This window comes from Phyllostomus discolor, chromosome 2, assembly GCF_004126475.2.
Source record: "Phyllostomus discolor isolate MPI-MPIP mPhyDis1 chromosome 2, mPhyDis1.pri.v3, whole genome shotgun sequence".
Lineage (NCBI taxonomy): Eukaryota > Metazoa > Chordata > Mammalia > Chiroptera > Phyllostomidae > Phyllostomus > Phyllostomus discolor.
In genome coordinates this window covers 128518763-128585624 of record NC_040904.2, presented here as the reverse complement: position 1 = coordinate 128585624, position 66862 = coordinate 128518763, and the positions used below count along the sequence as shown (strand labels likewise).

General features: G+C 37.4%; 1 protein-coding gene across 3 annotated transcripts; it reads left to right on the top strand.

Moving 5' to 3' along the window:
• Positions 1–15523: 15523 nt before the first annotated feature.
• On the top strand, positions 15524–59790 carry MRPL42 (mitochondrial ribosomal protein L42). 3 transcript variants are annotated; one of them, XM_036018570.1, is made up of 6 exons: positions 15524–15624; positions 17536–17698; positions 24312–24375; positions 26049–26133; positions 33371–33534; positions 59767–59790. In XM_036018570.1, the coding sequence occupies exons 2-6, from the start codon at positions 17629–17631 to the stop codon at positions 59771–59773; spliced, it is 390 nt and encodes a 129-aa protein (XP_035874463.1). In that variant the 5' UTR covers positions 15524–15624; positions 17536–17628; the 3' UTR covers positions 59774–59790. The 3 variants fall into 3 exon arrangements, with proteins under 3 accessions (XP_035874463.1, XP_028388117.1, XP_035874462.1); XM_028532316.2 differs by lacking the exon at positions 59767–59790 and adding an exon at positions 40488–40663; XM_036018569.1 differs by lacking the exon at positions 59767–59790 and adding an exon at positions 38209–39076.
• Positions 59791–66862: the final 7072 nt, after the last annotated feature.

The following is a 66862-nucleotide window of genomic DNA, read 5'->3' as shown; positions in this document are numbered from 1 at the left end:
CCCTGACCCCCTAATATTCCAGATTCCCTACTTTGGCTCTGTAATAGCGGATACATAACCCTGCAGGTAATATCTAAGGACATTATACCTGAGCTCCTCAGAGTCATGGATTTCTTTCATCTTGGTCACCACTATACCTCTGGGGCTTCAGTGTAGGAACTGTGACATGAGAGCCCCCCAGAAATATTTGTCAAGGGAATGAATCAATGACTGCAGGCTAAAAATAAACACCTGTTTGAGAATGCCTGCTGTGCATTCATGGTCCATAAGTAAATGCTTACAGAAAGCATAAGATGTTTGTGTTCATCCCTAAACTTTTCAACTTGACTTGATATATGGCAACAGACCTTTCTTCACTAGCTGTCTAATGCCTTTCAGAGACAACATAGAGTAGATTGGTTTCGAAATCAGTCACCTTTAATAGAGGCCCTGTTTCAACTCATGAAGCAGAAGTATTTGTTTGCAACTATCCTTATTGTTTCTTGAAACACAGGAAAACTGTAGGCGATCAAGACAGAAGTATTTGTGAGAAGAGGGTTCATGAACACTGACTCAGGGAGGAAGTGGATGTGGGAGGAAGAAAAGATTGCACACTGATTTTTAAAGAGAAGAAGGAACACCTGCTGCCTCATATTTGTGACTTCAGTATAAATCGCTGAGCACCCACACACTGTTAACCCACACAACGCCAGCCTGCAAGAAGGATTGGAGTTGGGTCCTCCAGGCTCATAGGAGCACTCTCTTGAGTAAGGAAGCCTCTGGAAAGATGAGACCCAAGAGAATCAGAGTAGTGACATTTATCTTTGTTTAGTGCTTTGTGCTTTACAACGAATTTTTGAATGTAATCTCATCCACAGAGCCTTTAAGTTCATGCACTCCTGGAGGCATTCTGTAGAGCCCATCACTGATTCCCTGATGTTTCTATAAAGGTAGATGGAGGGGGTATTCCTTTATCTGGGCCAGTTCCCATTGGAAACAGGACTCCATAGATGGTGACTCAAGACATTTGGCAAGAAGCCTGGCTGGAACAGGAACTCTGAAAGCAAAGCTCTCTTTCTTGTCTCTGTGTGCCATCCTTTCAGGTTCCCAAGAGAACTATTTGCATTCCATGTCCTTGGTTTGCAGTTGCTGCATAACTCCACCTGTGATTCAGCCTACCCAGGTAAACTGTTGCCCCATTCCTTCCCACCTGGTGTGCCCCACCCAAGTTTCTTTACAGTACACTACCATCACCCTTCTTCCCCCACAATCACCTGCCTCTCGCAAGAAATCTATTGATTTCTCATGTGCTTCTCAGTTGTGTCACTTGCTTGGTGCAGAAAACTGCCCTCCTGGTTCTAGTATGATTAAAAATGTTCTGAAAACTTTGTTTTGCTTCCAAGTGTGATGATTTGGGATCCAATGTACTCTGGAGCAGAGGTTTCCAAGCTTTGGAGTACTAATCACCGCAGACTGTTTCATCATACAGTTGCAAGGACCTCACCCAAGATCCTTTTGAGGCCTGGCAAGCTCCCCAGGTACCTTGATGTGTCTGAAGCTCAATAGTCACTGTCCTACCTTATCTGATCTGCTCAAGGAAGCAAAACAGTTGCAACAACAACCTTGACATATACTTCCTTGTTCCTGTTTTTCTGGATCCTTTTGATTGCTGTTTCCTCCTGCCTATTCTAATCCTCTTCCTTCAAGGGTTAATTATTCCAGATTGTTGAGACTTAAGTTGGCCTAAGTGTTCAGTATTCCAGATTGGTCAGTATTCCAGGTTTTAGGAGGCCAATGTCAAAGGAACTCAAAAAAGAGTTTGGAGGTTTTGCCTAGAAATAAATCATAAAGATTTTAAAAAGGGCCTCCATAAAAGAGTTTCCAAACAGAAAAGTCTTAGAAACATAAAAGAGATTACAAACAACCCAGAAGTGTTCCACAGAAGAAAGAAAAGAGTTACTATAGTAAAAAGTACATTCTTGATAATTATCAGTCCTGCATGCCTAGCCCTAGGAAGATGGTTATCAGTCAAATGTCAGGCAGTCCAGATGATGAGTACCAGGAAGTCTGGTCACATCCCATGGTCTGAGTAATGGATGTCAGGTGGCCTGAATACGTGATTCCTTTAAGGGAGTAACCAGAGGGTTATTTGGAGGTCTGACGCATCTAGGCATTGACACAGGACTGGAAAGTTCAAAAAGTTTAAGTTCCCAGACTAGTAAGAATGAGAACAAAATCATTTCCTCATGATTCTACCTTCATAATGTTAATAACTTTAGCAGCTTGGTTAAAGTGACCTCATTTTATATATTCCCCTTCTTCACTTTTTCCTCACCAATAAATAGCTCCCCTGTTCTCCTCCTGAAATTAAAACCAATTGAAAGAGATGGAGATAAAAATATTGCCTTCATTATCAATAAAGCTGACTGGAGAACACTGCTCTAAGTCAACAGTAATTTGGGCTTACTAATATATCAGCCACCATTTCCCCCGTTTCAGGGATAGCCACCCAGTCACTTAAAGGAAAGGGAGAGAAAGAATGAGAGAGGAAGGAAAGAGACAAGGCTGAGCAGACCCAGCTCATTATTTTAAACTGAGTGGTGAGTCAGGCCCTGATCAGAGTGGCTCGGTTGGTAGTCATCCCACAAAGTGAAAGGTGGCAGGTTCGATCCCTGGTGGTCGTTTGGTCCCAGGTCTGGGCATGTACCAGAGGCAACCGATTGATGTTCCTCTCTCACATCGATGTTTCCCTCTCTTTCCCCCTCCCTTCCCCTCTCTCTGAAAATAATAAATAAAATCTTTAAAAAAAGATAAATAAGTTCACCACTCAGAAAAGTTACTTCTCTTTCCTTCCAGTCACAAAAGCACTTGACATTTTTTTAACCTATTGCTTACTTTCTATATCAAAAGCAACCTCAGACCACAGTCTGGATAATCTCATTGCTTTGAATGTCCTGTGATCAATTGTACTTGTATCCTAACACCTTGTTAGATAATTTTCACATCTTGTTCCCTTTTCACTCACATCATGTTGCCTTCTCACCTGCAGTTCCCTACTTCATCTGCCTGTGGGTGTCTCACCTTCCTCTGAGAAGTCTTTTCTACCTTCTATAAAACATCTTGCACATTGTGGTCTAACAAATGTCCACTGTAGCACTCTGTTCGCCTATTTCCCTCAGCACACAGCACACCCTTCTAAGGCAGGGAGCACCACATTCTTTGTGCTCTGTGTATAGCAGTAACATAATGCCTGGCACAGATGCTGTCCTTCCTGCCTCCTTCATTCTCTACCTAGTATGTATTACGCCCTCCCTAGGACCTGCATTTAAAAAATGAGCAAGGTAAGATCTCTGATCTTAAACTTCCTTTCTAATAGGGAAAATAGATGTTTATATTAATATATTTGATGTGATAAGTTCTGCAATTGTAATATTAAGATACAATGAAGAGTATTTTAAGATACAGGGAAGGCTTCATCTACTCATTAGTTCAATACACATGTTAATGAGTGCCTGCTAAACGCCAGGCATGACAGAAGACTCTGCAAATGAAATGGTGAGCCAAATTAGACATGGAATCCCCTCACAAAAAATCGATTCAGATGTATATTAATTAAATTATTATAAATGTGTAATTTTATTCAGGATTCCTGGTTGCAGGCCTAGAAACTGACTCAGACTACCTTAAACAGAAAAGAAATTCACTGGAAGGACATTGGTTGGTTCAGACTCAGAACACAGACAGTGCTGGCATTTCTGGGACTGGGTGAGGAAGGGAGCCAGGAGACTCACCAGTTTTCTGTTCAACACTTCTCCCCTTCCCTCCTCCAGGTAAGGTATTCATGAGTTCAGAGCCTCTCAGATTCAGACTCCTATTTCTGACTAGGGTGGACTCATGGGTGTGGGAGTCAGGTCTAATCGCACCTTACACTGACTTTCAAGCATTCTATAAAATTTCAGCCCCCTCCTCACTCCATCTTCCTAAATACGTGACACCACCAATTACTTAAACTTTGGTGGAGCCTGCAGGCTTAACACCCTGTGTTCTTCTAAGTCAGGTGCTGTGCTTGTATCTGCTGGCTTCCATCCTTGGTCTCATCGTTCAGGTCTGATTTTTGAGAGAAGAGGGGAAAAAACATCTTTATGCTGATATGAGGATTTTGATGACTTTGGAGCAGCTTCTCTGCACAGGAGATTATTTACAGATTAGTTTTTAATTAACATCCCATTTTTTTTAAGTAATAGTAAAGTCTAGGTTTTCCTTATACTTTCAAAGTTCAATTTATGATTCTTGTTATTCTATTGGTAAAACTTACAACTAAAATAAAACTCTTAAGGGAGCCTTTCATAAAACTAAATATATTTAAGCATTTTAAATTGCACTTATAAACTTAAAATATTTAATTTTTATTTCCAGCCCTTCAATTTTCTAACAGAAAAATATCCCCAGGTACCTAATAATTCTTTTTTTTAAAGATTTTATTTATTTATTTATTTTTAGAAAGATGGGAAGGGAGGGAGAAAGGGAGAGAAACGTCAATGTACAAGAGATACATTGACCAGTTGACCTGGCCTTCAACTCAGGCATGCGCCCTGACTGGGAATCGAACCAGCGACTCTTTGGTTTGCAGGCCAGCGCTCAACCCACTGAGCTACACCAGCTGGGCCCTAATAATTCTTATATATTAAAAACAGTTTAATATAGTGAGCCTTCTATTAAATATTCTTTTTTTATGAAAAATACAGACATTTATTGAAGAAGATACCAGATACCATAAACACTGTACATAGCACAATGACACCTCAGTCATCTTCAAAGTAGGCATCTTGAGACCTCACACAGTTCTCCCAATCGCCATCAGCTGCCCTGTCGTAATTTCCTGAATCTCACTGATGGTCTGAAATCTCTTGTTTTGGGAAAAGCCAGAAGCCTCAGGGCACCAAATATGGGCTGTAGGGGAGCTGAGTCACCTGAGAGATTTGACATTTCACCAAAAAACTCTGCACAAGATGTGTTGCATGAGCAGACACGTTGTCAGAATGAAGCTACCAATCACAAGTTGCCCACAGCTGCAGCCTTCTGAATCACCTGAATAGTTTCTGCAGGGGAATGTTCAAGCTTAACGCAAAATTTGATGCAGAATCATTGCTCTACTTGCTCAGTCATTTTGACTAGGGCCACACAGTACCCAGTATATATTCTAATTCTGCTTCCAGACCTAATACAATTCTTTTACACCCCTCAACATAGAATCACAAGTGCCAATCAGTTACCTTATGACAAGTTTAATTTATAGAAAATGCAAGGGACTTGCAAACATTAAAGTTTGCTTCAAGAATGTACTAAGGAAACTCTTGGCTGTGGGAATCTCTACAGGACAAACAAACCTTAACAAATAAATGCAAGAAAAAAAGAGAGAGACAAGAGGAGGGACTTACAAATAAAGAGATTTAAAAATGATATTAAGCAACTAAAACATGCTGATCTAATTTGGATACTGACTCAAAACAAACAAAAAAGAAAATATGACATTTATGAGCTATTTAGAAAATTGCACATTGGAACTTCCAATCAAGGTGGAGATGTAGGTAGATATACTTTGCCTCCTTGCACAACCAAGGAGGACAACAACAAACTCAAAAACAAAAAATAACCAGAATTGCCAGAAAATCCAACTGTATGGAAGTCCAATAACCAAGGAGTTAAAGAAGAAATATTCATCCAGACTGCTAGGAGGGTCAGAGACAGGCAGCTGGGGCAGAGAAGACACATGGCAAGGCAGCGGCTGGAGGACTGGGCAGGCAAGGTGGTGGCTGGTGGAAGGGGGCAAGGAAGGTTGTGGCTAGTGGACCTGGTGGTCCCAGGTTTGCATGTGGATAAACTGGGAGGAACAACTGGGGAGCGAGACCCCACAACCCAGGGGTCCAGAGTGGGGAAATAAAGCCTCAATCCTCTAGCTATAAAAACCTGTGGGGATTGTGGCGATGACCCCTCCCCCACATACAGTACCACAATGCAGCCAAGTGGGTTGCCCCACATTGGCCAATACCTAAGGCCCCCACACTTACAACATAACAGGCTCACTGAGACAAAAAAAAATATGGTCCAAATGAAAGAACAGATTATAGCTCCAAAAAATAACAACTAAACAATGAAGAGAGAGCCAACCTATCAGATGCACAGTTCAAAACACTGGTAATCAGGATGCTCACAGAAATGATTGAGTATGGTTGCAAAATGGAGGAAAAGTGAAGGCTATGTAAAGTGAAATAAAGAAAAATATACAGGGAACCAACAGTGAAGGGGAGGAAACTGGGACTCAAATCAATGATTTGGACGAGAAGGAAGAAAGAAACATTCAACCAGAAGAGAATGAAAGAAACGAGAATTCAAAAAAATGAGGGGAGGCTTAGGAACCTCTGGGACAACTTTAAATGTTCCAACATCCAAATCATAGGGGTGCCAGAAGGAGAAGAAGAAGAGCAAAAAGTGAAAATTTATTTCAACATATAATGAAGGAGAACTTCCCCAATCTGGTAAAGGAAATAGACTTCTAGGAAGTCCAGTAAGCTCAGAGAGTTCCAAAGAAGTTGGAGCCAAGGAAGCACACACCAAGGCACATCAGAATTACATTTCCCAAGATTAAAGATAAGGAGAGAATCTTAAAAGCAGCAAGATAAAAGGAGATGGTTACCTGCAAAGGAGTTCCCATAAGGCTATCAGCTGATTTCTCAAAAGAAACTTTATAGGCAAGAAGGGGCTGGAAAGAAGTATTCCAAGTCATGACAGGCAAGGACCTACATCCAAGATGACTCTGTCCAGCAAAGCTATCATTTAGAATGGAAGGGCAGATAAAGTGCTTCTCAGATAAGGTCAAGTTAAAGGAGTACATCATCACCAAGCCCTTATTATATGAAATGTTAAAGGGATTTATCTAAGAAAAAGAAGATGATCAAAACTATGAACTGTGAATTGACAGCAAACTCACAACTATTAACAACTGAATCTAAAACAAAAACAAAAACAAACTAAGCAAGCAACTACAACAGGAACAGAATCACAGAAATGGAGATCATATGTATGGTTATCAGTGAGAAACAGGCAGAGGAGAAAGAGGGAAAAGGTACAGGGAATAAGAAGCATAAATGGTAGATACAAAATATACAGGAAGAGGTTAAAAATAGTATAGGAAATGGAGAAGTCAAAGAACTTATGTGTATGAACCATGGACATGAGCTAAAGGGGGGAATGCTGGTGGGAGGAGGGTACAGGGCAGAGGGGAATAAAGGGGGAAAAATGGGACAACTGTAATAGCATAATCAATAAAATATACTTTAAAAAATGAAAAAGAAGATTGCATGTTGACTGGCTATTTAACAATGTTAAATAATCATTGTCAATTTGTTTCAGTTATGTTACAATGTTATGGTTATGTTGGTAAAAGAGTGTGTATCTTTAGCATTTATTTTTTTAAATTTTTAAAAAGCCCTCACCAGAGGACATTTTTTTCTTTGCTTTTTAAGAGAGAGAGGAAGAGTGAGACAGAAACATCCATGGGAGAGATAAACATCAATCGGTTGCCTCCCATATGCACCTGGACCATGTATCAAACCTGAAACCTAGTCGTGAGCCCTGATGGGGAATCATACCCACAATTTTTCATTTACAGGATGACACTCCAACCAACTGAGCCCACTGGCCAGGGCTCTAGCATTTCTTACTGAGATATTTATAGATGAGTTATAGGTTACCTGAGGTATAGGTTTGCTTTAAAACAGTATAGAAGGTACATGTTGGCAGTATAGATGAAATAAAATTGGCCATGAGCTGATAATTGTTGAAGCTGAATGGCATGTACATGATAGTTTATTATACTATTCTTTTTAATTTTGTACTTGTTGAAACTTTCTTCACCACCCCACCGGGACATTTTTCCTTTGTTTTTAGAGAGAATAGTTCAAAACACTGAGGAGGGGAATGACATCAGAGGGTGAGAAACATGGATGTGAGAAGGAAACAATCAATTGGTTGCCTCTCTTATTCCCCTAGACTGTGGATTGTATGCACCTGGACCAGGAACTTAACCAGCAATCTGTGCTCTGACTGGAAATCGAACCCTCAACCTCATACCTTTGGGTATGGGATGACGCTCCAACCAACTGACCTACATCAGCCAGGGCTATCATAAAATGTTTTTAAAAATTAGAATCACAAACCCACAAAGCTAATCTAACAGGTCACAAAGCAAATTAGTAGTCCAAATTCTGTTATATATCATAAATACTGAAATATATAAACAGAATACACATGTTTGTGTGTGTGTAATATTCTCAAACCTAACTGGAAAATGGTATTACATAGTAGGTGAGTTTGATTTACTTCATTTCTACACTTAATTGCAAATCTTTGTGCAGTTAAAAGTTACACCCAAGGAAACAAGTAATCCCCAAGTTATCTGGGGTTACCCACACAAGCAATTTGGGGTGTGCCTTCTAGGTTGGTTGTGAGGGTGAGGTCTGGAAGAGCAGAGTTCTGGGATCATCTTTGTCATGACCTGGAGGGAGAAGCACAGTCCTCCTCTGTGTTTCCTGTGCCAATAGGAATCCCAAGCCAGTACCCCCTAAATGGGATGGGCTCACTGCCCATGTCACCTGGCTTAACATGTTACGTATGTAATTCCTAAATGCGATGTGAGCCTCTAAACTCTTACCCAGCTTGTTTCACTATTTGATTTACCAACATATTCAATAAAGCTATTTACTGCTTAATCGATTTACAATTCTGTTCACATTCTATCAATACAGGAGGGTCATGCTGCTTATATTTAAATGACATATATTTAAATGACATCAAATTGGATTGTGCACCAGTTTCTTATTTTGCAGTCACAACACCACAAACATGCTAATGACATTTCTTCTGACATGGTGCCAAGTATCTCCCTTTCTCTCTTCCAGATCCATTTTTGACCTTGTCCTCCCTTCTCTCTGCCCAGAAAGTTAATCTGAATAAACTATACTGCATAGAGCAGGTTCCTTGCCCTCTGGTTTCTGATTGGTGTGGGCCATGAGGGGCCCCTGCAGGGGACTGAGGAAGAGAAAGACAGGGAGGTCGAGTAATTATTACCCTGGGTTGCTCCTGGCAAAGTTACCTCAGGTTGGCTATGCCATTCAATAGAAAATTATTGCTCCCCTCAAAACAATCAGCTACAGGATTCTCTCCTTCTGGGGTCCAGCAACTGCTCCCTCTCTTTATCGCCTCTGTCCTAGAAGGAACAGCCAGTGCTAGTAAGCCCCAGTTAGATTCCTCTTCCTTGTGATTCTATTCATATTTCTGTAAAGAATCTGCCTGTAGACGTGGTTCAGTGGATTGAGCATTGGCCTCCAAATCACAAGGGTCACGGGTTCAATTCCCAGTCAGGGCACATGCCTGAGTTGCAGGACAAGACCCCAGTAGGGGGTGCCAGAGAAGCAACCACACATTGATGTTTTTCTCCTTCTCTTTCTCCTTCCCTTCCCCTCTGCTTAGAAATAAATAAAATCTTTAAAAAAGAAAAAAAGAATCTTTCTGTAAATAAACTCTCCCAGGATTATACCAATTTGAGTATGTCATATGATTTCTGCTGAGACCCTAACTGATACATTAACTTAAAGCTAGAAATCATCGCTGTAATTTTTAGACTAAATTCATTTTTAATTACATTTACCAGATTATTCCTGACAGGAAAAGGAAAGGATTATATTTTTAAGAAACAAATAATCTCCTTGAGCAAGATATTCATAAAACACTTATTATACAAATATTTATTAAGTATGTACATGGTACAATTATTGCTAACATTGAGTATTTTGCTAAGCATTCTACTTACCTTCTGTTATTTAATCTACTCAACAATTCTATAAAGTATGGGATATTATTTTTATCTGCCTTTGACAACAAACTGAGACTCAAATATGTTAAGTAAATAAGTTGCCCCAAATAACATAGGAAGTAAGGGGGTCAAGATTCACATTTAGGCAAAGCGATTCTCAGAATCCACCTGTTGAGCTCTGCACTCTACTGCCTCTCCACCATTATGCTGGACCTCAAAGAGCTATACAGAAGGGAAATAAGATGGGCCTGCTTACACAAAGCCTAAGACCTTATGGGTAGAGAAGACACAAGTGTAAACATCACTTGGAGTGTTCATAAAAGAGCTTTTGAGGGAAAAGTAGCTTCTAACTTGTGGTCTGTATTGTACTTACTATTACGGAGGTACTTACACTTTAATTAACACTAATGTTTTCAGATACATTTTTCTTGACTCATTTGTGATCCAATTTATTTTCATTCTGTCATTTCAGCTAGGATATATATATGTAATATATAATATATATTATATCTATATGTGTATACATATATACATATATACTATATATTCCTTATCCATTCATCCACTGATGGACACTTAGGTCTTTTCCACATCTTAGCTGTAATAAATAATGTTGCAATGGACTTAACAGTGCACATATCTCTTTGAATTAGTGTTTTCATATTTTTTAGATAAATACCCAACAGTGGAATACCTGCATCATATGGTAGTTCTATTCTTAATTTTTGAGGAATCTCCATACTGTTTTTCATGGTGGCTGTACCAAAATACATTCCCACCAACAGTGAGCAAGGGGTTGCTTTTCTCCGCATCTTGTTATTTCCTGTCTTTTTTAAAATTTGATTTTAGAGAGAGGAGGCAAGGTGGAAAAAGAGAGGGAAAGACAAACATTGATTTGTTGTACTACTTATTTATGCATTCATTGGTTGATTCTTGAATGTGCTTTGACCAGGGATAGAACCTGCAACCTTAGTGTATCAGGACAATGCTCTAACCAACTATGCTACAGACCAAGGGCCTTCTTGTCTTTTTGATAATAACCATTCCAACAGGTGTGAAGTTATATCTCATTGTGTTTTTGGCTTGCATTTCCCTAATAATTAGTGATGCTGAACATTTTCATGTGCCTGTTGGCCATCTCTATGTCTCAACAACCAAAAAACAAATAACCTGATTAAAAATGAGCAAAGGATATGAATAGACATTTTTTCCAAAGACACTACACAGAAAGCTCTTTTTCAGTGTTACCTGTCACATGTGAAATATTTCTTAGAAACATACAATAGGTTGACCTTCATCACCAACCCCATTGTTTTTGCTAGCACTCTGTATTCTAGTCAGACTTTATTTTTTCTTCTTTTTTGAAAAAAATTCTTACCTGAGGATATGGTTTTTTTTTATTGATTTTTAGAGAGAGAGGAAGGCAGGGAGAGAAATGTCGATGTGAGAGAGAAATATCAATCTGTTGCCTCCCCTGCGCCCCCAACCTGGGACTGAACCTGCAACCTTTAGGTGTACAGGATGATGCTCCAACCAGCTGAGCCACCCAGCCATGGCTTATTTTTGATTCTTGACAGAATCATACTACTTCCTTACTTAGGACCCTCACTCGGGCTATTCCTTCTTCCTAACTTCTATCCATCCTTCAGATTTCTGCTTAAATTCACATACTTGGAAGAGCCTTTCCTAACCCTAACAGACTAATTAGACACCAATAGACTCATTATTTGCTTTATGGCATTCTTTTCCTCTGAGACAGTGCAATGATAATAAAGTAATTAATTACACAATTATATACTTAATCTCTGTCATCCCCAATTCATGTACAATCTATGAAGACAGAAAGTGTTGCTCTGATGTCTTGTACATGTGATATGTGCTCAATAAATATTTGTTAAACGAATAAGTACAGAATAAATTTATAATTTAGGAGTTGCAGGAAAGCACCTAATAATGAAATAACTTAAAAATGTAAACTATCCGGGGGGCGGGGGGAAGGAAACTATATTGTAAGGGTCTTTAATAATCTAAAAAAATCCTGCTGCTGGTGGTTTGAAAATAACAATATTTAGCCTATTCATAGGAAAGGTATTTATCATATATTAAGTGGGGAAAAGATATATTATACATATTTATAAAAAGAAAATCTATATGTATATGTGTATGTATCTATGCACGTATATTAACAGGAATAAAAGAAAACCTAAAGATAATGTGTTTGCATGAAAAAGCAGGAGATCAAAGGAGAACCAGGCTATGCGGTTTTCATCTAACCTCCACCAGTCACTGGCTGCGGGACTCTAAAACAGTGCACATAAAGTGTCCAATAGATGTTCATTATTATCACAATATAGGTATAAGAAGAGCTAAAGGGTGAAAAGTTACTCACCAAAATATTAGTAGATCCTATCTCTGGGGTTTTGTTTTTTAAATTTGTATGATTTATTTTTCAATCTACATTTCCTATTTGGAAATAAGCATGGCCCAGTCTAACACAGTGGTTAAACTCATGGGTGCTGGTATCAGAACTTCCTGGGTTCAAATCTCAGTTCTACCACTTATACTTTGCATGGCTTTGAACGAGTCCACTTCTGTTACTTCATCTGTATAATGACAGTCGAAATTATACCTATCTCCTAGGGCCAAGAGTAGGAATAGACAAAAACAATATATGTAAAGTTTTTGAAGAACAATGTCTGGTACATATGTGCTCAAAAGTGTAGCCAATTTTATGTGATAAAATTTTTTTTAAGTTTTTGTAAAACTTTAAAACTTTATCCCTAATGGTTTGGCAGTTAGTTTGCTCAGCAGTCTTTGATCTCTAATTGACATAAAGAGTAAATTTATTCTGTGAAGTTAGAAAAGAAAAAAGCCAACCCCCTTTCAACTGAAGCCTTTTGAAGCCAATTCCAAATCTCTACAGTTTTATGTTTTATCATTTTACTAGCATGGATTTGAACAGCTTTTATGTGGGCTAGTGTAAGTTATTTGTTGGTATTTCAAGTTTGTAATTTTGGAAATAATAGTTTTAAACTTGCTGGCACTGAACTCTAAAGTTATGAAATACTTCATGACATGACATGCCTTTCTTAACCACTCTCACACCATGGTCTCTTGGTTTGCCTGCTGCCTCTGTCCCTGCCACTTCTGAAAGGCCCTTGCTGGCTGTCCTCCACCTAACCTCTAAATGTTGGGATTCCCTGGGGATGGTTTTGAGTCCTTTTTCTTTTTTTCCTACACTCCCTACATGCATTCAACATTCTCATGGTTTTAAATCTGTATCTAGCTTAACCTCTATCTCCAGACACATCTGTCCAACCACCTGCCTCATTTTACATCTGGTTGGTTTTTTCAGAGGCATCTCAAACTCAACAACTTCCAAATAGAGTCATTCATTTCTATCCTCATCAGATCAAGCCCCCCAATTCTGCTCCTCTTTCACTCTTCCCTATCTCATGAACCATACCACCTTCAAGCTAGTCATCAAAGTGTCATCTGAAGTGTCTTTCTCTCAACTTCCACATCCAATCAATCCATGAGCAAGTTTGGTCATCATTTTACTTTCAAAATATATCTAGACTCTCTTCCCTTCTCTCTATCTCCACTATTGCCCCCCCATCACCTTATCACCTTCATCTCTTCTCTTCACCATTGTGCTGTGCTACCTCTCTACCTTCATCTCTTAACCTGACTACAATAGCCTCATTAGACTTGCTTGTAGTCTTGCCACTCTCACAGTGCAGCCAGAGTAATCTTTTAAAAACATAAATTATATTATGTCTCTTATTTTGAGTTAAAATTCTTCAGTGACTCCCTACTACATTTAGAATAACATCTACACATATAGCCTATGTCCCAATTTCATGTTATTACCACCAAGGCCTACAAAGCCCAACATGACATAGCTCTTACTTACTTCAGGTCCCACCACTCTCCTCCTCACTGTTCTCTAGCAGATAGTAAGTTATTTCTACTCCCCTTAGACTTTTATGTTGTTCCCTCAGCCTACAACTGTCTCTACTCTCTTTTCCAGGCACATGACTGGTTTCTTGTCTGGTCTCAGCTTTGCAAACCTTTCCTGGCCCACTAAGTGTGTCTCTATGTTGGTCAGTGTTCCTATTCTGCTCACAGCCATCAAGACATGTCCTCTAAAGTCATCTTTGATCCATCCCTCTTCCGCTTTGCACAATGAGTGTTTGACAAGTCCAGTTGATTGTTCATTCACATCTGTTTCTCCTCTCTGTCTCTTCCTATAGCATAGTCCAAAAAGACCTTACATGGTGGCTTTGAAGGATGGATAAGATTAGAAAGGACAGAGATGGGCTGTCATTGTGGGTTTCTAAAGGGGCAATGATTAGCAGCAGAACAAAGCCTGCTATTCTGTAGGAAGTGAGGAGAGCAGCCCACATTTATTTTCCTTAACTGTGACTTTTTAAAAATTAATTAATTAATTAATTTATTTATTTTTAGAGATGGGAGGGAGAAAGAGAGAGAGGGAGAAACATCAATGTGCGGTTGCTGGGGGCGTGGCCTGCAACCCAGGCATGTGTCCTGACTAGAAATCAAACCTGCAATGCTTTGGTTCGCAGCCCACGCTCAATCCATTGAGCTACGCCAACCAGAGCCTTAACTGTGACATTATATTCACTTATTTTTAATATTAATCACTCAGGACTATGGCCCTTAACTTTTTGAGAGGTTTCTCAACCCTTGAATACATAGTAAAAGATATATATGAGTTCTTTTCAGAAAAATGTACATAAATACAAAACTTGCATATCACGAGGGAAAGATATTTCTAGGTTAAACTGCCTCACTAACAGTTGATCATCTGCTATCTTGGATGTCTGCCTTGTTATTTGTCTTATTCATTCAGCAAATAATGGAAGCTTGCAGTGAGACCAAGCATAGTTGTAGATGCTGGATTTGTATACAGTACAGAACAAGATACAGAACAGAACACTTGATACAGTACAGAACAGAACACTTGACTCTGCCTTTATGGAGCTTGTGTTCCAGCATGAAACAGACATTAAAATGAGGAAACAAATAATATGATGTCATATAATGGTACATGCTATGAAGAAAAGTAAATCAGGACAGCAAGATAAAGGTGAGTGAGGCTATTTAGTGGTGTAGTCCTCTGTGAGATAATATTTGAGCAAGGCCTGTATAAAGTTAGACAGTGGTCATTGGAAGTGAGAGAAGAGCACTGCTGGGAATGAGAATAGGAAGTGCAAAGGCCCGAGGGCATTTTCTCCCTGCAAGATAAAAGGCAAAGTCCAGGATACTGCAGTTTCTTCCTCCCATAATGAATAGCATGCCCAATTCTCAAAACGCAGTGCGGTGTTCGGATTCGAGACCCTCCCAACTTCCCTATTTTAAACTTCATATCCAACCCCAGCCCTTTTCAGTGCTTCTATGAAATAATTCCTCTTCCTCTAGGAAAGGTTAACTCATCTACCAAAAAGCTATCTCGAGGTCCTCCAGTTATTAATATAAACTTTAAAAAATAGCGCTTATTATTTTCTAAGGATATGTGCGGGGGACAGTGATTTTTGTTTTTCTATGACACGAGTACACACGCAGGTTAAACGGCTGCAACTAAAAGTGGAAGCATGGTAAGTGAATCCCCGCCCTCCCATGGCAAGATGCTCTTTCCCACATGACTACATTTCCCAGAGTGCCCAGCAGGTCAGGAAGTCGCGTGAAGTTGTAGCTCCCAAGACCCGGATTGAGGCAAGATGGCTGGGTCGTGGTGAGCAGCTGTCAAGGTAACCGTCGTCCCTTCTTCCTCCAGTCAAGTAGTCGATAGAAGCTAAACTGGACAGGCCTAGAAGTTTTGTCCGCAGTTGTCGAGGTCTCCTACTTGTCATTTGCGGCAGCATAAAGCCTCTGGCGTCACCAGACTCGGTCCGCCCTGCTGAAGAGCCGGCATGTGGCAGCGCGTTTCTCAATGGCAGCACTCCCCTTGTACCGCTGCTGATCGCTTGGGGATCCCTCCCAGGTCCACGTCTTTCGGAACTGCCCTCGGGTGTTAGTCCCCGTGCTTTTGGTAGCCTGCTCCTGAAATTTAGAGCCCTTCGAGGCTCTGCAGTTTTTGCTTCAGGGTTGAATTCTGGGCCTAGTGATTTACCCTTTGAATTATTCTCCCTGGGGTGAACAGCCTGATCCACTTGTGGGTGTGCTTTCCTCTGGGCCTTGGGCAGAGGGGACCTAATGCTCCCTGCCATCAAAAGTTTTGTTTCTTGGTTCATGCTTAGAAGACTAAGGTCTGTGTACCACCCTGGCCACCTATTAAGCAGCAGTGTATCGATCTCTCTGAACCGCTGAGTGTCTAAAATGAAGATGCCTACTTCACAGATTTGTGAAAGAGCACATAATGCATAGGAAAGTGGGTTGCAAACTGTAAAAAGCATGCTATGAAATCAGGGATAGCAGTGCTAATGTACTGACAGTGCAGAGAAACAGCCTGCAAAGTTTAGCAAACAAGACTCATGCTGATTTCATGTTATCAGTATGGGGGAAGGGAAGAAATAGTCATGGAGGCCAGTTAAAAACAAGAGATGTAACAATGCTTATATCCTTTTGTTCACAACAGCCATGGAGGTTGTGGTTGTTTCCGTGTTTACCACGGAAGAAACTGAGTGTCACATAGTTAATGACTTGCCAAATGTTTCCCAGTTTGTGACTGACTCTTAAACTTTGTACTTAGTTTCTTCATGAATCAAAATAAAGATAACCTCACATCAATATGAGAGTAAAATGAAATGGTAAGGAAAGCACCTTGGAAAATTAAAAACCTTATGCATACAAGATGGGACAAAACTATGTTTACAGTTCATATGGAAAATAATACAATAATAAATAATAATACAAGAACAAACTGTTTTGTGTATTCACTACTGTAAACCTGCTTTTTGCCCCAGCCAGTGTATAATGTGGTGAAATTATATTTGGCACTTTGAAATGTTAATATGTATTTCTCTAAATCAGTATTTAATAAGCCAAGGATAGGCCTTATTTAATATTTCATTTAATCAGAAACAATACTACTTTAAGAGATGTAATAAGATCTTGTTGTGGTACCTGGGAGGTTGTACACAGACACATTAGTATTATGAAGGAGGATGCTCTGTGTGGCATGTGTGAGTGACTGATTCTGAGGGTAATCACACTTATTGGACAGTCATTAAGTGGTAAGAACTACACTAGAAATTTGCATTTAAGAGAAATTGTAAAGGACATAGTTCTGGAGTTTCTGATCTTACATTTTGATAATGTCGCTCTTTTATTTTTTAAGATTTTATCTATCTATCTATCTATTTATTTATAGAGACGGGGAAGAGGTGGAAGGAAGGAGAGAAACATCTATGTGTGGTTGCCTCTAGTGTGCCCCCAAATGGGGACCCGGCCTGCAACCCAGGCATGTGCCCTGACTGGGAGTCAAACCTGGGACCTTTTGGTTCTCAGGCTGGCACTCAGTCCACTGAGCCACACCAGCCAGGGCATGTTGCTCTTTTCTTATATCACATGGAATGGAGAGTCGTTTAAAAGTTGCTCTTTAGGTGGATAGTTCTAGGTAATGATGATTTCTGTCTTGTTCCTGTAGCAGTCAGTATATTGTGTCACTTTGATTTACCATTGGTAGCAGTAATTTCTTTTTTTTTTTATCTCTTGCTTAGGATGAAAATAGGTATGCCTAGAAGCAAATTCTAAAAGATTTTTCTCTTCAAATCACCTTTTTCCATACCACCTGATAAGCATCTTGATTCACCATGGCAGTAGCAGCAGCGAAATGGGCGATATCAAACAGAACTATCTTGAAACGTTTATTTCCATTTCAAAGTAAGTGAGTTTTTTAATATTTAAAAAGTTTAAAACTTTTTCAAATATTGTAGAAACGTATTCATTATAGAAAATTTAAAACATTTACTTACTGTGTATGCTTTAGCAGGAGTGTTTATAATAATGGAAAAAGGGAGAAGGAAAAAGAAAGAAAGAAAAGCTAAATGCCTATCAAAAGGGAAATGGGTAAATTATGGTATATCTTTACTGTGTGTATTGCCAAATAGAAGGGGAGAAAAGTTTGTCACAGAACAGTATCTATTGTGTGATTCACATTTGTACACTTAAAAGATGATTTACTACATGTGTATGTTTATATATATAGGTGCAGAGGAAAAGTATGGGCCAAATCGGTTATCTGTGTAGACCACAAGTGGGATTTTAACAGAGGGTGAGAAACGGATTGATAAAGAGGAATTTTCTCTGGTTTGAATCATAGTTACTGTATTTCCATGTATTACTTTTTTAGTAGCACTTAACATCTGCAAATCAAGGGCAAAATTACAATTCCATCTTACAGAGATCATCATTGTTAACATTGTGGTGTATTCTCTCCATGTTTTTATCTATATAGCCGTTAAAAATAAAATTTAACTTTTACCCACCTTTCCTTTCTTTTTTTAAGATTTATTTATTTTTAGAGACAGGGAAAGGGAGGGAGAAAGGGATGGAAAGAAACATCAATCAGTTGCGTCTCCTACCGCTGGGACCTGGAGACTGAACCCACAATCCAGCCATGTGCCCTAACTAGGAATGGAACTTGAGACCCTTTTTTTACCTTGTAGGATGATGCCCAGTCAGCTGAGCCACCTCAGTCAGGGTTCGATCTACCTTTTCTGAAGTAATGTATGTAGCCTTTTCTTCAAAGTCTATTAATACATGTTTGATAGTTAAAACATCAACTCATATAAGTAAATAGATTATTAAAATCTTCTTTCCCAGCCAACCTTATTTTCACTTTCTTTTTCTACTGTGTGAGTGCTATTCTTCCATTTCTAAAGCAGATATAGAGTGCCCCAATAGGTTTGCTTTGCATGTTTAGTTACATTGGCTAACTTTTTTACATGTTTGCTTCACCTCAATCTTTTCCTTCATGTTTCCTATTTACTGTCATTTGCAATTAAATGTTTGTTTATTGAATTAAGGAGAAAAGAGTAGTTTGAAGAGTAGGATTAAAAGTATAAGTAAAAGTGCCTTGGCTGGGTGGTTCAGCTGGTTGGAGTTTCATCCTGTACAAGAGAAGGTTCTGGGTTTGATCCCCAGTCAGGGCACATACCTAGGTTGTGGGTTCTTTCCCTGGTTGGGGCACATGTGGAAGGCAACCTATAGATTTTTCTCTCTCTCTCTGAAGTCAATAAATATATCCTTGGGTGAGGGTTAAAAAATATATATGTGTGTGTGTATGTAAAAGTATAATTAAGTAAAAGAGCAGATTGCTGAGAGACCTCAGATTGCTGAGAGACTTTAGATGTAAATATCAGAGCCAAAACAATGGTCTGTCCTTGATTACCTGGGAGAATTTTTGTTCAGAATTGTGAGTGAGACCCCCTGCGGCCTAGCCTCCCCTTTGCCCTGACAGGAACCCAGCGTCAAGGCTAATGGAAATCAGACCTAATCAGTTTTTACCTAGCCCATGTCCTGAAACAGCAATCAGTCCTCACTCAGGTTAATCTGCCCTTGGATAATGGAAATTGTCTATGTATACTCTACCCAATAGATTGTAAATTTGTACAGTGTCTACTTTGTTTTGGTTCCCTCAGTGCTCCTCATACATGGTAAGTGATAAATAAATGTTGGAGTGATCTGAATGGATTGGAGTTGTCAAATATCTAGTTAGCTAAAAATTAATTTAAATTGCCCCCAGGAAATTATTCCACTATCACTTAGCCATCCTAGTACTCAGTGACTACCTAATTTCTTGCATCCTGAAGCCCCTTAGTCCACACAATTTCTATTATTATCATTGAAGGTAAAGTATTATTACTATTATTATTGATATTTTATACTAAAAGAAAGGACATTAAGATTAAGGCAAAGCAAAACCATGATTAAGGGAGAGAAAATTCAACATACAAAAATAAAAAGACCTCCCTATGTTTTAGAAGGAACTCCCAAAACCTTCCAAAAATATACAGTCAGTGTGGAATGTGGGATATTTTACAGTTTTAAAATATTTTATGCCATGTGTTATTATGTTTCTGAAAACTTAGGCACTTGAGTTCTCTGGCCTTCAGAAGCTCAGCCAAGGTTGTTTATGTGGTAACTGAGAACTGTGATCAAAACCTAGGTCTCCCCATTTTACTTTATCCAGTATTCTTTCTGCTGTACCGCCATTCCTGTAATAAGTTAAAGTATTGAAAATTTGTAAAAAAGTGGAGCTATCAGCTTTTATATATCTTATCAAAATGCAATTAAACCTGTATATGTAACAGTAGCCCATAAGTTACAGAGCTGATTCTCACTGGAATTTTTTTTTGCCACATTTAGTTGCTTGGGGTTGATTGATGTTGACTTTGGCATCAGTTCTAATTATATATTTAGAACCTCTGATACCTTAACCATAACTAGAATTCTTCTCTTGATAAAATGTCATTTGAATTTTTTAGGTAGTATACAGAAGTTAACACTTTAGAGATAATTTGATGATAACTTTTTTATTAGTACCACTGTAGGGGACACAGTAATGAATATGTGGTTGCTGGCCTTAAGGAACTCACTTACCTGTATTTTTCAGACTATAAGATGTACCCCCCTCCCACCCCAATTTGGGAGGAATAATGGTTGTTAATGCTGCTGTTGAGTTCTGTTTACATTTACATTGGTGAAATACTGTGTTATTTATGTTATTAAATATTTTACCACATTTTTTGCTGCAAAAATTTTTTTCCTATTTTCCTCCTTGAAAACCTAGGTGTGTCTTATGGTCCAAAAATACAGTAGATTTGCAGGTGAAACAGGTAGAAAATAGAAATACCTGGAATATGAGGTAGAATGTGATACATGTCATAAGGGTTAAAACAAATGTCTGTTTAAGTACAGAGTAGAAATTGTGCAGTTCCTTGTTGAACTGAAACACTGTTTTCAGTTTTCCTTTGTGCCTGTTTAAGAACACGGTTCTGTCTGTCCTGCTTCTGTTACCCACCCGTTTCTTTCAGTGAACATGCACATCACCTAGCTGGCTTGTATTCAGAGTAAAACTTCTCGTCATGTTCATCCTGACATAATTAGGAAAATCATCAACAGTGTAAAACAAGAAAATAAAATGCTTAAATAGTTTCTACTTTATTCTCTGATTTGTCTTATTGTACTTCTGTATTAGCACAATTAATTGAAAATTAATGAATCTTTTGAGAGATGAGGTTAAATTTCTAATTCTTTGTATTTTTTTATATCAGTAGAATCTTGGGTTTGACATTTTGCTGAACAGTCTTTTGTGATAATACTGAATTTTGTTAAGGTACTTTTTATGATTTAGTGTAAGAATTTAAAAGATTTTATTTTTAGACTTCCGGCAAGATGGAGGAATAGGTGGACGCACCGTGCCTCCTTGCACAACCAAGATTAGAAAACCAATAATTTACAACAATAATTTACTATCAGAATAACACCCAGATCCAGCAGAGGAGTTATCTGAATGGAAGTCAGGCAGCCAAGAAGTTGAAGTAGACGCGTTCATCCGGACTGGTAGGAGAAGACGAGCCGGCGGGCGCGGGGCTGGCTCAGGTCGGCGGTGCGCGGAGGTCGGGGGAAGGTTTGGCGCGAAATCGGCGCAAAAGCCATCCGGCGCGCAAGAAGGCAGCGGTGATCCCTGAGTACGCAAGCTGCGGCTGGCAGACCCAGAGGGGTAGCGATTGTGGACCAGGGCAGAACTCGCGGCCCAGAAGCCCAGACAAGGGTCTGAGTCCAGGGGAACGGAACTACCGCCATTGTTTTCCCCTGCCCACCCCGCCCCCACATATAATGTCACAATCTAGCGACTGGGGTGCCCAGCCCCGGTGAGCACCTAAGGCTCCGCCCCCCACGGTAACAAGAGCAACCAGACCGGAAAAAAAAAAAAGGAGAGACCGGGAAAAAAAAAAACAAAAAAACTATGTTTTCAACAGAGCAGATCAGTCCCCCAGGACTCATCCTTTTGAGCGACCAAGAACTAGCCAATCTATCAGATGTGCAGTTCAAAACACTGGTGATCAGAAAGCTCACGGAACTGGTTGATTTTGGACGAAATTTAGATGAAAGAATGCAGATTACCATAAAACAGATGCAGGAAGACACGCGGAGGAGAGCCAATAGTGAAAGTAAGGAATCTGAGTCTCAAAACAATACAGTGGACCAGAAGGAAGATAGAATCAACCAAGCAGGAAAGCATGATGAAATAAAAATTCAAAAAATTGAGGAAAAGATTAAGAGCATCTAAGACACCTTTAAACGTTCCAATATCCGAATTATAGGGGTACCAGAATCGGAAGGGGAAAAGCAACAGATTGAACATGTATTTGAACAAATAATAAAGGAGAACTTCCCCAATCTGGCAAAGGGAACAGTCTTCCAAGAAATCCAAGAAGCTCAGAGAGCCCCAAAGAAGTTGGACCCAAGAAGAAACACACCAAGGCACATCATAATTACATTAGCCAAGGTAAAAACGAAGGAGAGAATCCTAGAAGCAGCAAGAGGTAAGGGGACAGTCACCTACAAAGGAGTTCCCATCAGACTGTCAGCTGATTTCTCCAAAGAGACCTTACAGGCAAGAAGGGGCTGGAAAGAAATATTCCAAGTCATGAAAGACAAGGACCTACAACCCAGATTGCTCTATCCAGCAAAGCTTTCATTTAGAATGGAAGGGCAGATAAAGTGCTTCTCAGATAAGGTCAAGTTAAAGGAGTTCATCATCACCAAGCCCTTATTTTATGAAATGCTAAAGGGACTTATCTAAGAAAAGAAGATAAAGAAAAAACATGTATAGTAAAAGGACAGCAAACTCACAAATATTAACAACCACACCTAAAGCAAAACCAAAAGAAACTAAGTAAACAATTAGAACAGGAACAGAACCACAGAAATGGAGGGCACATGGAGGGTTAGCAGCAGGGGGGTGGGAGGAGGAGAGAGGGGGAAAAGGTATAGAGAATAAGTAGCATAGAATGTAGGTTGAAAATAGATAGGGGGAGGGCAAGAATAGTATGGGAAATGTAGAAACTAAAGAACTCATAAGTATGACACATGGACATGAACTAAAGGGGGAAATGTGGGTGGGAGGGGGGTACAGGGTGGAGGGGAGAGAAGGGGGGAAATGGGACAACTGTAATAGCATAATCAATAAAATATATTAAAAAATAAATAAATAAAAGATTTTATTTTTAGAGAGGGGAAGGGAGGGTGAAAGAGGGAGAGAAACATCAATGTCTAGTTGCCTCTCTCATGCCCCTACTGGGGACCTGGCCTGCAACCTAGGCATGTACCCTCCTGACTGGGGATTGAACTGGCCATGGTATAGTACACAGGCCAGTGCTCAACCCACTGAGCCACACCAGCCGGGGCAGGGGTAAGGATTTATATTTAGACCCATAAGTATATGCAGTCCTTGGGGAAAGAATAGGTATACAAAGATGAAGACATCTTTTTACACATATTTGATGCATATCAATAACTGATGCAGAGAAGGCATAGCAGTGTCATTGGAAATGTTGGTCGTGGGACATGTAAAGTAGACAACCCTGCCCTCTGTACTTGGGCTTATGGGGTAGGGAGGGGAAAGGGGTATTATGGAAGAGTAGCATTGACTTTGAAGGATGAGTGATATTTGAACAGAGTGAGGATTGTGTTTCATACTGAAGAGCAAGAGGCTCAGTTGAGAGAAGTTGCTCCTTGACTTTAGCCAAGTTATTTTCAGAACTTGCTTTTAATTATACTGAGCTACATTCACATTTTTTTCTTTATATTTGAAGAACACCCTTTCTCCGAATACAGGAAAACCTTTCACAGACTTTTAAAAAGATAACTATGGCTCTTGAATTTGTAGGTATTCTAAAAAAGAAAAATGTACTTTTAAATATGAGCATTTTGATTAAGGAAAAATAATTTGAAATAATTTGTTTTGTATTTCATCACTTACCTCCCCTGCCCCTCGCTTTATGAACTGTTCACTCCAGTCACCTGAAAATTTTCAGAATTCCCAAATATTTCATATTCTTTTTTACCTCTGGTCCTTGGCACTTGTTACTCCCTCTGCAAGGAACATTATACTCACCCTAACTCCTACTTATTCCCTCATCCTTCAGAGTACCTTAGACGTCCTCTTGACTGGAAAGGCATTCTTGAACCTACACTTGTTGTCGTTTGTAACTTTTCTGTGTTCCCTTCTCTTTCCCAGTACTTACCCGTTCTGACAGGGCTTATCTTTTGTATTGGGATTGTTTGTTCACTTGTCTGTCTCTCATCACACTTGTACCCTTTCCGAGGGCACGGACTTGATCTTGTTGAATCCCTGGCCATTAGTATATCCCTGTTTCATAGTAAACAGTAAATACTGATTGAATAAGTGAAACTAGCTTTACATTTATGTAAGAACATATGTTCAAATTAACTAAATTCACTTTATTTTGGGGGGGGTTTGCAGATGGAGCTTCATTTTGTGTTTGTCATAAGTCCACATATTCTCCTCTTCCAGATGACTATAATTGGTATGTATTAAAATTCAGTTGAAAAAAATAACAGCTGTATCTGAAATGATTTACTTTTATTTCTTGTCTGGGTATTTTCTGCTTTTTAATTATTCTTTCTTTAATTTTGTTTTTAAAAATGATTTCAGTGACCTTATTTACCCAGTATCAAGGCTTATAAATGTTTTAAATAAAAATCATTATTATATTTCAGTGAATACTTAATTTGTTATTAGACACGCATGTTAGAAATGCTCTTTTATCCCTGAAAGATTTTTTAGCTTCTTGAAAATCTTAATTTTTATAATTTTCTTTTAGGGTTCATATCTATTACTTATGCAGTTATTTATCTTGTCTTTTGTTTCACAATAAATAATCCTAAATCACAAACATTTAATTCAACCACAGTTTATTTGGTACGTATTCAATTCTAGTCGCTATGCTAAGAACTAGGAATAGCATAGGAATAAGATATCTTTTGTCTCTATTAGTAGAGTCTGATGTGCAGAAATTGCAACGTATTTCCTTAAGCTGTGGTTTTATCACAAATTTTAGTAAAAATATATTTTCTTCCCTCTTGACACTATTTAGTTTTAATTTGAGTTTTAACTGTATATTTAGTAAGTGTTAACATAGTGATGAAATTATACAAGGTAATAGGTAACACTTTTTGAACCTGAAAAGAATGAGTCTTATGGGGGCATTATCTAAAACTCTATCCTTCATCAAAAATTATTTGATAGATTAAATGTTCATTGTAGTCATTTTATGATATTTCATCTTAAAATGGTGAAACCACCTTATCCTATGTTAGCTAAAAAACACTATAGTATCATTGCTGGTCTGGCTCAAATCTGGTTGGTGTTGAAAACCTAGGAACTCAAATTTATAGACATGTAGAGAACACAGATGTTTAATAAAAGCTGAAAGTTGTGCTCCTTAGATTGTATATGGATCTAAGTACAATATTAATTGCCAGAGTCTTTAAAAAAAAAAAAGAGGCTTGGTTAGTTGATACTTGAAAGAATGAGATTCAGTTCAGAGCATTCCTGGAAGTGTTTAGAGGAATATTGCTCAAAATGTGTTCTTTTGAGGGCTATTAATGGAAGGAAGGGATAATATTCAGTAGTTTCCAAATTTATATGACCATGGAACCCTTTTTATGGGAAGCTTTTACTGTTGTACTCTTTTGCCAAAGGCACTTTGAAAAATGCTGATCTAAACAAAGTGTTCAGCTACAACCTTTATGATTAGAAAGTCAGGTGATCCTTTACCTGGAAGATTAATACTTTGTTGATTTTCAACTTAAATAATTAAGCCAAGCAATGTCCTTCTTACAACTTTTGAAGGCAGTTTTTAGATAAGAAAATTAAGAAAAAGAAGTTCTAATAATAGTGACAAATAAACATGAAAGTCTCTTCCAAAGATCTGGGTAGTCTAAAAACCAATCATTTCAAGAATAATTTATGTATAATAGTGGGTAATGCATTAAGGGTTTGTCATGGTTGTTAAGCTGACATATTTTGTGGGATGGCCTGAGTTCTATATGGTATGGGTATCAGGTTTGCCAGTCCACTGACATGGCACCTATTCTTCAGGGATTCATGATTAATTAATTTTAGCTCTAAGAATAATTATTCTGCCTTGAATACAGGATAACTCTATTTCTGAAACTTTTTTTTTTTTTTTTTTAGCAAAGTAGAGCTTGGTTTGACATCTGATAGCAGGACAATAGTTTGCTACCATCCTTCTGTGGACATTCCATATGAACACACAAAAGTATGTATGAGGAAATCTCTTATAATTCTTAAGTTGCTATTAGAAATAGTCACACTTCCTTATTGTATCTAAAAAGACAGATTTCCTTTTATTTGATTTTTTTAAAATTTGGTTTAAACCTTTTAGCTTTTTTATTGTACTATTTTGATTTTTCTCATTTCTGTTTCATCTTTTGTCTTTAAAGGTTTTTTTCAGCACAAAAACTGAATTATTAAAACATAATTATGGCATCAGTTTTCTGATCTAAAATTTGGTAGATTTTTGACTAGTGATCAAATACAAAATTTAATATAAATACACTGTCCCATGCTACTCTATTTTATAATCTAGTAAATTATGAAAAACTTGTATTTTAGAGTGCTCTTTCATAGCTTCTATATTGTATTGGGTATAATAATTCTTTTACTGTTTGCTGAATTTTTATTTGTTAGTTTTTTCTAATTGGCCAACATGGGCACATGTTTTAAGTGGCTTAGTTTAATTGTTTTCATATTTCTTTAAAAGCGAAGTACTAGATAAAAGAGGTTTTGCTTTATTTTTAATACAATTTGTCCTTGGCCCAAGTCTTTATTATTTTATATTTGAAAGACTTTCTTCTCTTCCTCTAAGCCTTCTTCTACTATATTTGGTAATGTTTGATTTGCTTTTTGAGGAGAAAATAATTAAATAATTCAAGTCATCACATGATGCATCTAGTGGTACCTATTTTTAAAGATTACCATTAGGGCCAGAATACTGGTTGATTTGACAGAATTGATTGTTATTTTGCTAGTTTTTATTCTTTTTTTAACCTCACCATTTTGTCTGCCTGCTTTGTATTCTAGCCACATATCCTAGTAATAATTCAGTACCTCTTTCGTTTCATTTCTTTGGGCAATGTGCAGAAAATAGGCCTAAGTCAGTAACTTTTGGCCTGTAAACCTTCCAACTCATACTATTTTGTGGCTTCTTCCCTTCTTATTTTGTGGTATATTTCTGGTTAAGTGCTTTCCCCTATTTTAGTAGTAATACTAAGAAGCCCAAGACTACGAAGTTATTTCTCAGCATCCAGATTCTCATTAGTATACGGCTCTTTATCTGACCCTTCTCCTATCCCTCCCAACTCTAAAAACTTTTCCACAGTACTTCTATAACTTACTGTCATCAACAAAATCTCTCATAAACTTAACTTTTTCCAGAATGTTGCCTTCATCATCTGACTTAACAGAAACCTGGCTGTACCCTAGGGCCGGTGCTTCCCCAGCGTTCTTAAGTAGTTGCCATTTTCTTTCCTATATCTTTTTTTTTTTTACTGGGCCAAGAGGTGAGGTAGGTGTCTCTGTAGCTCCTCATTGTCATATCCAGACTATTTTTCCTTCTACCTAACAATTTCTAGCTTTGTCATTTATGTCATCAAACTATACCATCTATTACCTTTTTGTGTGGCTGTTATCTACTAACCTGCAGTTTTCTTCTCCTCTCCCTCCATCCTTCCTTGAAGATTTTAGATGTACTTTCACACTTTCCAACACTGTTTCTGTCCTAATTCTTTGTTATTTCAGTATCCAGGTAGATAAGCTGTCTAATACCCTGGCCTCTCACTTGCTCTTTTCTCCCTACCTCAGCCTCTACTCCCATGGTTGTACCCTAGAGATAGTCTAATCACAAATAACTGGTTCACCAGTCTCCTGATCTTGCTTTCAAGATTTCTACTAGCTTACTACCAACTGCCCCTAGTGTTTCAGCTCCAAAAATTATTTATCCTTCACTGAGATCATTATCAGTGGATTAAACCACCTTCTTTCAGTTCCTCATGTATCTCACACATTCTGACTTCTCTCCTTACCCAGCATAGATTCCATGATCCATCATTATAATCTCTTGCATATATGCCCAACTCTCTGCTTTCTCTTTTTTTGTTGTACTCCCTTTGTTGTAACAGTTGTCTCCTCTCCCACATCGGTAAGTATTCCTCTCTCTAGTCTGGAAGATCACTCTTAATCAGTTTACATGTCATCACTTCTTTGCTGGTACACTGGCATCCCTACTGTTCTTCAAGTACATTTAGGCAAGTTCCTGCCTCAGGGCCTTTGTATTTTCTGCTTCCACTGCCTGTAATGCTTTTACCGCAGAAATCCTGATAGTTTATTTCCTTTCCTTTAGATCTTCTTATTCATTACCTAGTGAGGCCTTCATTGACTACTGCATTTAAAGTAGTAGTACCCCTACCCCTGGGCTGTCTATTGTCCTTTGTTCTACTTTTTTCGATAGCATTTATCATTTCTGACACACTGGATATTTTCTTACTTTTTTGTCTATCTCCCACCACTGAAACGTAAGTTCCATGAGGACAGGGCCTTGTCTGTTTTGTTCCCTGCTATATCGTCAGCACCTGGAATCACAGTAGGCTCACGATGAGTATTTGTCATTTAAATGAATAAGTTTATTTCTCTCTCACCATGCTTAGGTGAGGATAAGCACATCATTAAACTATACCGTCTACTGTTTTCTATTTTAGGGGTAGGAAACATTCACATTGGTAGGCATGGCTTTTTTTTTTTGTTTCTCAACTAATAAATTGTAGATTGGGTTGCCAATAAGAACCATTTGTGAAAACATGTTACTATTAGAATACAGTATGTTCTTTCTGAATCCAGATTTACAAATCTCATGATGATAGTATATAACATCAAACAAATATCCCCAAACCTGACTTGAAATTTAGACTTGATTTTCCTCCTTTCTCCAGGAAGCAGGGCTACAGCTCTAGTGGACCCTTTGACTCTCTAGGGCCTGTAAAGCATAGAGTGTACAAATAATCTGGCCATATATAGAAGTACTAAGGCTGGCTTTAATAAAGTTAAGATGATTTGCATCTTTGGTTTTCTGGTCATTTACATTTGAATCCAAAGCATGTCGATTATCTTCTATAGATCCAGGTAAAAAGAGCCTCTTTTCTGCTTCTGGCTGGTGTATGTTTTATTAAAAGCACTAATATTCTCAAAATGTTTTCCAAATTTAGGAGTCCTAGTTTAGGAAAATAAAGGTATTCTACCAGAGGCAAAAAGTAATAATTAAAATGATTGGAAAAATAAAGTAAAATTGTAAAGTGCTAGGCAGTTCTTTTTGGTAGTTGATTTAGTGAAAAATTTTCAGTGTCAAGTTTTTTCAATTCTTAAGAAAACCTAGAAATTCAGAATGATAGTTATGAATATTCTATGAAGTTGAGATTCAGTTTTATTTTAGTTTTTCCTTTTAAATGAAACATTCATGTGCTCTTTCTTTGAAGTTGATCAAGGAGATCAAGTAGTACCTAATAATCAGTTCTGAGTCTTCCAGTGGCTCCTGGTATAGACTTCAAAGAATCTAGAATTCTAATATCTTTTATCTGTATGCCTGGGGAGGGTGGGGAAGGAACCTGTTTTTGATCACACAAAGCAGAGAGAATTTGTAACATATTAGAACTGAGCCTGCTTGGGAATAGAACCGTAGACCATGAATATTCATTGACACTCAAAAATAACTTAACTTTTTGATAATATTTAAAACATTTGATCTTAAGCAACAAATTTAGTGACCCAAAATAGAAAATATAGGTTCCAATTCCATATTTCCTAGCACCCCTAAGAGTATGATGCAAATAAGAGATAATATTTTAATATAATTTTAAGTGTCTATGGAGCAATTTTTCTTTAATTTTATGTCTCTTTTTTTCTGTTTGAGAACATAAAAGAAATATTAATAGCTACCTACCATTATTGAACTCTGACAGAATAAGAGACAGCTAAGCATACTATATATTATTATTTCACTTGAGTCTCATCAAACCTTTGTTAGATAGATATTACTCCTCTGATTTTACAGAAAGGGAAATGAAGAGCTTACATAACTTGCCCAAGGTCACAGAGCTAATAAGTGATAGACTCAGAGGCCAAAGCTCAAGTTCTTAACTTCTTCATTATACTTCCTCCTTACCCCTCCCATACTGCATGAGCGGTTCCTTATTTCTATTTATGTCAAATTGTTGCTTCTAAATCTAACTTGGAAGGGCTTCATAATCTAGTCTCTTGAGATCCATTTTTCTTTCTTTCTTTCTTTTTTTTTTTAGTGTATTTTATTCATTCTATTACAGTTGTCCCATTTTTTTTCTCCCCTTCATTCCCCTCCACCCTGCATCTCCTGTACCAGCATTGCCCACCACCCCTTAGTTCATGTCCATGGGTTTACATATAAGTTCCTTGGCTTCCCATTTTCTATACTATTCTTAACCTCCCCCTGTCTATTTTCTACCTACCATGTATGCTTCTTATTCCCTATACTTTTTCCTTCCATTCTCTCCTCTCCCCTGCCTACTGATAACCATGCATGTGATCTCCATTTTTGTGATTCTGTTCCTGTGCTAGTTGTTTGCTTAGTTGTTTTGGGTTTTGTTTTTGTTAAGTTCAGTTGATAGTTATCAGTTTGTTGTCATTTTACTGTTTGTAGTTTTGATCATCATCTTTTTCTTAGATAAGTCCCTTTAACATTTCATATAATAAGGGCTTATGATGATGAACTCCTTTCACTTGACCTTATCTGGGAAACACTTTATTTGCCCTTCAATTCTAAATGATAGCTTTGCTGGATAGAGTCATCTTGGATATAGGTCCTTGCCTGTCATGACCTGGAATACTTTCCAGCCCTTTCTTGCCTGCAAGGGTTTTTTTTTTGAGAAGTCAGCTGATAGCCTTATGGGAACAACTTTGTAGGTAAGTGTCCTTTACTCTTGCTGCTTTTAAGATTCTGTCCTTATCTTTAATCTTTGGTAATGTAATTCTGATGTGTGTTGGTGTGTACTTTCTTGGGTCCAACCTCTTTGGGACTCTCTGAGCTTCCTGGACTTCCTGGAAGCCTATTTCCTTTGCCAGATTGGGGAAGTTCTCCTTCATTACATGTTGAAATAAGTTTTCACTTTCTTGCTCTTCCTCTTCTCCTTCTGGCACCCCTGTGATTCAGATGTTGGGATGTTTAAAGTTGTCCCAGAGGTTCCTAAGCCTCTTCTCATTTTTTTGAATTCTTGTTTCTTCATTCTGTTTTGGTTGAATGTTTCTTTCTTCCTTCTGGTCCAAATCATTGATTTGAGTCCCAGTTTCCTCCCCTTCACTGTTGGTTCCCTATATATTTTTCATTATTTTACTTTGCATAGCCTTTGCTTTTCCTCCATTTTATAACCATACTCAACCATTTCTGTGAGCCCCTTGATTACCAGTGTTTTGAACTCTGCATCTGATAGATTAGCTACCTCTTCATTGCTTAGTTGTTATTTTTGTAGCTTTGATCCATTCTTTCATTTGGGCTTTATTTCTTTTTCTCAGTGCCCCTTAGGTTGTAAGGGGGTGGAGCCTCAGGTATTGGCCAGTGTAGGGCAACCCATTTGGCTTTGATGAGGTTCTGTATATGGGGGAGGGGTCAGAGAGGTAAACAGTGCCACTTGCGCGGCTCTGGGCCAGCTTTCAGTCACTTCCCATGCTACCTACAATGAAATTGGGCCCTTCTGATACTGCTTCCTGGGTGGGTGGGTTTATGTACATTCTAGGACCCTGTGGGTCTTTCCAACAATCTCTCCTGTGAGGCTGGGAGTTTCTCCCGCTGCCATAACCCCCACAGATTTTTATAGCCAGAGGTTTTGAGGCTTTATTTCTCCATGCTGGAACCCTGGGTTGCATGGTTTCTCTCTGTCTCCAGTTGTTCCTTCCCATTTATCTGCACACAAATGTGGAACCACCTGCTGCAGCCTCCCTGCCCAGTCCTCCAGCTGCTGCCTTGCCACGCATCCTCTCCTCCCCTCCTACTAGTCTGGATGAATGTTTCTTCTTTAATTCCTTGGTTGTTCGACTTCACTGTAGCTCAGTTTTCTGGCGGGTCTGGTTATTTTTTCTTTATAAATTTGTTGTTATCCTTCTTTTGGTTATGGGAGGAGACAAAGTGTATCTACCTACGTCTCTATCTTGGCTGGAAGTCCCATTTCTTAAAATTACTTGTTTGTTGTGTGTTCTTACTACACTCCTTTACTCAGAGGATTTGTTATCCCTTGTAAAATATATTCTGCCCTCTGACAAGTGTCTGACTTGACTCCCATTCTACTTCTCACTGATATTTTTGTTACTTTGCATTTCTGATATACTTGTGCCACTTTCATGTACTTATATATTACATTTTAAAGAGGTCTTATCATTTCATTTACATAAGCTCATTAAATATAAGTATGCACTAAAAATTACCATAAAGCATCATTTTTGCCATTTCAGTCATTTAAAATAAACACACTGAAATTTTTCCTGCTTCTATTGTATATAAGAAATATCATTTTCTTTTTTTATTGCACAATTTTCTTTTTATTCAATATAAAGTAATCAATTTATATACTCACCTTATCCAGACTGCCTATCCCCAGCTAAGAGCTTTAATCTTTACTAAATCAATCTTGAGGACGCCGTTCCCATTCTTTTTACTGACATTTCTTTTGTGTTTTTCATTGAATTTATATGGGTGACATTGGTTAATAAAATTATATAGATTTCAGGTACACAATTCTGAAATATTGTACATCATCTGTATTATATTGTGTGTTTGGCACCACCCCAAGACATATCTCCAGAAATGTCCTTGTCAGTGAAAGATTTATCATTGTACCTCACTTTAATTTCATTCAAAGTAGAGACTAGATGTTTGATTTAAAAAATAGTAATGAGCACAATTTATAGTTTTAAGAAATAGGAACTAAAGTAATGTCTTAATTATTGAGGGGGAAGCAGAACTTTAAATAAGACATTTATTATTAGAAAACAAACCCAAAACTTGATGTGAGTAGAAAAATATTTCTTACTCTTTTTGTTTCAAGATATTATTTATTTACTTTTAGAGAGAGGGGAAGGGAGGGAGAAAGCGAGGACGAGAACCTAGAATGTGTGGTTGCCTCTTACACGCCCCTATTGGGGACCTGGCCTGCAACCCAGGCATGTGCCCTGATTGGGAATTGAACCAGTGACCCCTTGGTTTGCAGGCTGGCACTCAGTCCACTGAGCCACACCAGCCAGGACTATTTCTTATTCTTTAATGAATAATGTAACTAAGTCAAACTCTGTTCAGATAACTTACCTACCCACTTTCAGGTACTGTAATGAATTCTTGAGAATGGTAATTGTTTCATCATAAATTCAATCAAATGCTAGCTAACATTTGTACATTTCAATGATGTTTATTACTGATTATTTTGCAGCCTATCCCTCGGCCAGATCCTGTGCATAATTATGAAGAAACACTAGATCAAGTACTGAAAACCAGATTAGAAGAAAAAGAAGAACACTTGGAGCAAGGACCTATGATAGAACAACTTAGCAAAATGTTCTTTACTACTAAGCACCGTTGGTATCCTCGTGGACAGTAAGTTTTGTTTTATTTTCTTCAACTTCCGCCAGATACACTGAAGGAAAATGTAACGTATCTTGCATTAATGAACTTCTGCATGGAGAAATTAATACCTAATATGATCACCTACTCCAAATATATATATTTTATTGCAGTATCATTGACATATAACATTATATTAGTTTCAGACATACAACATTATGATTTGACATATATACATATCACATTTTCTTTATCCATTCATCCATCAGTGGACATTTAAGCTATTTCCATATTTTTGGCTATTATAAATAAAGATAATGCTACAGATGCTACTGTGAATAATGGTGTGCATATATCTTTTTGAATTAGCATTTTTGTTTTCTTTGGCTAAATACCTAGGATTAGAATTGCTCAATCATTTGGTAGTTCTAGTTTTATTTTTTGGAGGACTGCCATACTGATTTCTATAGTGGTTGCACTAGTTTACATTCTCACCAGATCACTTAATATAGTACAGTATATATTTAAATCTACATACACTGTACCTGAAATGAAATAGTACTTTTCCTGTATTTTAATTGGGGGATTTAAACAAAACTTTCAGTGAATTTTATAGGAATTCTTTAAAAAATTTTCCATTCTGTGATACAGTCATTTAACATACTGTTTTTTATCTTTCTGATAAATTTGATTTCATTCCTTTATCTATTTCTTTAAGAGATTTTAAGTTACTGCAAAAGGAAAAAAAGGTAGGGTATGCAGCAAGTAATTGGGCAGGGTATATTGTTCTCAGTCCCTTTAGTAGTTTACAGTTACCCCTCTGTAAATACTCACATTTTATGACATTGATTCTAACTCCTGTCTGACTCTGGCTTTAATGTTTTCTTCTCTTTCACTCTCTCTTTCTCTCTCTCCCATCTATCAAAACTGTGAGGTGGCTTTTTTTCATTGTTTATGTTTGTTTGAGCACCTTTTGTTCTTATTCACTGTGTCCCCGGTAACAGCCCTGGCCTGGCACATTTACCAGTAGGCATGCTGTGGGACTAATGAATATACCATATTTTGCTGTGCATAATGCGCTCTGGTGTATAATGCACACCCATGTTTTTGTGCACATTATACATGGGGCCATGGTGTGTAATCATTATACCCACGTGTAATGCACATCTTTATTTTCCCTCAAAAATTTGAGCAAAAACATGCTCATTATACACAGCAAAATACAGTACATTCATTGAGCTGCTTTACTAAGTACTGGATAATCAGAATCACGATCCTTATTTTGAAGTTGTTTATAGGCAAGGAGGAAACAGGGTAAAAGCCAAATGATTAAGCCTTGAAGGATGGGTAGTAGTAACTAATGGGGTATGGGGAAGAGGCTCCACAGGCAGTGAGAACAGCATGTGTTAGAATGTACCAAGAAACCTGCATGTAGTTCAGCTTGGATAGGACCCAAAATCCGAGGAGGGAATTTAGGAAGAGTATTATGAAGGATTTTATATTGTGCTGAGGAGTTTATATCTTATTTTCATTGCCAGATTTTAAGAAGCAAACTGACATGCCCAGCTTTTATACATTAGAAAATGATTAATTAGGCTCTGTGTTTGGGATAAGGTGACATATGGAAAGGTTGGAGTCAATTCCCCAGTTTTACAGTATTAAAATAAAAGGAGAACCAACTGTATGGGAAAACATATTTGCCAATGACACCTTAGACAAGGGTTTAATTTCCAAAATATATAAAGAACTTACATGACTCCACTCTAAGAAGACAAGCAACCCAATTAAAAAATGGGCAAAGGACTTGAACAGACACTTCTCCAAGGAGGACATACAGAGGATCCAGAAACACATGAAAAGATGCTCAATATCGCTAGCTATCAGACAGATGCAAATGAAAACCACAATGAGATACCACTTTACAACAGTCAGAATGACCATCATAAACAAAGCAACAAACAACAAGTGTTGGAGAGGTTGTGGTGAAAAGGAGACCCTAGTACACTGTTGGTGGGACTGCAGACTGGTACAACCACTATGGAAAGCAGTATGGAATTTTCTCAGAAAACTAAAAATGGATATGCCTTTTGACCCAACAATTCCACTGCTGGGACTCTATCCTAAGAATACTAAAACACCAATCCAAAAGAACTTATGCACCCCAATGTTCATAGCAGCACAATTTACAATAGCTAGGTGCTAGAAGCAACCTAGATGCCCATCAGTAAATGAATGGATCAAAAAACTATGGTACATTTACACAATGGAATTCTATGCAGCAGAAAGAAAGAAGGAGCTCCTACCCTTTGCAACAGCATGGATGCAACTGGGAAGTATTATGCTAAGCGAAATAAGCCAGGCAGTGAAAGACAAATACCATATGATCTCACCTTTAACAGGAACCTAAACAACAAAACAAACAAACAAGCAAAATATAACCAAAGACACTGAAATAAAGAACAGACTGACAGAGCTCAGAGGGGAGAGGAGAGGGAATTTCAGGGGAAAAAGGGAAGGGTTTACAGGAACGAGTATAAAGGACACATGGATAAAAACTAGGGGCAGGTGGAAATAGGAAGGAGGAGGGGAGGGATAGGTGGGTGGGTTAGGATGAGAGTAAAAGATAGAAAATTGTACTGCAACAACAATGAAAATAAAATTTAAAAAAGAATTCCCCAGTTTTAATAAGGTTTTTTTTAAATGCACACTGATGTGACAGCTGTCGTAGTACAATCTAACAAAATTGTTTCAAAGGAAGTTAAGGACCACTAAGTGCTACTAGAGCCATCATATAGAAAAAAATAAATGAACTTTTTGGCCAACCCAATAGTTTATATTAGTTTTAGGTGTACAGCAGTGGCTAGACATGTATATAATGTATGAAGTGATCCCCCCACTAAGTCTAGTACTCACCTGGCACCATACATAGTTATCACAATGTTATTGACTATATTCCCTATGCTGTACTTTACATCCCTATAAACTTTGTAACTACCAATTTGTACTTCTACTTTGTACAAATTGACTACTTTGTAGTGACTACTTTGTAACTACCAATTTGTACTTCTTAGTCCCTTCACCTTTTTCACCCAGTCTCCCAACCTCTCTTCCATCTGACAACCATCAGTTTGTTCTCTGTATCCAACTCCATTTCTGTTTTTCTTTTTAAAACAATTTTTAAACTAATTTTTAGAGAGAAAGAGAGAAGGAGGAAGGGAGGTGGGGAGAGAGAGAGAAACATCAATTTGTTGTTCTACTTATTTATGCATTCATTGGTTGATTCTTGCATGTGCCTTGACTGGGGATTGAATCCACAAATTTGGCCTATTAGGATGATGCTCTAGTCAAATGAGCTACCTGGCCAGGGACTGAATCTGTTTTTGTTTTTTTAATTTATTTTTTTTCTTTAGATTCCACATATAAGTGAAATCATATGGTAGTTGTCTCTCTCTGACTTATTTCACTTAGCATAATACCCTCTAGGTCCATCCATGTTGTCACAAATTGTAACATTTCATTCTTTTTTTATGGCCAAGTAATACTGCACTGTATAAGTATTACATTTTTATCGGTCATCTATTGATGAGAACTTGGGTTGCTTGCGTATCTTGGCTATTGTAAATAACATATAGGTGCGTATCTATTTCATTGAACATATATATAGATGCATATATATTTTTGAATTAGTGTTTCAAATTTCTTCAGGTATGCCTAGAAATGGAATTGCTGGGTCAATTCCATTGGTAGTTCTATTTTAAATTATTTGATGATTCTCCATACTGTTTTTCATAGTGGCTGCATCAATTTGCAATCCAACAGTACATAGGGGTTTTGTTTTCTCTACCTTCTTGCTATCACTTGTTTGTTGATTTATTGATGATAGCCATTCCAACAGATGTGAAGTGATATCTCATTGTGGTTTTGACTTACATCTCTCTGATGATTAGTGATGTTGAGTATCTTTTTATATGTCTATTGGCCATCTGTATGGCCTCTTTGGTGAAAGGTCTATCCTGGTTCTCTGCACATTTTTTAATTTGATTGTTTGTTTTTTTGGTGTTAAGATGTATGAGTTCTTTATAGGTTTTGAATATTAACCTTTTAACAGATGTAACATTGGTGAATATCTTCTCCCATTCAGTAGGTTGTCTTTTTGTTTTGTTGATGGTCTTCTTTGCTGTACTTTTTTTTTAGTTTGATGTAGTCCCATTTGTTTGTTTTTTCTTTTGTCTTTCTTATCCAAGGAGCTACATTAGAAAAAAATATTACTAAGGGCAATTTCAGAGAGTTTATTGCCTATGTTTTGTTGTAGGAATTTTATGGTTTCACATCTTATATTTAAGTCTTTAATCCACTTTGAGTTTATTCTTGTATATGGTTTAAGAAGGTGGTCTATATTTAATTTTTTAATGTGTCTGTCCAGTTTTCCCAACAAAATCCATGCATGATAAGACATCTATAAGTGCTATTTAACATTTATTGAGGGTATTTTAGAACTTGACTTTGTCAGGCTTTGGGCTGTCAGGGTCTCAAGCATTTTGAAGGCATTCTTGAATAGTGAAAATGGTTGAGCAATGTAAAAGCTGAATCACATTTTTATAGGATAGCTCTTAGCACTTTTAAGGCCACAGACTTATTAAGAAATTGATGAAATATGTGAATTCATTTAGCATAAAAAACACATATTCAAAATTTTATAAATTTCAGAAAGTTCATGACTTCCCAAAACCCTGCTGCATTTGAGAGTATACCTTCCAGGGTGCAATAGTATGCACTAGTAAAACCTTGATTATCTGACATGTAATTGGAACCCATAAGAAAACTGTAATTTTCTCTATGCCACTATAAGTACATGTAGAAATGTTTATATAAGTGATTTTCTATATGTATTTTTTTAACTTTCACTTTTTCATTACGGTTGACATTCAATATTATACTAGGTTCTGGTGTACAACATAGTAGTTAGCATTTATATTACTTATGAAGTGATTCCCCCTGATAAGTCTAGTACCCACCTGGCATTACACATAATTATTACAGTGTCATTGACTATACTCCCTGTGTTATACTTTACATCCCTGTGACTATTTTGTAACTGCCAATTTGTACTTAATTCCCTTCACCTTTTTCATCCAGGCTTCCAATCCTCCACCCCTACATTCATCAGTTTGCTCTGTGTCTATGAGTGTATTTCCGTTACTTGTTTGTTTGTTTTCTAGATTCCACATGTAAGTGAAATCATATGGTATTTGTCTTTCTCTGTCTGACTTATTTTACATAGCATAATACCCTCTATGTCCATCAGTGTTGTCACAGATATGCTATATGTATTATTCTATAATTTAGTGTTCCATGTTAGTATATATAGATGTACTCACTTCTTTTTCAACTTATTTTTATATTTTGGAAAATTTTAGAAAATTGGCATCAGAAAAAATAATGTCTAGGAAAGTTGCCTGTATGAAGTCTTAAGATAAGTGAAAAATGCTTTTGATATCTGAATCATAACAACTAAAGAGCATATAATACATGTATTTTTATCATTTGTGGTATAGAAATCTTTACATTGTATTTCCACATTAGCAAAAAAGTTAAAAAAAAAATCTAACTCAGATCAACTTGCCAAAATCTGACCTTAGAGCAATTGTTTGAAGACAACCCATCATCAAAAACCACATGTACTTTGCAGAAATTTTCTTGCATCAATAAAGAAAAGAAGGTAATGCAGAGAAGCAAAAAAAAAAACAATTCTTAAAAAAAAAATCTTCGCCCCAGGATATGCTTATTGATTTCAGAGAGAGAGGAAGGAAGAGAGACAGAGAGAGAGAGAAACATTGATTGGTTACCTTCTGTACGTGCCCCAACGGGGTTCGAACTTACAAGCTAGATCCGTGCCCTGACTGGGAATCGAACACTCAACCTTTTGGCGTATGGGATGCTCCAGCCAACTGAGCCACCTGGCCAGGGCAAGAAGAATTCTTCTTGGTGAAATTACTAAAAAATGAATACTGTTAGTAGTTCATTTGCTTTTTTTCTTAGTATCTATACATAAGTTGTGTTAATTTGCTTATTTTTATATGGTTTTAATTATACTGTATATTTAAATTTGCATACTGTATCTTCTCTTCCCCCAATTAAAATTTTAACCATTTTTTATATTGCTTTAGGATAGATTTCCATAAGAGGAATTACTAAATCAAAAGTTACAACTATTTAAAAATATTTTTGATATATCTTGCTGTACTGCTTATCAAAAGTATTGTGCCAATTAATGCTATAATCAGTCAGGTCTGATGTTGCTTATTTCACCACACCTGTGCTTAGATTGGGCATTATGACTTTATAAACATTTCTAATTGCAAAAACATGTAAGTTTCATTACTGTTTTAATTTTCATTTCTTCCATTTTTTGGTGACATTGTACATTTTTCCATAAACCTATTATTAACCTCATCCTAGTATATATTAAAACATGATTTTGCAGCTGAGTCCTCCATTGAGAGGAAAACATCCCCTTTTAAGTAAAACTTTAATAGAACATGTTCACAATGTGCTACTTCTTTATTGTAAACACAGTTACTGGTTTTTAATTAAAGATCAATCATCCATGTTACCGATTGAAATTTTCCTCAAAATCTGAAAGATTGTTGAAATAAAACTTTACTAGAGCATATTCACAATGTGCTATTTCTTTATTATAAAGACAATTATTACTTTTTAACAGGCATCCAGGTTACCTTATTGAAATTATCCTTAAGATCTCAATGAAGATTTTCCAAAATGTTTAAGTACTAGAAAACAATTTTCACTCTGGACAAATTTGGCTTTTTAAGTACTAAGATATATTTAACAGCTTATGTATATAGTTTGATTGATTTTATTGAATATTAATAAATGGCAAAATAAACATAGAAATTTGGTACATATATCTGAAACAGTTAACTTTTATTAAAATAAATAATCTTAAATATTTTCTTTTTTTCAAGGTATCATAGACGTCGTAAGAAATCGAATCCTCCAAAAGACAGATGATATTGAGGTTTTCAGTAATCAAAGAACAATGTTTTCCTGTGTCTCACTTGCCATTTGAGGAAATGCAATCAAGTATATTCACTACTATGCTATGTAGTAAAATAATAATAAAATGTCTTGTCATCTATTATAATGTGTATTTCTTTATGTATATTAAGTAGTTCTGCATTTGACATTCTTAAAGAAACCTACTTTATTTTCCCTTTGAGATATTAGTCTACCATTTATTTTCATGTGACTAGTATGATTAAGTATCTTACATTATCAGGCAAATATTGTTAGTAGTGTAAATATGGTTAATAGAAATATGCATGATTCTCCTTCTGGAGAGTTTATTTATTTTTTATTTTTTAAACTTTATTGTTTATACTATTGCAGATGTCCCCATTTTCCCCACTTTACCCACCTCCATCCAGCCATTACCACACTTGTTTGTCTGTGTCTATGAGTTATACACACACATACTTTGGCTAATCCCTTCATCTTTTATCTTGTTCCCCCTTCCCTCTCTCCTCTGACAGCCGTCAGTCTGTTCCATATATCCCTCTGTTTCTATTTTGTTCATCAGATTCCACATATAAGCAAGATTTTATGGTACTTATCTTTCACTGACTCCCTTATTCCCCTTAGCATAATAATCTCCAGATCCATCTATGCCATAGCAATAGAGAAGAGTTCCTCCTTTTTCACTGCTATGTAGTATTCCATTGTGTAAATGTACCACAGCTTTTTTATCCACTCATCTATTGATGGGCACTTGGGCTGTTTCCAGATCTTGACTGTTAAGAATAACACTACTATGAACATAGGGGTGCATATATTCTTTTAAATTGGTGTTTTGGGATTTTTAGGATATATTCCCAGAAGTGGAATCCCTGGGTCAAAAAAACAGTTTCATTTTTAATTTTTTGAGGAAATTCCATGTTGTTTTTCACAGCAGCTGCAATGGCCTGCATTCCCACCAACAGTTTTTGAGGATTCCTTTTCCTCCATATCCTTGCCAACATTTGTTGTTTGTTTATTTCTGCTAGCCATTCTGATGTGTGAGATGATACTTCGTTGTGGTTTTAATTTGTATTTCTCTGATAATTAGTGATGTTGAGCATTTTTTCATATGTCTGTCAGCTGTCTATGTGTCCTCTTTGCAGAAGTGTTTATTCAGGTCTTTTGCCCATTTTTAAATTGGATTTTTTTCTCTTCCTGGTGTTGAGTTGTATATGTTCTATGTATTTTGGAAATTAACCCTGTATCAGATGTATCATTGGCAAATATGTTCTCCCATGCAGTGGATTCCCTTTTTTTTTTTTTTTTTTAAGATTTTATTTATTTTATTTTTAGGGAGGCAACGGAGGGGGAGAGAGAGAGAGAGAGAGACATCAATGTGCAGTTGCTGGGGGTTATGGCCTGCAACCCAGGCATGTACCCTGGTTGGGAATCGAACCTGGGACACTTTGGTTCCCAGCCCGCACTCAATCCACTGAGCTATGCCAGCCAGGGCTGGATTCCCTTTTTTTTTTATTGATGGTTTCTTTAGCTGTACAAAAGCTTTTTAATTTGATGTTGTCCCATTGTTTATTTTTTCCTTGTTTCCTTTGACCTAGGAGATATATCTGCAAAAATATTGCTTTGTAAGGTATCTGAAGTTTTACTGCCTATGTTATCTTCTGAAATTTTTATGATTTTGCAGCTTACATTTAAGTCTTTTATTCATTTTGAGTTTGTTCTTGTGTATGGTGTAAGTTGGTGGACTAGTTTCAGTTTTTTGCGTGTACCTAACCAGTTTTCCTAACACCACTTACTGTTGAAGAGACTGTCTTTATTCCATTGTATGCTCTTGTCTCTTTTGTCAAATATTAATTGACCATGAAGGTATGGGTTTATTTCTAGGTTCTCTGGTTCTACTGATCTATATGCCTGTTCTTACACCAGTACCAGTGTGTTTTGATTACAGCAGCCTCGTAGTATAGTGTGATATTAGGTATTGTGATACTCCCAACTTGATTCTTCTTTCTCCAGGTTGCTAAGGCTATTTGGGATCTTTTTTGGTTCGATATAAATTTTTTGAAATATTTGTTCTAGATCTGTGAAATATGCCATTTGTATTTTAATAGGAATTATATTGAATCTATAGATTGCTTTGGGTAGCATGGACATTTTAATGATGTTCATTCTTCAATCCATGAACATGGTATATGCTTCCACTTATTTGCATATTCCTCAGTTTCTTTCTTCAGTCCTATAGTTTTCTGAGGAGAGGCCTTTTACCTTGGTAAATTTATTCTAGGGACCTTGTTTTTCTGTCATTGTTGCAGTAGTAAGTGGGATTGTTTTCTTAGTTTTTCTTTCTGATAGTTCATTATTGGTGTATAAAAATGCCATCAATTTTTAAATATTAATTTTGTATCTTGATACTTTGCCACATTCTTTTATTAGAGCTAGTAGTTTTTTGATGGAATCTTTAGGATTTTCTATGTATGATGCCATGTAATCTGTGAATAATGACAATTTTACTTCCTTCTTTCCAATTTAGATACTTTTTATTTCTTCTTGTCTGATCACAGTGGCTACTAATTCAGTACTATGTTGAATAAGAGTGGTGAAAGTGGACATCCCTGTCTTGTTCCTGATCTTAAGGGAAACACTTTGTTTTTGCCCTTTGGCTGTAGGTTTTCATATATGGTCTTTATTATGTTGAGGTATGATCTCTCTATTCCCACTTTGCTGAGAGTTTTTGTCGTAAATGGATGCTGTATTTATTGAATGCTTTTTTTTGCATCTGTTGACATGATCATGTTATTTTGTCTTTTATTTTGTTATGTGATGTATCATAATTATTCATTTGTGAATATTGTACCAACTTTACATCCCGGGATAAATCCTACTTGATCATGATGTATGACCTTTTTAATGTATTGCTGGATTTGTTTTGGTAATATTTTGTTGAGGATTTTAGCATCTATGTTCATCAGGATATTGGCCTATAATTTTCTTTCTTTGTAGTGTCTTCATATAGTTTTGAAATTAGGATAATGTTGGTTTTGTAAAAAGAGCTTAGAAGTCGTCCCTCCTCTGAATTGTTTGGAATAGTTTGAAAATGATAGGTGTTAGTTCTTCTATGAATGTTTGGTAAAATTTGCCTGTGAAGCTGTCTGATCCAGGACTTTTGTTTATTGGGAGTTTTTTTAATTACTGCTTAAATTTTATTAGCTGTGATTGGTCTATTCAGGTTTTCTTGCTTCTTTCTAATTCAGTTTTGGATGATTGTATATTTCTAGGAATTTATTCATTTTGCCCAGGTTGTCCATTTGTTGGCATACAGTTGTTCATACTATTTTCTTACAATCCTTTATGTTTCTTCTGTGATATTAGTTGTTACTCCTTTTTCACTTCTGATTTTATTTATTTGGATCCTCTATTTTTTTCTTGATGAGTCTGGTTAAAGGTTTGTCAATCTTGTTTATTCTTTTCAAAGAATGAGCTCTAGGATTCATTTATCTTGAGCTGTTGGGTGGTTGTTTCTTTTTTTTTAGTTTCTTTGTCATTCTCGCTTTATCTTTATTACTTCCTTCTACCTACTCTGGGCTTTGTTGTTGTTTTTTCTAGTTATTTTAGGTTCAGGGTTAGATGGTTTACTGAGATTTTTCTTGCTCTTAAAGTAGGCCTGTAATGCTAATGAACTTCCTCTCAGGACTGATTTCACTGTGTCCCGTAGATTTGGATTGTTATATGTTTATTTCATTTGTTTCCAGGTAGCTTTTTTTATTTCTTCCTTGATCTCATTGATAACCCATTTATTGCTTAAAAACATGCTAATTAGCCTCCATGTGGTTGAATGTTTTTTGAGTTTTTTTACTGTAGTTCATTTCTAGTTTCATGCATTATGATTTGAGAAGCAGGCTTAATATATGTCAGTATTCTTGAATTTGTTAAGACTTAATTTGTGTATAACATCTGGTTTATCTTTTAGAATGTTCTGTATGCAGTTGAGAAGAATGTATACTTTGTTACTTTGGGATGAATGTTCTGTAAAATACCAGTTAAATCCATTTGATCTAGTGTGTCATTTAAGGTTTGTGTTTGTCTTTGTTGGTTTTTTGTCTGCAAGATCTGTCCATTGGTGGCAGCGATGTGTTAACTCCCCTACTGTGATGTATTGCTGTCAGAAATCTCTTCCTTAAAGTCCACCAAGATTTTTCTTTATATATAGGTGTTCTTGTATTGGGTGCATATAGGTTTACAAGGATTATATCCTCGTCAGGATTATATAGTGACCTTTATTTATCTCTTGTTATGACCTTTTGGGAAGTCTGTTTTTGTCAAGATATAAGATAACTGCTACCCCAGCATTTTTTTCTTTTCATTTGCATAGAATATTTTCTTCCATCCTTGTACTTTTAGCCTATGTGAATCTTTTGTTCTGAGGTGCATCTCTTGTAGATAGCATATATACATGGGGTCATGTTTTCTTATCCATTCAGCTTCCCTATGTCTTTTGATTGGAGCTTTTCATCCATTTACTTTAAGGTTATTATTGATAGGTACTTTTTATTGCCATTTTTTATACCTATATTCCTCTTTGATTTCTTCTTTAAAGCAGTCCCTTTACAAGTTGCTTGCAGTGCTACTTTGGTGGCAATTAACTCCTTTAGTCTTTTTGTTTGTTTGTTTGGGTAGCTCTTTATTTCACCTTCAATTTTTAATGATAGTCTTACTGGGCAGAATAGTCTTGGTTGCATGTCCTTGTCTTTCATGACTGTTGAATACTTTGTGTCAGCCCCTTCCTCGCCTGAAGTGTTTCTGTTGAGAAATTAGTTTGATAAACCGTATGGGAACTTCTTTGTAGGTAAGTAACTGTCCTCTTTCTTGCTTCCTTTAAGATTCTCTCTTTTTCTTTAATCTTTGTCATTTTATTTTTTAAAATATTTTATTTATTTTAGGGAGAGGAGAAGGGGAGGAGAAAGAGGGAGAGAAACGTCAATGTGTGGTTGCCTCTCATGTGCCCCTACTAAAGGGCCCAACGTGGCTCGAAATCCAGGCATGTCCCTGACTGGGAATCGAACCTGCGATCCTTTGGTTCGCAGGCCAGTGCTGCAATCCACTGAGCCAAGACATAACCTTTGTCATTTTTTTTAAAAGATTTATTTATTTATTTTTAGAGAGGGAGGGAGAGAGAGAGAAACATCATGTGCGGTTGCTGGGGGTTATGGCCTGCAACCCAGGCATGTACCCTGGCTGGGAATTGAACCTGGGACACTTTGTTCCCAGCCCGCGCTCCATCCACTGAGCTATGCCAGCCAGGGCAACCTTTGTCATTTTAATTATTATGTGTCTTGATGTGAGTCCTCTTTTGAGTTCCTCTTGCTTGGAACTTGCTGTGCTTCCTGAACTTGTGTGACTTTTTTCCTTCAACCATTTTTTCTGCCATTATTTCTTCAAGCAGGTTCTCTATCCCTTGCTTACTCTCTTCTCCTTCTGGTACCCTTAGATGCAGATGTTGTTATGCTTGATACTGTTCCAGAAGTCCTTTAAACTTTCTGGTTTCTGTTTTTCTTTCTCAGTGTTCTCCTTGGGTGGAATACAGTTATCTTGTCCTCTAATCTGCTGATTGATCTTCTGCTTCATCTGATCTGCTGTTGAGTCCTTCTAGTGAATTCTTAATTCAGATATTCTTCATTTCTGACTGTTCCTTTTTATGGTTTGTATGTCCTTTTAATGCTTACTATCTCTTTTTTAAGTTTCACTGAGATCATCCATTCTTCATCTAAGATCCTTGAGCTTCCCTTGTAATCATTATTTTAAACTCTGCATCTGGTATTTTGGCTGCTTCCATTTCATCCATTCCTTTAATTCCTTTTCTGGGAATTTCTCTTGCTCTTTTGTTTGGGGCATTTTTCTTGTCTCTCTGCTTTGGTCTTTGTGTGTTAGGTAGGTCTGCTATGTCTCCGAAACTTGTTATGGTTTATGGTGAAGCTGTCTCATTGGGCTCAGCAGTAAAAGCTTCCAGGTCACGTATGTTCTGTGCTCCAGGAATGTTTCTTGTGGGTTATGTGTACCTCTGTTGTAGTTGATTCTTGCATGCTGTTGTCATTTTTGTGGGTGAAGTTAACCCTTCAGGCTGAGTGACTGTAAGGTTAAACCTCAGTGACTGTGTATGAGATGCTGTGCAGGGGTTGCCCCCTGAGGCGGGGTTCTTCCCTGCAGAGTCTGGTGCCTGCTGGAATACCCCTTTGGTTGTTGGTTGTGTGGCTAGTTGTGTTGAGCTCTGGTGTGTCTGAAGCCCACCACTGGTTGTGTTGGTTCTAAGTCAACTTGATTGGGATTCAGGTACAGGATTTTGCCAGACATGTGTAACTTGCCTTGGGCTGCCTGTCTGTAGCTACCATGCTGTTCACTGTGTCTGACTTGTGTGTGCACTGAGGGGCCAATCTGTGTAAAAGAGTCAGCTTCTTCCCACTTAGAGCTGTGGGCAGCTCTGTAAAAGGACCAAGGCTCTCTGAGGTTGCCATGTCTTCCTCCAGAGCCTTCCAAATAGAGACTGTAGGAAGAGCCCAGGCTAGTTGAGATAGGACTGTGGGTTGTCCCCTACTTAGGGGTCACACAGTCAGGCATTCAATGAGGGGAAGTAGCCCCTTGCTTCAAAGCCGAACCCCTCAGTCTCTGCCAGAGTCTCCGACTCTAGTTCTCCCAGGTGGGCTCACTGCAGATTCATGTTGGGTACAGCCAGCTGTCCATTTTGCAGGTGCAAGCTCAGCAGCCCTTGACTCAAGGGGATAGATGAAAAGAGCCTCCTATTGAGGCTGATGTCAGTCCAGCCTGCAGGATGAGGCAAAGCTCCTCATTCTGGTCCCAGACAGTAGTGTCTGAGGGTCTCACACTTTGAAAGTTCCCACTCTGAGCTGCTCCCCCACAATGGGAAACTGGATTGGCCCTGCCATCCCAGATACCCACTCTGGGTGCAGTTCTGTGGGGAGCGGTGCCTACAATCCTGTAGTAGTGGGGTAGGCACTTGTTCCTTTTCCTGGGGTAGCACAGGCTGAACTTGTAGGGGAGATTGGATTTGCCTTCCCACAGTGTAGCCATGCAGCCCAGCACTGGCTCCTAGACAAAAGCCTCCCCAGTGGACACAGTCTGAAAATCCCAGCTCTGTGTGGCCCTCTGGCATGCTGCTGAACCAAACAATGGAGCTGAGAGTCCAGCCCTGTGCTGCACTCCTCTCTCTTCCAGCTGTGGGTCTCAGCAGGGCGGGGCCAAAAGTCCCCACTCTGGGCTCTGAGAGGGCTCCAAACCCAGCAGATCGAGGCTGAGTCCCAGTTTAGCATGCCTCTTCTGTACCTCCAGCTGGGCATAGGCCAAGTGGCTCAATGGGTGGGGGGAGGGGTGCAGCTCTCCGCGAGAGGTAGGGAGGATTGGTCCTCTTTCCGAAGCTACACAGTTTAGTCACTGCCTGGGTCTCCACCAAAAGCCTCCCCAGAAAATAAATGTCCCCTTAAAGTCACCGCTAGATGTAGCCAGCAGACCCCTCCACAGGACCTGAGTATGGCAGCATGGCCTCTCCAGCAGTTGGACTCCCCAGGTTGTTGCTGTAACAATTGGAATGCTCTGCCCTGGGAGGGTGTGATCTAAGTCTCCCAGAGAGTGAATCCCGCTGATGCCCACCACCAGATGCTACCTGGATTCCTCTTTCCAAACCTGTTGCTCTGGGCTGGGGACCCCTACATGTGGTTGAGAACCCATAATCCTAGGGGAAGGGAGTTCCACAGCTGTGATCTCTCCAGCTGCTTAGCTGCCACAATACCTGCATATGGGGGCTATCCCTTTCCGTGTCTCAACCCTTCTTACCAGCCTCTGTAGTTTCTTCCCTACTTGGTTATAACATTTCAAATCAGCTAGCCTTCATTGGGTTGATTGCTCTGTAATTTAGCTACAAATCTGGTTTGAGGCCAGTAGCAAGAGCCTGCCTACTCTGCAGCCATCTTGGAATCCCCTCCTTCTGAAGATTTTTAAATTGCCTTGAAAAGAAACTCAGGAGATACACTCAGAAAATAAATGTTATAATGTTTTGCAGTTTTTTGTGTGTGTAACTAAATTTGTTACATTTTAATCAGTTACTGTTGTCTGCTAGGTCCTTTGTATACATTATTATTAAATTTCACAATAATCCTTTGAAGAAAGAGCATCATTCTCATTTTACAGAGATGAAGTTGACCTAGCTACCTGACAAGTGGGAGAGCCAGGATCCAATCTGCCCGGCTTCAAAGCTTTTTGACAGTGCATCACGATGACAAAGTGGTGTTTTCTTTCACCTAGGAATGTACTTTCCTATAAAGAATGTATTACATAGGTTGTTTGAGGGTTTTTTTTAGAGGTCTTAAAATTATGCTAGGTTTGTAACACATGCAACTCTGTGATAAAACAATTATCACTAAACCAGTGTTATGAGAATATTAATGGTATATTCTGCTGCTGGTTGTCACTACCAGCTTATACAGGAATGGGCAAAAATAGGTTTACAGTTCATAAGGGAAAATAATACAATAACTAATAAATAAAGACCTGGTTGGGTAGTTCAGTTGGTTAGAGTGTTGTCCAGATACACTAAGGTTGTAGGTTCAATCCCTGGTCAGGGTACATACAAGAATCAGCCATTGAATAAAAAAGTGGAACAAAAACAATCAGTGCTTGCTTTCTCTCTCTCTAAAAAAATCAGTAAATTAAAAAATAATAAATAAATGATGATACAAGAATAAATCCTGTGTTTCACATCCTCACAACTGTAAACCTACTATTGCCCCACCCTGTACACATTCCTTAGTAGCATTGCTTCCCTGTGATTTCTTTATAGGACGTGAAGAATCTTTTGGGAGAATGAAAGATACTTTACTTAAACTTCTAAAATATTTGTGGTTTTAAAAATTGGTGTGAGAAATGATTTTACATTCAAGGTCTGTTGTTTAAATGTTCTTTAAATAAAAGTCTAGCTGAGGTTCAGGTGTTCAGTAAAATGTAAAGAATAGTGAGTAAGGAAATAATGGCCACTGTTACTGAAAGAAAATATATTTAAGTAGTTTACGTTTTCATTAATATTACTAATTTGGGGGAAAAGATAAAAGAAAAATGTTTGTAGAACTTGATAATTAGAAATATTTACCAGACATGTTTGATGATGTATTTTTGAGAAATAATTTTTCTAGCATGATTTATTTCCAATGTTTTACACAGATTGAGCTATGCCACATTCTAGTAGAAAGAATAGAAGATAAGTGACATTTTCTTTTCTTCAAGTACCAAGAGTTACTAAATAGAATTGCTTTTAAGTTGCCCAAACTATACACTCATACGTCAATACTTCAGAGAATTAACTTTGATTTTATTGTACTGGAAATGCAGATTAACATGGTAGTCCTTAGAATTTTGGTTTTCCTGGGCTGCTGATTTTTAATTTTGCTAAATAAGTACATATTCCCTCACCACCATCACCACCCCTCTGTTCCTCCTGTTTACCACCATCACTACCGTTATTCGTCATTTTGAAAGACCCACATATTTGTCTGTTATTTTAAGAACTTAAAAATTACATAAAGTGGGTGGTCATCTAAACAGAATAAATTGTTTCATGTAAAATTTACTAGTCCTTGAAAACCAGTCCTCGTTCTCACGTTTCCATTGGTGATGTGAATTAACACACCTCAAACTGATAAAGAGCACTGTTGGTGAAACCACCAGAGGGCACTCTAACGTGAGTTTAGTTGGAACATCCCACAACCAAAGGTAGTCACTTTTAATTAGCTTAATTAGCAAAGAACATTTTGATGTTCTTTAGGTAAGATGACTAGTGGAGTAAATGGCAGAAGTAAAATTAAGTGTCAACATATTCTGAGACCGCTATTCATTCTTTTGATCCAGTCATCGTACATTTATTAAACTCCTACTGCATGTGAGGAGGCATTATAACTCTTGGTAGGCCAGTAGCAAAATATAATCCCTTTTTAGGGACTATAGTATCTACCTAAATAGTAGCTGTTGATACTTAATATTTCTAATGACTTTCTTAACCATAAGCATAGTATAATTCATAATTTTTTTTAAATTGGAGACTAAATAGAAAATAAAAATTACCCATAGTTGTCCCATACAAAGATAACACTAATATTTTTGCTTCTTAAATTTTGTTTCACTACATAAGTATACTTCAAAAAATAAAAATAGTATTTATTATGCATGCTGTTGTATCTTGCTTTTTTCATTGATTATTATGATTTTTGCCATATCTTTATATATTCTGATTTAATGAATGCATATTATTTTATCATCTAGCTTGTCATAATTTAATTAAATTCCTACTGTTAGACATAATCATTGGTTGTTTGTTTCCTATTATAAATAATGCTGTTATTAACAACCTGGTGGATACTTTTTCTTTCCAAAAAAGACTTTTTTAGAGCAGTTTTAGTTTCATAGCAAAATTGAGTGGAAGAGATTTCTCATGTCTCCCACTCATACATAGCCTCTCACATTATCAACATTTTCCACTGGAGTGATACATTTGTTACAATTGATTAATTAACACATCATCACCCAGAGTCCATAGTTTAAATTAGGATTCACTCTTGGTGTTGTGCCCTCATGGGTTTGGACAAATGTATAATGACATGTATCTACCATTATAGTATCATACACAGTAGTTTCACTGCCCTAAAACTCCTGTGTGATATACCTTTTCATCCCCCTTTCCTTCCAAATTCTTGATAAACACTGATTTTTTTTGTCTTTATGGTCTTGCCTTTTCCATAATGTTATATGTTGAAACCACAGCATATGCATGTGTAACTTTTCAGGTTGGCTTCTTTCACTTACTAATATGTGCTTAAGATTCCTCTCTGTCTTTTCATGGCTTAATAACTCATTTCTTTTTAGTGCTGAATAATATTCCATTATATGGAGGTACTATAGTTTGTTTATGCATTTATATACTGAGGGCATCTTGGTTAAATCCAAATTTGGCAGTTATGAATAAAGCTGCTATAAACATCCATGTTCAGGTTTTTGTGTGGACATATATTTTTACTTCCTTTGATAAATACTAAGGAGCATGATTGCTGGATTGTATGGTAAGAATATGTTTAGCTTTGTAAGGAACTGTCAGACTGTCTTCCAAAGTGTCTGGACCATTTGCGTTCACACAGCAGTGAATGAGAATTTCTGTTTTTCCACATCCTCATCAGTCAGCATTTGTTGTCAGTGTTTTGGATGTTGGCCATTCTAAAACGTATGAAATGGTATCTGTTTTAATTTGTGTTTCTCTGATGACTTAGGATGTGGAGTATCTTTTTTCATGCTTATTTGCCGTCTATGCCTTTGGTGAGGTGTCTGGTAAGGTATTTGGCCCATTTTTAAATCCGGTTTGTTATTTTTGAGTTTTAAGGGTTCTTTGTATATCTTGGTTAACAGTGCTTTATCAGATATGTCTTTTGCAAGTATTTTCTCCCAGCGTGTGGCTTGTCTTTTAATTCTTTGATAGTGTCTTTTCACGGAACAGAAATTTTTCATTGTAACGAAGTCTAGCCTATCCATTATTTCTTTCACAGATCATGTCTTTGGTGTTATATTTAAAAAGTCATCACCAAACCCAACATCTTCTAGATTTTCTCCTATGTTAACTTCTAAAAGTTTTAAAGTTTTGTATTTTACATTTAAGTCTATGACCTACTTTGAGTTAATTTTTAAATTTTAAACATTTAATGTATTGATATTATAAATTATTTTGAGGTAAGTTTTGTGGAAAATTTAAGAGCTGCTTCTAGATTCCTTTTTTTTTTATGTGAATGTCCTGTTGTTCCAGCACCATTTGTTGAAAAGGCTGTCTTTGTTCCACTGTATTGCCTTTACTCTTTGTCACAAGAGCAGTCGACTATATTTATATAGGTCTTTTTCTGGGTTCTCTATTCTGTTCCACTGATCTATTTGTCTATTCATTTGCCAGTACCATGCTGTGTTGATGACTGTAGCTTTATAGTAAGTCTTGAAGTTGAGTAGTGTCTGTTATTTGACTTTGTTATTTTGTTCAATGTTAATTGACTACATTCATTGATTTTCAAATGTTGAACCAGCCTTATATTCCAGACGTAAATTCCACTTGGTTGTGGTATATAATTCTCTTCATACCCTTTTGGATTTGCTTTGCTAATACTTTGTTGAGGATTTTGGCATCTGTTTTCATTTTAGATCCTGGCCTCTAGTTTTCTTTTTTTGAAATGACTTTGGCTGGTTTTTTATATTAGGGTAATGCTAGCCTCATATAATAAGTTAGAAAGTATTCCCTTTACTTCTGTCTTCTGAAACAGATTGTAGAGAATTTCTAATATTTCTTCTTTAAATGTTTGGTAGAATTCACCAGTGAACCCATCTAGGCCTGGTGCTTAATGTTTTTAAAGGTTATTAATTATTGATGCTATTTCTTTCATAGATATAGGCCTATTCAAATAGTCTACTTCTTCTTGTGTGAGTGTTGCCAGATTGTGTCTTTCAAGAAATTAATACATTTCTCTAGGTTACCAAACTTGTGGATATAGAGTTGTCCATATATTTTTTATTATACTTTTAATGTAAATGGGATCTGTAGTGATGTTCTGTTTCATTTCTTATATTAGCAATTTGTATCTTCTCTTTGAATCATATAATATTATTCTCTATCATATTTTATATGATAAAGTCATATTTCTTTTCTTCTGTTTACTTTGTATTTAATTTGTTCTCCTTTTTTTAGTTTCCTAAGGTGGAAACTTAAGATAATTGATTTTGGTTCTCTCCTTTTTTCTGATATAAGCATTTGGTGCTAAAATTTCCTTTAACTACATTCCACAAATTTTGAAAAATTGTTATTTTTATTTAGTTCGAAATGCTGTTTCATTTCTCCTGATATATCTTCTTTGACCTATTTGTTATTTAGCAGCATATTGTTTGATTTCCTAGTATTTTGGGATTTTCCAACTGTCTTTTATTGATTTGTAATTTAATTCCATTGAGGACTAAGAGCAGACGTCATATGCTTTCTGTTCTTTTAAATTTGTTAATGTGCGTTTCATGACCCAGAATGTGGTATATCTTGGTGAATGTTCCACGTGAGGTCGGAATATGTATTCTGCTGTTGTTGGATAACGTAATCTATATATGTCCATTATATCTAGTTGATTGATGGTGTTATTGAGTTGAGCTATGTCCTTTCTGATTCCCTGCCTGCCGGATCTGCACATTTCTGATAGAGATGTGTTCAAGTCTCCACTTATAATAGCGGATTCATCTATTTCTCCTTACAGTTCTATCATTTTTTACCTCATGTATTTTGACATTGTTTTGTTGGGTGTGTACATGTTAAGGATTGTTATGTCTTCTTGGAGAATTGACCCTATAGTCATTATGTAATGCCCTTCCTTTTCTTGATAACTTTCTTGCTCTGAAGTCCACTCTGGAATTAATATAGCTATTCCTGCTTTCTTTGAAGTAGTATTAGTGTGGTATATCTTTCTCTATTCCTTTATTTTCAATTTATGTGTGCCTTTATATTTAAAGTGGGGTTTTTGCAGACAACATATAGTTGGGTCTTGTTTTTGATCCCTCTGCAATCACTTTCTTTTAATTGGTGCATTTAGACCATTGACCTTCAAAGTGATTATTGAAACAGTTAGATTTACTGTCTACTATATTTGTTACTGTTTTCTATTTTATGCCCTGCTTTTTGTTACTTTTTTGTCTTCTCTTCTTCTACCGTTTGTGGGTTTTATTAATCATTTCATGTAATTCTGTTTTTCTCTCCTTTCTTAGCATATCTGTTATACAAAAAAATGTTTTTTCTATTGGTTGCACTAGAGCTTGTAATACGCATTTCAAAACTAAGCCAAGCCCACTTTCAAATAACACTGTGACACTTTGTGGTTGGTAGAGTACCTGACAATACCAAATAGTCCCAATTCCTCGTATTCATCCCTTGTATCATTCCTGTCATTCATTTCTCTTAAACATAAACATACATACATAAACATATAAATATAACATAAGCATACATACATAAACATAAATATAATCAAATGCATTGTTGCTATTTTGAAAAATGTCGTATGTTCAATTAATGAAGAGTAAGAAAGTTTTTATTCACTTATTTTTTTCCACTGTTCTTCATTTTTTAAATGCAGATTCACATTTCTGACCTATATCATTTTCCCTCTCTCTAAAGAACTTCTTTTAACATTCTTGTGAGGCAGGGCTACTGGCAGCAAATTCCCTCAATTTTTGTTTGAGAAAGTCTTTATTTTTTTTCTTCATTTTTGAAGGATAATTTTGTAGGGTACTGAATTCTAAGTTGGTATTTTCTTGGCTTTCAACTTTTAACTATTTCACTCCATTCTTTTCTTGCTCACTTGAAGAAATGCGGGGTGCAATTCTTATCTCCACGGCACTTGATCAAAGTTTGTAATTAGGTTATGTGTACTACTGTGTCCCTGGTGCCTCATATGGACTGGAACCTGCATTGTACCACAGGCATCTAAACGTGATTTTGTAAAAGCAGTCTAATGAACAAAATAAACTAATGAGAAAAACAGAACCAGAGACATGGACACATAGAACAGACATGGAACTACCAGAGGGGAGAGAGAAGGGGGAATGGTGGAAAGGAGGGGAAGGGATTGGTCAAAGAACATGTACAAGTGACCCACAGACATGGACAACGGGTGGGATGGACTGTGGGAACAGGGGGTGGGCTGTGGGAACAGAGGAGGGCCAAGGGGGAAAAATTGGGACAACTGTAATAGAATAAATTAGTAAAAAGAAAGGAAGGAGGGAAGGAAGGAAGGGAGAGAGGGGAGAAAGAAGGGAGAGAGAAAGAAATTGCTCTAGTGCAAAGGATTTTAACTGGGATTTGGGGTTGGGGTATCTGTGAAACTCCTGAAATTGTGTTGAAGTGTGACAATATGTGTCTATGTGTTTTCCTAGGGATAGGTCTGTGCTTTTTCAGCAGTTCATAAAATGCTGTGTCACCACCTCATGCTCTAGCTCCTATTTGCCTGCAGCTAAGTACATAATGATACTAGTACGGGAATGATGTCACTATGCAAGGTAGAAAGTGTGGTTTCCACATATTCTAAGAAGCAGCTTTAATTAGAGTCCACACATTATTTTCAAGAAAAGAAAACAAGACATGTGCCTTTGCTTTGGATGGCTCAAGCATTTTAGGCAAACATTTTTCCAGTTTCAGATGTATATTTTCTTGATTTCCAGAAATGAGTCAATTTGAATGTCAATGCACAAACTCTGAAGGCATAAATAAATGTCTCCATTGCCTGTTTCACTGAAAGCATAAATAGATGTCTCCATTTCTTATAGGCAAAGGTATTGATTTCTTAGATTTTTTTTTCTGAGAAGTTCAAAATGACTTGCTAATATTCTTACCAAAGTGATTTGCAAATATTCTCATGCCAAAGAAATATTTTCCCAATTACAGCTCAGCCAATTTTTCCAAACCTACCATTTTCTAATGTTTAACCTTCTGAAAGTAATATTTTTAATTTACTGGGAAGAAGTGCTCAGGAAGAATGTGTAATGTACATTCTAGTTTTGCACCAAGGCTCTCACTTAGATTTAGTGACATTGTCTCATTTATAAAGCAAGCTTCCTGCAGGAAGTCAGTCTAAAATGCTCCACAAACACGATTGCCTGGATTCTTGTAATATTGTTTGTAAATTAGCACCTGTTTTTAGATGGCGAAACTGAAGGTGAATTTCAAAATTACGCAAGTACAATAGAATCCTAATTTCTTCGAACTCTTCATTTTAACAAGAATATATCTTCTTTCTTATGTTGTCTCCAAGCAGTTAATCATTTCAGGAAATTTCATTAAGCACCTATAGAGTTCAAACCACCATGGATTTAAAAATGAGACCTTATTCCCGATTGAGAAAATATCTTTTCAAACCTTCCTTTCTTTGCCCTCTAGTCAGAATTCACCTCCTACTCTGCCATACTCTACACACATGGAGTTGCTATCATACCACCTCAATTTGTCTTGAATGAGAGCAGTTCGTAGTTTGTGACATGGTCAGTGTGATGATTGGGATTGATCCCGTTGGTCTCACTCAGTTTTTGCTACCCAAGTATAATTACCATCAATCAATAGGATCATAGCAGATAGAATAGTTGAGCTGAAAAACAGATTTTGGGGCACAGAGTTTGATTTTATAAATGTGGGAACTGAGATTTAGTGAGACTGATTGACTTTAAGTTCCCATGTAGCAGAACCACTCAGTGTCTTCTTTAAATATTAAGGATGTTTTCATATATATTTATGTACACACACCAATGAAATTCACCTCCAACAGCACATGTGCCTAATGGTATACTGGTAAAGGTTTAAAAGCTGGCTCTGATTGGTATTGTTTACTGATTTCCATGGTGTAAACACTCTCATCGTAGCTGACTTAAGATACAAACAGTTTAACAACTGGCTCACAAAATTCCTGATATTAATAACTGGATCTCACAGGTTAGTGTGTACAAACAAGCATTTCACTGGATGTGCCCCTGAAATTATGCATTTAACATTGAAGCATTAGTTTATTTTTTCACTCATTCTAGTTATCCATTCAGAGGCACTTTACCTTATTTTTTTATTAATATTTCTATGGGGAGATAAATTATTCCCTTTATGTCAACTTCAACCTTCACTTTCAGTTTCTCTTAAGGATTTAATGACTTGTTAATAAGTATTTAAATCTATCTGGAGGGCTCTGGATGGTGTGGCTCAGTGGATTGAGTGCCAGCCTGCAAAGCAAAAGGTTATTAGTTTGGTTCCCAGTCGGGGCACATGCCTGGGTTGTGGGCTGGTACCCTGGTTGGGGGTGTGCAAGAGGCAGCAGATCTGTGTATCTCTCATGCATCCAGGTTTCTCCCCCTCTCTTAAAAATAAAATTAAATTAATTGGAGGGTCTGGTTTTTAAGGGAACTTTAGATGAATTCTTGAGTATCAGTTATCTATTGCTAAGTTACACATCACTCCCAAATTTACTGGCTTAAAATAATCCTCTATTTAGTTCACAGCTCTTCTGGATAATTCTCTGGTCTAGATTGGACCCAGGTTGACTCTGACTGGGTTTGCCTTTATGTCTGAGATCATTAATGGGTTGATGAGGCTGGCTGGTCTTGGATTGTATCACTCAGATGTCTGGTGATGAGTGACTGACTGTCAACTGGGGCAATAAGGGGAACTGTGTGTTCCCCATTACTCTGCAAGCCAGCCCTAGCTTGTTCACATGGCTTCAGGGTTCCCAGGGTGCAGCACAGGAAACTACAAGGTTACTCGAGGACTAGTCTTTGAACTGGCACAACACCATTTCATAAGGCCATCCCAGGTTCAAGGTGTGGGGAAGTAGACTATGCCTTCTGAAGGGAGAAGGAGCAAATTCTGTGGCCATTCCCTCACAATAGGAAACACTAAAGCTTAACCAATTTGCTTATGGGTTTAGATGGTCACATCTCTCTCGGACTGGGCTGAATGCACACGGTACCAGAGGCTTTCAATCAGAAGTTGATTGGAGTTTTCTTTCCCAATGTCCAAAAGAAATTCACAACTTTTACTTACAAATATCTCTATTTTATTGATTATGCTATTACAGTTGTCCATGTTTTCTCCCTTTATCCTCCTCTGTCCTGCACCATCTCTCCCGCCAGCATCCCTTTACTATCTCTTTTTCATGATCACTCATTGATATGCTCAATAACTGATAATTTTTTATCAATTTGAACCATATATTTTAATGCCGTCTCTTTTCCACACACACCTGTTAGCTAAGGGTAGGATGGGGTTAGGAAGAGAGCTAACCAAAAAGGCAGTATGGACTCCGTAACAACTAGAGACCAAAGTAAGATACTAACTAGTCAACTGGTAAATTGTGTGCCGTTATTCATGTTCAGAAAAAGAAGCATTCACTGGGGGATTAGATTAGCCAGGGAAGTTTGCTTCATGGAGAAGCATTTTTGAAATCTACCTTATTAAGGTATAACTTACATAAACAAAATGCACACATTTTAAATACATGGTTTCATGAGCTTTGACAAACATGTGCACCCAGATGACTGCTATCACAATCAAGATATAAAATATTTATATCACTCCCAAAATTATCATCTCATGACCCTTTGCTAACAGTTCTCCCCAACAATGGCCCTAAACAGTCAGAAAGGTAAGTCTAAAATCCAAAGACCTCTTTGAAAAAAAGTCCACTGAAAAACACTGGAAAAAGCAGATGTTTAACATCTCACGAATAAACACTAATGCTTTACAGGCTTCCTATAAAGTGAGCAACTTTGAGTTGCTAAAACTTGTCAGTTGTCAAGACATCAATGCGGAGAAAAGGGAGCCCTTGTGCACCGCTGATGGGAGTGGAAATTGGTGCAGCCACCGTACAGAACAGTATGAAGCTCCTCAAGAAAACTAAAAATAGAACTACCATATGATCCAGCAATTCCACTTTTGGTTATTTACTCAAAGGAAAACAAACAATAACTTGAAAAGACATATGTACCCCATGTTTATTGCAGCATCATTTACAAAAGCCAAGGTATAGCACCAAACTAAATGTCCATCAGTGAATAAATGGATAAAGAAATCATGTATATGTAATGAAATATTAGTCTTAAAAAAGAATGAAATCTTGCCATTTGTGACAACATGGATGGATGTTGAAGGCATTATGCAGTGTGAAATAAGTCAGAGAAAGAAATATATGATCTTTTATATGTGGAATCTAAAAAAACCAGACAAACCAAGCTCAGATACAGAGAACAAATTAGTGGTTGCCAGAAGTGGGGAGCTGGGAGGGGAAGAAACGGGTGAATTGTTTTTTTTTTTTTTTTATTTAAATAAATCAAATAAAAAAGAAAAGTAAAACATAAAGAGGGAGCCAAATGATAGGTTTTATTTTCCATGCCAGAGAACTAGCTCAGGGTAAGGAGTTTTATCTTATTGCTCTTGGAGAAAGTCCTCTGGAATCTAGCTGAAGTCCTAAGGCAAATGAAAATAGTATGTATATATCCATTTCTTTTTTACTAACAAGGATGTGATTTGTGCCCTACCCCTAACCTAAGGGCATTTAAAAAGTTGGGTACTGACATTCTAAGGTTATTTCCATGTTTCCTGGTCTTTACAATTACTACTTCACAAAACAGACCTTTTTACCAGATTTCCAGGCACTAAGCACAACTGTGGTAATACACTGGACACTTTGGAAAGCCTGAGTAAACTGACGAAATCTGAGATGACTTCAGGAAACCCCCTCTGTTAGCTCAAGGAAAAGCCCCAAACTGGAAGGAATATTGTGGGGGAAGGCTTTTCTAACCACCTGTTTCGTGATAGGTGGGTAAGAGTTGGTCAGAAAATGAGTGTTCCAGGCAGAAAAAGCCTGGAGGCGGAAGAGCACAGTGAGCATGCAGTTTTCAGAACTGTGGTGATTTAGTATGCCTGAGTGTGAAGCGTGTGATGTAAAGCAGAAGAGGCTGGAGAGGTAGTGCCTTGAATATGTTTCAGGATATTTCAGGAAAGAGAAGTCTCTTGTGAACAAATATGAAGTCACATGTGCAAGAAAACATTAAGTGTATGCGAAGGGTAGACTTCTGGCAGGCCTGAAGCGGGGACAGACCAAGTCACCGTAGCCTCGGTAAACAGCTTTCCCAGGGAGACTGTATAAACAAGTGGTGGTATAGGCACACCATGGACAGTGAAGATGAGCAAACTGTAGCAATACCACCCACATAGGTGAGTCTTTAAAACTATGGGCGACTTGCAGAAGAATACGTAAGAAAGGCAAAAGGGACCAGTACAAACGAAGGTCCATTCTGAGTCCTGGTACAAGAATCAAGCAGAGCCATCAGTGGCTGTAGCTTGCTGCACTACTGCCACACTTCTTCAATTCTAAGATGCACATTTTGTGGCATTTTAATGTTTGTAAAACTGGGATTGCATCTTAAAATCAATGGGCAATTTAATATAGTATGTTTTTCCTTCAAGAAACCTCTTATTAAAACAGTGTATCTTTAAATATATAATGTAATATTGTGTACACATACACACACAATTGTCCAGACAGTGAAAGCCGCAGAAGATTCTGTCTTAGGAAGGTTGAGAGCATCTGTGGCAAAGAAGTTAACTAGTTGTCACTTACCAACAACACAGCTTGAACTATGCAAGTAGGTTACTCATAGAATGAGTAAAGATAATGCATTTTCATTTGCAACCTGATTGATTGATGGGTGTGAATATATACATATTGCTAATATGGCAATTCTCTTAGTTTATATGCTATCTGGATATAGTAGTAATGCAAAGAATTCTCTTTGTTTCTGTTTCATTGCCTATAAATGTAACCAACTTTAAACAACAGAAAACTATGAAAAATTATATTGTCAACAAATGAGGTTTGAGGTTTTGTGCAGGAATAAAATTGGGTGCACAGCTGCAGTGACAACAAAACATTCTGGAGTAGTGACCTAAATTGAGGACCTTGTTCCAGAACAGAAATCAACATACTGCTTCTTTCACTGATAAAGGCTTGGTATAAAAAGCCTATCAACTGAACTAAACAGTGTGCTTAGTGACTTAGTAAAGATTATAAACTATATAAAGGCTAATGCAGTAAATTGAGATTGTTCTTTCTATTATGTGCTATCATAGAAGACAATGATAAATGACAACTGTGATTACATGCTGAGACGTGATGGTTATCTAGGGGAAAGTTCTTCTGAGCACATTTGAACTTAGCATTGCTGCAAGAAACCACTTTGCTTCCATCTTTTTAAAGATATGCGCTGACCAGCTTGAGTTATTAATTTTTTATATAGTCAGGACTTTTATCTTTAGGATTTTTTGATGAAAGGCAGGAATGCAACCTGTTTTTCCTGGCAGATAAAACTGAAGGCAAAAACAAAATTTAGATGCCTAGAAGAACAAGATTTCTACAGACTGTTATTTCACGTTCCACAATTGAACAGCGCATGCCAGTGAAGCAGACGATCATTTTGATGTTGCACATCTGCAAAGAGTTATCAAACCATTATAAGCTTGACAGAATGTTTGGATTTATTTTCCATTAAAAGAATGTCCACATTTAACAGATTCTTAGATATGGAATCATTTTTTAATCAAATAATGGTTTAAATTTAAATATAAACTTAACATTATTCTAACTAGCAATTAGTGAAGAATTTAAAGTGAATCTTGAAAATACAGCATCACTTGCTTTATTTTGGACAAAACTTAAAAATGAATATTCTGAGCATACCAATATTACTTTAAAATCTTCATTTGCAGGATAATTCCTTTGTAACCTAGCTCTTTCTTATGAATGATATTAAAGCCAAACCTAGAAGCAGTTTAGGTAGGCATCACTCCCAGAGAGTAGTGTTGTTGTCAGTCCAATCTGGATTAGATAGGGAAGAAAGAAACAAGCTCATTTGTCACATTAAAAACTTAAAAATATGAATATGCATGGTGTTTATTTCAAGTATGCATATGAAATGGTCTAATCTAGAGAATTACTAATTCACTCACAATTTTGATTATGATTGAAGAAAAAAATTGAGTTATAGATCTATTATTATTTTAAATGTACATTTTTAATGAACAACAGTTTTTAACCATTATTTTCTACTTCCCTTTTCTGTTTGTTCTGAAGCTATTTATTGAAATTTAAGTTTATGATCATTGAATCGGATAATGAAAAATGTGGGCTTATATTTTTGTTTTTTCTTTTTATTTCTGCTAATTTAATGTATTGTAACTTATAAAAATTATTGGGCCACAATGGATTATAGAACTGTCCCTTTATCACAGATGGTTTGAAAACCTCTGTTTTACAATATGCTTTCCAGATAATTATTCAGTTTTGGCTTGAATCCTTCTAGTAAGTAGGAGTTCATTAGCTTTCCAAGAAGCTAGCTCCATTATTAGGCAGTTCTGATTATTAGAAACTTTTTCTTTATATTGAGTAGCAATTCATCTTTTTATGGTTTATAATCCTCAGACTTGACCCTGCCCCTGGAACTATACAAAATAAATTTACTCCCTTTCACATATGACAGCTTGTTGGATATTTTCCAACAATTGTCATATCCCTCTCTATTTTTCATTAAGTTCTACTTTTTCTGATAATCAATATGGCATGGTTTCCACAACCTCCCTGTACTGATTCTCCTCTTCTGAATATACTTTTTAAATAATGTCTTCTTAAAACATGTTACCCTGAACTGAACTGAACATAAGTTTCTTGTTCTGGAATATACTTCTGCTAATGACACAAATAATGCATTAAGTGTTTTAGCAGTCATGCCACTCAGCTGATTTGTATTGAGTCATAATTTCTCAAGAGGGAATCAGAATATCAAAATAGTCTCCGAATCAGCTTATTCCTTGTGTATCCTTGTGTAAACACATTCTCCCACTCTTCTGATTCCTTTTAGGGAAAAAAGAAAAAAAGTTTATTTCTGTTGCTGACCTCACTGATTTTTAATTTTACCACTTAAAGATTAGCAACACAGCCAGTAATGTAATCAAAGATGACCCCAAGCAGGGATATTGTATTTAGAAGTTCATTCTAGCCAAAGAGCGGAGGGTAGAGGGTCACTGGCACAGGAGCAGGAGGAAATGGTGGGCGAATGCTCAGTGACTGTGGTAGTCATTCAGATGACAAATGACAATGGTCTGGAGCAGAGAAGCAGAAAGAAGATTGAGAGAAGGGAACACATTCAGAATTATGCAGGGAGAAAAATTAATAGGACTTCATAACTAATTTTTATGGGAGTGATGGTAATGAATGAAAAAGGGGGAGGAAGCAGCTCTTGATTTCCAGAAGCCGATGTGGCATTCTCAGCGAGACCATGTCATTTTCCCATTGGGCATAAAAATCCCACAGAATACCAATGTCAGAAAAGATTATTCTGCGAGTATAATAACAGGACACAAAACAAGTTTACCTCATAATTTTTTCAAATGTAAAAAACCTATCATTTTATTTTGTAACTTTATTTTTATTGTTTACATTATTACAGATGCCTTTGCCCACCTCCACCCAACCCTCGCCCCCCATTCCTCAGGCTATCGCCACACCCTTGTCTGAGAACATCACAATTTTGTCTAAGCGCAGATGAAACCAGGTTCGCCCTGCCATCCACGAAGTGTCAAATACCCCTTCTTGTGGCTAACCTCCTTTGCCAATTATACTGTTATCCTTGATTTGGACTGTCCTTGTAGATAAGATGTACTGAGATCCCAGTCATAAAATGCTCCTTTCTGACAACAGCAATCTACAGCAGACCTCCGCTTCTCAGTCCCTCTCTCAAGGCGCTCTGCCAAATTCCTAACCCTCTGAGGGTTCTGAAAGAACCCTCTGAGTTCTTTCCCACACTCTCATACTGAGTCTCGCGGCTGTCTGGGCTGTGCATTCTCCTTCAGTGAACAAGTAATCAACTCAACCTCAGCCGGAGGTGTGCTCCTGGGGATCTTGGGCTGAAGGGCATGGATGTGAAGAGCGGCCCCAGAGTTCCTTGCTTGGATAGTCATGGGTGGCAGCACCAGGACTGGAAATAAAGACTGAGTAATAGAGGAGAGGAAGGAAATGTATGGGTCGAATCAGTGGACATACCCAATAGGTAACAGTGTAGGTTTTTGGATCTGGAGCTTCAAAGGATGTCTGTACCAAATCTATTCATACCCATACAAAAATATACTCAGAACTATATATTTGAGAGCCATTGTTTATATAATAATTGAAACTATGGGATTAACTAAACTCACCAGGGACAGAATCGAGTGAGGAAAGAGTTGAGGACAGAACCCTGAGGAACACCCTGTATTTGTGAGGTGGGCAGAAAACGAGGACACACACAGAAAATACTTGTAGAAGTCACTGGCATTAAGGAAAGAAGAGACTGAAGTAGAAAAAGACCCGAAGTTAGAGAAGGAGAGAGTTTCAAGAGGGAGAATGAGATTGATAGTTTTATACACTGCAAAGAAGTCGAGTAAGATAAGGACCTTTCAAGCTGTTTGATATGGCCCGGTCAGTTTTTGAGCGCCTGTTTACTCTCTGGCTCATTCAGGATCTTCTTACACTGACCCTCCCCAGCAGGAATCAGCCATTTCTCTAAGGACTCCTTTTTACTTTCAGTGACAAATGGTATTTTAGAAACCAAGATCTGGTGTACTTTTATGAAGTTTGTCTGTCAAGGGCTGTGGCTGGGTAGTGGTCACACAGGGGAATGGAAGGACAGAGAGAAGGGGGAAGTTGGCTTAGGTAAAGATAAACAAAGCGGAGTTCTGATTATCAGAGCTGAAGCTGAAGATCAGAGCAGGTTAAAGATGATTTGATTTGACCTTGAGACCCAGAGTGGCCTGTAGAACTCTTGAAGGTTTCCCTAAGGCTCTGGATTCATTTCAGGAATCTGGGTAGAGTTCTTAACAGGCATTAAATGGTCTCAGAGGGGAGAGAAACCATCTGCCAAGGCTGGGCACCAAGCAAAGCCTGAAGTCACCTGTGAAATGTGTGGGATCATCTACCTGTGCCAAGCATTTTATCCTGGCATGTGGGCTTCAGCATTGCAATGGTAACTTGGCTTATTAAATGATAGTTATATTTTATGGGCTTTAATAGTCTTATTATGTTTGGTGTTAACATCCTTGGTTTTGTTGGCTTAGCATTTCAACCCTCTTTCTTCTGGAAAATGCCCATTTTCTTACTACAAACAGATCTTGTGGGGAGTCCCAACTCCTGGCCATAGTTAATGGGACCTAAAAAGTTGAATAACCACATCAAGTAGGGTTGATCAAACAGTGTTTTGGTCCTGAGTGAGCACATGACCTAAGTTAGGCCAATAAGAATCCTTCCTCATGGCCTTGAGAAAGTGAAGCTGGGCAAGAGGCTTACTCCCTCTCTAAGGACAAGTGAAGAGGTGGGACATTTGATTTGTTTGTGACATAATTCCTAAGAAGAAAGCCAGCTGGAGAGAAGCAGAGATAAGAGATGAAAGAAGACTTCAGGTGGTGTTTGAACCTCTGACTCCTTATCCACAAGGCCCAGGTGTGCCCCGCCTACTGGGAACACAGGCCTTCCAACAGCGATCCTCTTCGCTCTGCTGGTTTGACTTGGGTTTCAGTTCAGTCCTTTTCAGGGAATGAGAGAGACCTCACTCCTATGGTGACTTCACATACATCTGGTTTTAATTTAGGTTGTCAGAAGCTAACTTCATTTTGAGAAGCATCTCATACATCTCACCCAAAATGATAAGAAATAAAGTGAACATAAATGGTTGTTGAGTTTTTCCTAATAAAAGCAGCAGTTGTTCAAATGACTTTTTTCTATCTGTGTCTAATATTAGCACATCGATCCAGGTACTCACATGGTATTTCCATTCCTCACCTCCCCCGGCACATGGCTGCACTGAAGGTGTATTATCTTGTCTGTTTATTAAATGCTTCCTTTCTAAAGCAACACAAAATAAATCATTTGTAAGACAAAGTGTGTATGTTTCTTATCTTTCTTCCTTTAGTTACAAACACCTTCTCTTACCCAGAGTTTTTTAAGAGGTTTTACTGTCCCTAGTTACCATTTTAGCTTTTCTACCCCTTAAGGCCCAGTAGAAACCCTAATCCTGTGTGTGCCCAGACGTTTGTTCAGTTCAAGGACAGCTAATCAAGCTGGTTATTAGCTTCTGTTCTTTTAAAAAGAATCTGGGTTTTGTTCAAGGCTTATAAACATTCAATGTTGATCACTGCGTCCACCCCCTCCTGACAGAATCAGCCTCCCGTTTCCTTCTGGGGCTTCCACCCTTTCCCCACTGTCACTCTGCGAGGTCTCAGTGGCATTCTAATCCCCACATCAAGAGGATCCATGACCAGCCCACAGACAACTGCACGCGTGTTCCTGAGGTGGGTACATGACCAAACAGTACAGCCAGAGCACATTTTAAGATGTTTATGAATGCCACCAGCAGATATATCTTTCCTCTCCACTTAATATGAACTTAAGGGACCATGCAGCTGGCCTTCCTGCAGCCATTCTATGGTCATGAGGCAATGCTTGTCCGTCCGAGAAGGGAGCCAGCCCAATGGTGGGGAACTGAGAGAGGGAGACAGAGGAACAAGGTCCTATTTACTTGAACCAAAATTATTTTTTACTTAAGCCCATTAGAACTGATCTTTCTGTTACTTATAAACAAAGGGTTTTTTAAAAAAGATTTTATTTATTTATTTTTAGAGAGGGAAGGGAGGGAGAAAGAGAGAGAGAAAGAAACATCAATG

What these genes read in the sequence shown, in the direction of transcription:
- MRPL42 (XM_036018569.1), top strand. Translation starts at nt 17,629, where the DNA reads ATGGCAGTAGCAGCAGCGAAATGGGCGATATCAAACAGAACTATCTTG. An exon ending in CTTCCAGATGACTATAATTG is followed by an intron (nt 24,376 to 26,048) that starts GTATGTATTAAA and finishes TTTTTTTTTTAG; the next exon opens with CAAAGTAGAGCTTGGTTTGA. An exon ending in CGTTGGTATCCTCGTGGACA is followed by an intron (nt 33,535 to 38,208) that starts GTAAGTTTTGTT and finishes TATAAATTTCAG; the next exon opens with AAAGTTCATGACTTCCCAAA.